The sequence below is a fragment of the Notothenia rossii genome, assembly GCF_949606895.1.
Source record: "Notothenia rossii genome assembly, chromosome: 6".
NCBI classification, from domain to species: domain Eukaryota; kingdom Metazoa; phylum Chordata; class Actinopteri; order Perciformes; family Nototheniidae; genus Notothenia; species Notothenia rossii.
Genome location: NC_136909.1, coordinates 61739601 through 61802892, shown reverse-complemented (window position 1 = coordinate 61802892; position 63292 = coordinate 61739601). Strand labels below are relative to the sequence as shown.

The 63292-nt window shown below is 41.3% G+C and overlaps 1 protein-coding gene and 2 long non-coding RNA genes across 5 annotated transcripts; 1 reads left to right on the top strand and 2 right to left on the bottom strand.

Annotated features, from left to right (window-relative positions):
* Nucleotides 1-30248: 30248 nt before the first annotated feature.
* On the bottom strand, nucleotides 30249-30699 carry LOC307045386. Its single transcript, XR_013809902.1, has 2 exons — nucleotides 30448-30699; nucleotides 30249-30355 (listed from the first exon to the last, which is right to left on the bottom strand). It is a non-coding gene; the product is annotated as an uncharacterized lncRNA (long non-coding RNA).
* A 1736-nt stretch (nucleotides 30700-32435) lies between these two features.
* Nucleotides 32436-35053, bottom strand: LOC307044532. Its single transcript, XR_013809660.1, has 4 exons — nucleotides 34137-35053; nucleotides 33937-34038; nucleotides 33725-33811; nucleotides 32436-33446 (listed from the first exon to the last, which is right to left on the bottom strand). It is a non-coding gene; the product is annotated as an uncharacterized lncRNA (long non-coding RNA).
* A 2838-nt stretch (nucleotides 35054-37891) lies between these two features.
* On the top strand, nucleotides 37892-60826 carry ppp1r35 (protein phosphatase 1, regulatory subunit 35). 3 transcript variants are annotated; one of them, XM_079691021.1, is made up of 8 exons: nucleotides 37892-38963; nucleotides 39143-42735; nucleotides 44710-44935; nucleotides 45219-45304; nucleotides 46492-46559; nucleotides 48691-48812; nucleotides 48888-48978; nucleotides 52886-54117. In XM_079691021.1, exons 3-8 carry the CDS (start codon nucleotides 44711-44713, stop codon nucleotides 53089-53091), a joined length of 798 nt encoding a protein of 265 aa, XP_079547147.1. In that variant the 5' UTR covers nucleotides 37892-38963; nucleotides 39143-42735; nucleotide 44710; the 3' UTR covers nucleotides 53092-54117. The 3 variants fall into 3 exon arrangements, with proteins under 3 accessions (XP_079547147.1, XP_079547146.1, XP_079547145.1); XM_079691020.1 differs by lacking the exons at nucleotides 37892-38963; nucleotides 52886-54117 and adding an exon at nucleotides 60401-60826 and having other exon boundaries at nucleotides 41402-42735; nucleotides 44710-44927; nucleotides 45217-45304; XM_079691019.1 differs by lacking the exons at nucleotides 37892-38963; nucleotides 52886-54117 and adding an exon at nucleotides 60401-60826 and having other exon boundaries at nucleotides 41415-42735.
* The last annotated feature ends 2466 nt before the right edge of the window (nucleotides 60827-63292 follow it).

Sequence of the window (63292 nt, the reverse complement as noted above, 5' to 3'; positions counted from 1 at the left end):
AAGCCAGGAGTACAGGTCTTGAGTCACATTGGCTGCTCTTCAGGCAGCTGCGAAATGCATTTACCGTTAAAATCAGAAATGCCAAAGCGGATCATCTCCTAACTGAAACTTCAGATAACCTAAATGATCCCCTTAAATTCTGGAAAACTATTAAATCATTAACTGGAAACAAAAATGTTATCGAGCTTCCTGATTGCATTGTGAAGGAGGACTCTGTTCAAATCTCTGATAAGGCAGAAATGCTTGGTTGTTTTAATGAGCATTTTATTGCTTCTGGTTCTCTGTTTACCTCGCAGAACATAGCTCAAGGAGCCACTGATCGCTCTGACGGTGGTATTTGGGAGGGTGAACCGTTTAATTTTATTCCAGTAAAAGTTTCAGAGGTGCATAAAGCCCTGAAAAGTTTGGAACCAAGAAAATCAGCAGGTCCTGACAACCTGGAGCCGTACTTTTTAAAGTTAGCAGCTGATTTTATAGCTTTGCCCTTGGCTTATCTTTTTAATCTGTCCTTGGAGACAAATGAAATTCCCCTTATTTGGAAATCTGCTTTTGTTCTCCCACTGTTAAAAGGGGGTGACCCCACTCACCTAAACAACTACAGACCCATCTCCAAATTATGTGTTTTAAATAAAGTACTGGAATCACTGGTCAATTTCCAACTGAAAGAGTTTTTATCAATAAATAATATTTTATCTGAGTTTCAATCTGGTTTTAGGCAAAATCACAGCACTACAACAGCTGCCTTAAAAGTAGTAAATGATCTTATTTACTTCTTAGACAATAGAGAGCATTGCGCAGCACTTTTTATTGACTTGTCAAAGGCTTTTGACACAGTGGATCATGCCTTACTGTTACAAAGACTTGTTAGTATCGGTCTTTCAGGTAAGGCTGTCTGTTGGTTCAAGAATTATCTTTCATGCAGATCACAGTGTGTGCGGGCAGAAGGCTTAACTTCAACATCTCTTCCGGTATCCAAGGGTGTGCCACAGGGATCTGTTTTAGGACCATTGTTATTTATTATTTACATTAACAGTCTTAATAACAATGTTTTGAATGCAAATTTGCATTTTTATGCTGATGATACAGTTATTTATTGTTCTGCGTCCACCCCGAAGCAGGCTCTTTGTCAGCTCCAGAATGCTTTTAACATTGTACAATCCAACATGTGTGATTTGAAACTTGTTTTAAATGCTGCCAAGACAAACCTAATGATGTTCTCGAAAGCAAAAGCCAAGGTCTTGAACCTTCCTCCTATCACCACCTTGCAGGGGACGGAGGTTGAATCTGTGTTGCAGTATAAGTATCTTGGAATTATAATTGACAATTCGCTCTCTTTTAAACCACACATTGTGGAACTCTTGAAAAAATTAAGAATAAAATTAAACAAGTCTTGTTTTTCCTATGAGGCCAAAAAGAGACTAGTGTCTGCAACCTTTCTGTCTGTGCTGGATTATGGAGATGTGGTTTATATGAATGCATCTTCTCAGTGCCTTCACTCGCTGGACACTGTTGGAGATTTGGAAGATGTTGCAAACCAACCTCGTCTCCGCGTGTCGTTTGCTAAGCTGGGTGAGTTCGGGAAAATAAAGGGATTAAGAAACACCAGAATGCAAGTGAAACAATAATCCGGCTTTAATGATACAAGGTAACAATACAAAATACAAATACAAAGAAATCACGAAGCACTCTGCAGAGTACTCCGGGCTCAGGTTCTACCACGTGTGAGACAGGTCTCAGGAACGGCCGGTGAAAAACAAGAGCGCGAACCAAAGGAAAACACAGTCTTTCATACTAAAACACAGGAGGAGGAGGTGTACGTGCTTTCCCCCAGAGGTCATCTTATTGGCAGAGACCAACACATGGCCTGTCGCACCCAATCAGTGCGACACAGCAGCTTGTAGCCAGCACACACACATCTCCTTTATGGCCCTTGGTCCCTGTGTCCATCTTCCCGCCTCCTGACTGCCACACACAAGTTAAAAGTATGTTTTAAGATATAGTTGTTATAGTTGGCTAAATATACGTAATACATGTTAATTACTTTCATATCAATAACAACGAGGAACACATTACCTATGCTCTTAAGCAGTAGTAGAGATGCTTTTCAAATAGTCAAATTTCACACAGGCCTAATACAGAGAACACCCTTATTAGTCCTATAGCCCCTCCATTTGTTTGAGCTATTGTTCACATCTTTACTTCAAATAAAAGGTTTCACATTGTATATTTCCAGCTTCCTTTACACATACTGCTATTATTAACACAAAGTAACTAACCACACACCTCTATTGAAAACAAGTCGATTCCCCTGACAATTGACATGCTGAAACTCCTGGAATGCGTCCCTCCCCCACCTCTCTCGTCCCTGTCATAAAAAACTGCTTCCATTTCATATAGAATAATGAAAGATGTTTAAGCTAATTTCTCCACAATGTTTGTAGCCATTTAGTACCCACACATGAAAGAATAAGAACAGAGGTATAGTTGACCAGTAATCATGTAGCATTTATATTTACTTCAATGAAAACACATACACATCTGCTACAAGATTGTGTCACGCACACCCTTTTTTACGAGGGAAGCATTCCAGAGCCTCGGCACTATCTCCAAATAAGGGTGTCCCATGCTCCCATCTCTTCTCTAAGCACACAGAATTCACCTCAATATATTGGGGGAGGAAAGGATACTTTGTCCCTTCAAATTTAACACACATGAACATATATAAGGTGACACCAAAATGAATATACCAGATTTTACTTTCCTGTCATACCCCGTTACTTTAATACTTCAAATAATTCAAATAATCCTTCAATTCCCCCTTTTTGGTCTCGCATTAACGAGACCAACACACATAAGACATTTGAAACAAACTACTGTCATTCTTTGATACTGTGTCTGTCCCCCTTCATTAAACCTTTGAGAACAGAAAACAACCTCCAATGACAGTGAAGAAACTATCAGAGTGAGAGCCTGAGTGCCAGACAGCAGCATCCTTGCGTGTTGTTGAATCATCAGGGCCCCCCCTCAGCGGAATACGCCAACAAGGGCAGCTGATAGGGAGGGGGAGATGCGGCCTTTCCTTCAAAGGTGGAACTGATGAATCTGATCAGAGAGAAGTAGACTCCTCTGCTGCCTCGAGAAGTCCCCCAGCCCGCTGACGCCTCCTTCCAAGTCGTCTGCTGTAGGGATGTCCGCGAGGTCCTTCTCCTCCAGTCCGCGTTGACGATAGCCAGGTCCATCCTGATGTCCTCCAAGGTCCTAGCCGGAGTGTTCCTCGCCGCACACTGGCTCCAGTAGTACCAGATGTCCCCCTTTGCTCCTCGGCGGACGGCATGAGATGTCCTCTGGGTCACTCTGTAGAGGCCGGAGAACCTGGGGTTGAGTCACGTAGGCCTGACGACCTTCAGCCAGACGAACTCCGCTGTGTCGGCCTCCTGCTCCTCGGGTCCCCCTTTTGGCGTCAGCAACCTGTGTGGAGAAATCTGATACCCACCCCTCAAGTCTACGCTCAGGGCTTCTGGGCCCTCAGGGGTTTGACCCACCACTGGTAGGCCGCTTCAGAATTCTAATACTTGGCCTGTGTCAACAAAATAAACCCCAACATCTTCAGTTGAACTAAATAACATATCTCAATAGCTCTGAATTTCTGACAAGCATCTGTGTTATTTTAAATGAAATCCTTGATATCCTATTTAAAATCTAAATATAATATGAACTGCTAATGTCTCTGGTATTGGAACACACTAATGTTATGGATTAAAAACAACTAAAATCATGATACTGACAAAGTGAATAATTTCCAGGCGAGACTGCTTCTACCTGTCACTGCTTTAGATATTATCAAGCTGAAAAAATGAATACAGAAATCCAACATACTGTCATCAAATGTCTTTCCATTATGAATTTAAATTAAATGTACATCCCCCTAATGATCTAAACAGTCTATGGCTTTTACTTCTTTACCAGGCTAGTTACAAGATGTTGTCTAAATTAAATTCTATCTCATTACATTACTATGTTTTAACTTAGCTGTAATATGTTCTTTCTACATTTCAAACCTCAGTTACTTTAATACCTGTTGAAATATTACAAAATTGTTTCCATTATCACAGTTCACCTTCTCATTCTCATTCTGGAATTACCTCTCTCAGTAGCCCCTTGGCCACTGATTCTGCATCTGTGTTACCTGTTATAACTCAATCAATATTAGAAACATGTCAACATTAATCAAACATTATCTTATCCCCAGATAGGGAGCAGGTTAAATCTAAAACTGTCAATCAATGGTCAGATTGAACATCTGAGTTGGGGCGGCAGGTTTCTTCCAGTCCCTAAATGAAAATATCCCACACTCCCCCTTTTTACACATGTAAACATGTGTAATAAAATCCTGTATGGGAAGAAAACCTTCAGGTAACCAGTGGTTATAAGAAAATACCAAACATCATTCACAAAAGTACATCCATCATTTTTCACAGTAAACACTCCAGGGAAAATAAGTGTTCATTTCCAGCTGGCAGTCCTAAAAGAAACAGAATCTTTAGATTTTAGTTTGAGTTTTACATTTGCAAACCGCCAACTCCTGTGGGAATTAGAAACGGGTCACATGTGCATTTTTCCAAATGCGTGGAATTGTAGGAAACCTGTGTTTCCCATGGAGCTCCAAAATAATGTATTAGTCCAAAGACATGCTCGGTTAGTTATTGTTTTAGAATCATGCAGTTACACTGATCACATGCAGAAATTCATTCACACTCACACTGTCAGGTTGTAAAGTCAAGTTTGGTCAGCCCCAGAGTCAGTCATTGATAGTGCTTTTCTCAAGTCACACTGTCAGTCAGGGTCAAAGGTCATTTGGTCTCAGTTTCATTGGCCATGTGTCGTGCTCTGCAGAGACTTTAATATTCTACTAGCTGGAGTTGTACTAGTGACATCATTGTGTTGATGTCAACCAATGCAACAAAGTTTTTCTCGTGTTCGCAGCACCATTTTCTTCAGATGTTTAACAAACAAATGATCAATACACTTTATTAATATACCGCCCCTAGGAAACACAATAACAAATGTTCTGACAAATGTTCATGCAAGGCATTCTTAAGTGAACCTGCAGAAAACGGCCTTTTGAATTAATATTCCAAATTAATCAATAATAATAATAATAATCCATTTTATCAATTTGTTTACCCTTAGAAGTGAACATACCTCATAATGTTACATCAGGATGTTAAACTAAGCTTTGGCCAAATCAATCATTATTACTGTTTCAGATCTAACTGGAGGTTGAACAAACAAAATCTTTTTTTTGTTTTGTTTACATCATGTAAACCACTAACATATTTTCCAATTTCAGCATCAGCCTTGTTACTCTCAAATTACATCCTAAATAGGAATATTAGGAATGAAACAAATATTTAATCTTCAGAAATGTTCTTAACAAATAGAGAGTAATGCCATCTCTCTATCTAGTGAATAGCCAACATATTTAAAAAATGTCAGATATACAAAAATAAGCCTAAATACTCTTTTACTATCAAAGTCTAAAGCTAGACCTAAGCTGAACAGTTTTGGTAATGGACAATGTAATCTAGAAAAAAACAAAACTGGACCTGTGTTCTTGTGTGTTCTTCAAAATACATTAGTAAATACCTTGTGAAGTATTCACAATATAACTAATCCTCTCTAGGATATGAAATCCATTCATCTTTAACCAGATACTATTTCCCTATTTATTTTTAGTTCATGATAATAATGATATAACGTCCACACGTTTACCCATAGCTAGTCACTATGTCAAGATTATCATGTGTGACATAATAATCAGATGTCTTGTTTGCCAAACAAGGATATTAAACCTTAACCCTTTCAGCATTCCAGACCATCATTAAACAATCAGCCTCCCTTCCTAAACACTAAGCATATCGTTCTACACCACCTTCTGATAAACTCTTGCACAGTTATGCTGTAAAATCATTGCATGATTTCTTCAGAGTCTGAACAGACTGAGACCAGCCTGTCTCAAGATCTTGTCATATTGAGAACAGTCAATGATTCATTGTCCTCTTCAGCTGTAGTCAGTGGCAGGGCCCCCAAAAAGCTAGAACCGGCCCTGGTCAGTGGGCTCCAAGGAAACTCTCTCTGGCATTGGGATGTCCTGAGGGGGAAGGGACCTCTGGATCAATGTGATACAATCAGCAGACACACGTTGTCCTCCGTGCCGCAGAAATCCCCCAAAACTGCAGTACCTCTTCACACCACTGTTGCCTTGACAACGAGGCACAAGCAAACTGTGAAATCCTCCTCTGAGATGTGTTCTTTGCACAGTTCTTCTGTTTGCAATGAGCAACTTTTCACCAACACCCTGATTCAGAGTACAACCCAAAGGTGGCGCACAACTATCCAATGCTGCTGTAATCACAGCAAATCAGCTACTGAGAAAAACTCAATGTAATTCTCTCCCAGCGGGTGACAAAATAAAACAGCTGAGTGTCTATATGGTCAGGAATGCTGAAACATGTGAATGTTAAACCCATTAATGGTAACAGTCTTCCTATTCTTCATTACTTCAGTTCTCAGTTAATAGGCAAAACAAAAAACTTTTCTTAACCACTATAGATTCATCTTTAATCTTCTTGCTTATTCTATTCTTTTCAAATTGTTTATCTAAGTTGTGTGTTACAAGCATGGTTAGATTTGTAACAGAATACAAAACTAACTGTATCCAGCGCTATATATTTAAAACAAGTAATCTGACTACAGTTAATGAATATATTTTGGAACACTTAAAGGAATTATTACAAAATGTAATCTTCACTATTACTAAAGCTGAAACCTAAATAAATCATCACGGAACATTTTTCTGTCCTTATTACTTAATTGTTTCAATAAAAACTAAAAGCATTGTGAAAACTCCCATTTTTGAGAACATCTCTCAACACTTTTATTCCATCTAAGCACGAATGTTTATGACAAACTCGTCCTATTAATCCCAAACGGTCTTTAATGGTATCAATTGTGAACATTTCTTAATATTAATTGTAAATGCAACGTACGTTCTCTTTAGAACAAAGACAGGATAGTTGCAGCTGAAACTGGTTAATAGCAATGTTCTGTTAACCTAGATAAGCCTGTTGTTCTTATATCTAGTAAATATATTCTTATTTCATGTTACTCACAAAACAATATGACATTTTCCAGAATAGCAGTAACTCTATATAACCTCTCAATATATATATTTCTTCCAATGAGTTTGTTATTTCATGTCTAACAAATGTTCCTCTTTCCATGTCGTATTCTAGATGGAGAAATCCACCTATCATATTTAATTTGAATAAAACCTTAACTTTAATGTACTTCATATTCTCAGTAAATCTCTTTTTACTTTCCCCTAAGGTTACTGTATGTAACATAATTTTCCTTGAAGTATAATTAAGTACAATCCTTAGTTAATGACAAATACTATGAAATTCACAACGCAATGCAACGGTATCAATCAGTTGTCAAAGACTATATTTAAATAACAGCAAATCATTGTTTATTAATTTCAATATATCTACCACTTCAAATCACACCTTGATCTGTTAATTTTCTATGTATTTCAGTCCAACTTCAGATCACTAGAGACAAAAGCAAGCAGACACCCTCCGGGCCGCTGCTGCTCTCGAGAGGAAAAAGGGTGGGGGGAACTCTCACAGACAAATACTGACACCCCCTTCTCTCTCCCCTGCTGTAGCTCTCAGCCTCTCCTTTGGAAAAGGGGGGCTTCTTTCAACAATTAACACTTCTGCTATCCTTTTATTCAATTTTTCTGCTTGAACCCACTGTCCTCGTAAGCTCTTAACTCACGCTCCTCTCGTTAAAATGTTCCCTTCATTATGACTTCGTATCTATTCATCTGACTTAGGCTGTTTCTGTTACCAGTCAATATTCACAGACTTCATATCTATTGATCTGACTTACTGTCCTTGTTACCAGTAAATATTCACAACACACCAAAGGATATAGTGAGGCCCGGTCACTTCAGAATGACTTTCTGAAGTTTGCGTTACTCTCCTTTGGATCACTTATAACAAATAACTCATCTCCAGCCCCGTCGAGCTGTGGATTCGTTATTTTGGGTCAGTCTTATATGGAGACTTAATACAACCAACTGACTACTCTTAGGCAGTCTAACTGTGGGGACTCAATACCACCACTTCCAAGCCCGGGACTTCAATACCCTTCTGGCCTGTCGGAACTTGATATCCGATTTTAACTGTGGGGACTCTTATACCTCCACTTCCAAGCCAGGGACTTTAATACCCTTCTGGCCTGCCGAAACTCAATATTCGGTTTTAACAACTAAAACACGCATTTGCATTGTTACTATAAAAAAACACTGTAAACTTCGTCTGACAACCCTAAAATTTGGAATATGGTCAAATCACAGGTTTCGAATTAAATCGTGTTTGCTCACCTGGTAGCCTATTGTACAGAGCTCTGTTTGTAGTTGTCAGAAGAGGCCGAGATGTTTAGCCCTGGACTATTCCGTCCGCTTGCCGCTGGTGGTCTCTTCCCCGAAAACACCCCACTCAGAAACGTCGGGTTCACCATTTGTTGGAGATTTGGAAGATGTTGCAAACCAACCTCGTCTCCGCGTGTCGTTTGCTAAGCTGGGTGAGTTCGGGAAAATAAAGGGATTAAGAAACACCAGAATGCAAGTGAAACAATAATCCGGCTTTAATGATACAAGGTAACAATACAAAATACAAATACAAAGAAATCACGAAGCACTCTGCAGAGTACTCCGGGCTCAGGTTCTACCACGTGTGAGACAGGTCTCAGGAACGGCCGGTGAAAAACAAGAGCGCGAACCAAAGGAAAACACAGTCTTTCATACTAAAACACAGGAGGAGGAGGTGTACGTGCTTTCCCCCAGAGGTCATCTTATTGGCAGAGACCAACACATGGCCTGTCGCACCCAATCAGTGCGACACAGCAGCTTGTAGCCAGCACACACACATCTCCTTTATGGCCCTTGGTCCCTGTGTCCATCTTCCCGCCTCCTGACTGCCACACACAAGTTAAAAGTATGTTTTAAGATATAGTTGTTATAGTTGGCTAAATATACGTAATACATGTTAATTACTTTCATATCAATAACAACGAGGAACACATTACCTATGCTCTTAAGCAGTAGTAGAGATGCTTTTCAAATAGTCAAATTTCACACAGGCCTAATACAGAGAACACCCTTATTAGTCCTATAGCCCCTCCATTTGTTTGAGCTATTGTTCACATCTTTACTTCAAATAAAAGGTTTCACATTGTATATTTCCAGCTTCCTTTACACATACTGCTATTATTAACACAAAGTAACTAACCACACACCTCGATTGAAAACAAGTCGATTCCCCTGACAATTGACATGCTGAAACTCCTGGAATGCGTCCCTCCCCCACCTCTCTCGTCCCTGTCATAAAAAACTGCTTCCATTTCATATAGAGTAATGAAAGATGTTTAAGCTAATTTCTCCACAATGTTTGTAGCCATTTAGTACCCACACATGAAAGAATAAGAACAGAGGTATAGTTGACCAGTAATCGTGTAGCATTTATATTTACTTCAATGAAAACACATACACATCTGCTACAAGATTGTGTCACGCACACCCTTTTTTACGAGGGAAGCATTCCAGAGCCTCGGCACTATCTCCAAATAAGGGTGTCCCATGCTCCCATCTCTTCTCTAAGCACACAGAATTCACCTCAATATATTGGGGGAGGAAAGGATACTTTGTCCCTTCAAATTTAACACACATGAACATATATAAGGTGACACCAAAATGAATATACCAGATTTTACTTTCCTGTCATACCCCGTTACTTTAATACTTCAAATAATTCAAATAATCCTTCAACACCGTCTACCACGGTGCACTGAGATTCATCACAAACCTCAGATCCTTGACGCACCACTGCAATCTATACACTCGTGTTGGATGGTCTTCCCTGACCACGCGTAGACTGAAACATTGGCACATCCTTATATATAAGGCTATTCTTGGTGCTCTTCCCCCTTATCTAAGTATGTACATAAATAAAAAATGCACTGGATCCTATCGACTTCGCTCAGAGAACTTTTTCCTTTTAATTGTACCAAAGGTCCGTACTGAACTTGGGAAAAGGGCGTTCAGTTACACTGCCCCTCAAGCTTGGAACCTGCTTCAAACTGAGCTGAAACTCAGAGAGCTGGTCTCATTAGAAACACTCAAAGCAACTTTAACTGACCTCGAAGCAGGCCGCTGTGTCTGTAAATGCTTTGGCTAAACTTGGTGTATGACTGTGTTGTGATTGTGTGTTTTTTTTAATTGTTTGTAACTGTAAAACTGTCTGAAACTGTGCTGTTACCATTCTTGGGCCAGGACTCTCGAAAAAGAGATTTTTAATCTCAATGAGACCTATCCTGGTTAAATAAAGGTTAAATAAAAATAAATAAAATTCTGCACGGACATTTTAGTGAGCCGTACTTCCTGTCTCCGCCGGTCTGTTTTTGAGATGCTAAATAAAAGTCTAGCAGTACCTTTGATACCCCGCCTCCGACTCCCATCTCTCGGCACCACACTATGCCACAATTGCGGATTTTGTTAAACTAATACGTTTGCGCTGTGGACCAACATTGACGGGGAAGGGGGTAGCAATAAAGATAAAACCATTTTACACAACATAACAGAAATAATATCGATAGCAGCGTCCCTAGCAACCACCTTGGTAACAATGAAAACGTTGTATAGACACAATTTCCTGAAGTAATCTTCATAATAACTAGCAAACTAAAGATCATGTACATCCACTTCACACATAATCTGAAATAACAACGCATATTTCTCGCATCAAATGACATCAAAACGCATTTTAATGGCCAAACTAACTTTAAAATAGGCATTTTACACCGAGAATAAAACGAAGTTTGGCCATGTTTTTTTTTTCTGCAGGGAGAAATGTGAAGATCACGTGACATAGACGCCAGCCATTGGAATGAATGGTGAAAAAAAACTTAGGGATCTTACCATTTCAGAGGCGTTTTTGTAAAAATACTACGTCCTACGTTGTGGACCAACGTAGTTATTACACGTCTTTTTGTGAGTAGGGTGACCAGATGTCCCGCTTTGCGTGGGACTGCACAGCATTTTCATGACTTTTGGTGCGTCCCGCAAATTGAGACGATGTCCCGCATATTTCATTTTGATTCGCTAAAACGCTTTTCTAAAATCAGCTTTATCCAATGGCTGTTGATAAAGCAGGGAAGGCTATCATCACGGCGGTGTGTTTGCTGTCAATCAAACTGTAAAACACGGTGGGTGCTGGTCAAGTGTTAACCAATGAGAGTAATTCACTCACACACACCCCCCCGCGGCCCCGCCAAACAACAACAACGAAAGTCAGTCAATAACGCAGGCGACGCAGCAGGTTATGGAAAATGGAGGAAACTGAAACTACAGCTAAGAAGAAAAGAAGATGCACATACAACAAAGACTGGGAAGACACTTACCCTTGGGTGAAGCCAGTGCAGATTTGTTTGCAATCTTTGTAAGAGTAATTTTTCTATTTCACATGGCGGTGAATACGACGTCAAAAGACACTGAGAATGCGATTCTCACAAGAAACGTGTCGCTCAAAAAGAGACATCACACTCTATGGAGACATTCCTACTCAAACCACCTGTTGTTGCTGTGATGAACAAAACTGAAAGCTATTTTATTTTATGTATTATTATGTTTTTGTTCCCTCCTGGCCAGTTTTGATTTGTATGTATGGTTTTATTTTATCTATTAATTTATGTTGTACCTTCTTTTACAGGTAATACACTAGTTGAATTAGGAAGATGCATCTCTAAACACTTGAATTGAATAATGCCTGCTGCCTTGGTTAGCCTTAGTTTACTTTTCTTTATCAAGATACTAAATTGTTACTGCATTTTGAATTCACTTTCTGTCATTGTTTATTGGATGCTGTTGAATAAACCAAATGAAACAGAATAGAAATAGAGATTTTTTTTCCCGGGGTGCTGTTGAGAGGGTGTCCCACATTGTCCCACACAAACATACTCCTTGTCACACATTTGGTTTGTTGGGACCTGGTCACCCTATTTGTGAGACTGGGTTGGTATTTTTTATCAAAGCTATTCCTCCATAGCAGGGGGTCCCAATGGGTAATTAACAGCGGTAATTCAAGTTTAAAAGTCTCAAAAATGCTACAACTACTGTCACAAACTGGATGAATGTGAAGTGTTTTGTTAAAGGAGGATGAAAGCGTAATTAAGGAGCACTATTGGAGTGACTTTGATGGTTATTGGACTCAGGATTAATTAATTCCCGCTGTATGAAGAAATTAAAGGACGGCGCAAGTGGAAACAATTCACAAAGGGTTTAAACTGTTTAAAACACATGCTCAAAGTAAGCCGGATTTTACCGATTGTTGTGTTCTAATATACTCCTGCCAATAGGGGGCGCAGTGTAACCAGAGTATACATACAATGTTGAGAGAAGAAGAGTAAGCCCGGGAGTTGATGCTGTGGCAGTTAAGCATCACGAACAGTAAAGAGTTGAGTACCCGTATCCTCTGTCCCTTGTTTCATTAATTTCTTTCTACTAATACACAACAAATTGGCGACGAGGATGGCCGTGGCTTCTACTCCTTTACCTCCCACCTTTCTTCAGTGTCCGGGAGAACCTACTATGCCATTTGGAACATGGCTAAAAATGTTCGAAAACTATCTGCTAGTGATCGACGTGGAAGGAGCCAAGTGGCCGGATACCCGTATACGTGCAATGCTGCTACACAGCGTCGGAACCGAAGCACAGAGGATATTCTACACATTGACTGAAACGGGAACTACATACAACCATGCCGTGGCTGCACTACGGGCGCATTTCGTGCCGAAGGTAAACGTAATTGCGGAGAGACACAGGTTCCGCCAACGAGCCCAGAGACATGATGAAACAATTGCACAGTACGTCTCTGCGCTACGTGAAATGCTCGTTTTTTGTGAATTTGGAAATGCAGAACAGGATATGCTGCGTGATCAGATCGTGGAAAAAGCCTACAGTGGACGCATACGTGAACGCTTGCTGCTAGAAGACAAACTGACACTGGATAAAGCCATTCAGATTGCAAATCAGGTGGAAATGGCGGCGCGCAACGTGGCCGAGTTCTCCAACAGTGAAGTGCCTGTGAGAGAGATCAGCGCGCCAAAATGGGAACAAAAACGTCCCGCTGCAAGTAAACAAAGGCAAGGTGAGAGAAAGTCTGAGCAAGCACGAAGATGTTACAGATGTGATTCAGATAAACATATGGCCAATTCCACACAATGCCCTGCTACAAACAAAATATGCAAATCCTGTGGAAAAACTGGGCATTTTGCCAAAGTGTGTCGTTCAGAACAAAAACGTGAAGTGAGGGAGGTCGTTATTCCAGAACTGACTGTTTTATTGCTGAATAATTCTGCCCCAAAAGAGAAGAAAATAATGTGCACTGTAGATTTGGGACTTTCTCCTGCTAACCAGTCATTTGAGATGATAGTAGATACTGGTTCTTCAGTGTCACTGCTGCCGGCTCATGTGTACGAGACCTATTTCAGTCACATACCACTGAAACCTACAAAGGTTCCTCTAGTCACATACTCAAGACAGAGAATCCCAGTACTAGGGAAACTGCATTTACGTGCATTCCATGACGGAAATACTGCCTCAGCTACCCTTTTCATTTTGAAGTCAGGTTCAATACTGCTGGGCCTGGACCTGTTTGAGGCACTGGAAATGGTCATCATGAGAAACAGAGTGGTACTGAAGTCAGAGCACACAGTCAGAGAGATAACAACCCCACCTGCAACTCCTACTACACCGACACACCTACTGCATCTGCACCTGTTAATACAGTTTTACCTATGGGCTGTGTTAGGAACGTAGTACACAAAGTAAGAGTGAAAGATGAGGTGAAGCCTGTGCAGCAGAAATTGAGAAGGCTTCCATTCTCAGTCAGAGATGCTGTTTCTGCAGAGTTAAAGCGCCTTCTTGATGCTGACATCATTGAAAAAATAGATGCCTCTCCCTGGGTATCACCGATCGTTGTGACTCAACGAAAGAACTCATCTAAAATAAGGATGTGTACAGACCTCAGGGAGCCTAACAAGGCCGTCATAATGGATTGCTACCCCATTCCACACATGGAGGAGCTCTTCTCAGAACTCAGAGGAGCTACCATATTCTCAACCCTCGACCTGGCTAATGCATACTACCAGCTTCCACTGCATGAGGACAGCAGAGATCTGACTGCTTTCATTACTCACGAGGGACTTTTCAGGTACAAGCGAGTTTGCTATGGGCTAGCATCAGCACCCTCAGCATTTCAGAAGATGATGTCCATGGTGCTGAAAGATTTACCTGGAGTGCAGGCATATCTGGATGATATCATCATTTACTCCTCATGCCGTGCTGAGCATGAAACCCGCCTGAAAGCAGTACTGTACCGACTGCAGGAAGCTGGACTAAGTCTCAACACAGATAAATGCAAATTCTACCAGGACAAACTAACGTATCTAGGACACAGCATAAGCAAGGAAGGTCTGCTGCCAAATGATGACCACATTGCAGCTATTCGGGATGCTCCATCACCCAGTGATCCAGTGACTCTCAGGTCTTTTCTTGGCCTAACATCGTGGTACTCCAAGTTCATACAGAACTATGCAACTGTGGTGGAACCAATGAGAGATGTGCTACGCAGAGCTACATTCACATGGACTGATGAGGCACAGAGTAGTTTTCAGCAGGTTAAACTACTCATCACAGACAGTTCATCACTCGCTCTTTTTGACCCGTCACGGCCCACCATAGTGTCTACAGATGCCTCAGACTATGGCATAGGTGGGGTGCTGACACAGATACATCGTGACAACACTGAAAGAACAGTGGCATTTGCTTCGCGCTCTCTTAGTGCTGCAGAGAGAAAGTACTCTGTGGTAGAAAAATAAGCTTTGGCCTGTGTGTGGGCTGCAGAGCGTTGGAGAACCTACTTGTGGGGAACAAAGTTCACCTTAAGGACTGATCACCAAGCTTTGACCACACTCTTGGCTACAAAAGGCATGGGGAGAGCTGGTATGAGAGTAGCACGCTGGTCGGCCAGGCTACTCTGCTTCAACTATGATATTGTCTACAGACCCGGTGCTCAGAACCATGCAGCAGATTGCCTTTCCCGCCTGCCACTGCCACACGGACAGGACTGCACCTCAGACACGGAACCAGAGATGGTTGCTGCTGTCTCTGCCCTGCTGACTGCTGTTCCCTCGTCTGACTTCACAGATGCCTGCACTTCCTGTCCAGAGTTACGTCAGCTACGCAACTACATGACAGACGGGTGGCCAGCTTCATCCAAAGGCCTGCCTGCTAACATGTTGCCGTACTACCAGGTGAGAAATGAACTTTCTGCACATGAACAACTCATTCTGAGAGGGAGTCACAGGTTAGTTGTTCCAGTAAAGCTACACTCACACATGGTATCCTTAGCACACGAGAGCCACCAAGGCATTGTACGCACAAAACAGAGACTCAGAGACTTGTATTGGTGGCCTAAAATGGATGCACTGGTACAATCGGTTATCGCCGCCTGTGTGTCCTGCCAGATGAATGATAAAACAGCTAAAACTAACCCTGCACCTATGACACCAGTCCCTCTGCCTCAGGGGCCATGGCAAAAGCTTGCCCTCGACATCGTGGGCCCATTTGAGACTGGTCCGGTGGACTGTAAGTTTGCTATTACTATGACTGACTACTATTCAAAATGGCCAGAAGTGTGTTTTGCCCCAAGATGCACTACTGCAACAGTGATCACCTTCATGAGATCAGTGTTCAGCCAAAAAGGGAACCCTGCGTCTGTGGTGACAGATAACGGTCCACAATTCACATCCTCAGAACTCGCCTTTTTCCTAGAAGAAAGAGACATCCAACACATCAGGACTACAATCTACCATCCAGAAGGAAATGGAGCGGTGGAGAGGCTAAATAGAGTGCTAAAGGAAAGCATTCTCTCGGCACAGAGAGAGAACGCTCCGTGGAAAGCTCACGTTGCTGAGTTTCTTCAGGTCTACAGAGCTACACCTCACGCCACTACAGGGACATCTCCGTTCCAGCTCATGTATGGAAGAAAAATGCAAACCAAACTCTCAATCCTGCCACAGCTTACGGATACTCAGGATCAGGAACTGAGAGACAGAGTGGAAAAGAAACAGTGGCACATGAAAACATATTCTGATGCAAAAAGAAATGCCAAGATTCCCAAAATACATCCGGGAAGCCTGGTGCGTGTGAGAAACCCGCTGCATGTCAAAAAGGGAAAGCCAAAGTTCAGTGAGCCTCTGAAAGTGACCAAGCAGAAAGGACCTCACAGTTACACACTTGATAATGGAAAAACCTGGGATGCTTCACACCTGTCGGTGCTTCCAGAAACATTCATTCCTCCATCAGAAGAAGTGAGGCCTGCTGAGCCAGCTACAGTGCATGGTGCTCAGAGCAGGAACCAGCGAATCAGAAAGCAGCCTGTTTGGATTGAGGACTATGTCACTTAAACTGTGGTTGAATTAATGTTTGAAAATGTTCTGCATATTGTGATATGTGAAGTTATTATCATTACAGATGGTTTCATGGTTACTACGTAAGTGTCTGTTTAAAATGCTAATGTTATGCATGCTGTTCAAGGGGAGAAGTAACTCTTTTTAAGAAGGGGGGAAATGTTGTGTTCTAATATACTCCTGCCAATAGGGGGCGCAGTGTAACCAGAGTATACATACAATGTTGAGAGAAGAAGAGTAAGCCCGGGAGTTGATGCTGTGGCAGTTAAGCATGACGAACAGTAAAGAGTTGAGTACCCGTATCCTCTGTCCCTTGTTTCATTAATTTCTTTCTACTAATACACAACACCGATGTGTTTAGGTGGATTCAAAAGTCGTAAATAATCTACAAAATGGAGGAGACCGATCTGATCGGAGCAACAGTGACAAATAATCCATCTTTAACCGGCATGGACAATGACTATGTTTTTAAAATGTGCTTATCCAGAAAAGCCTGGTTTGGACACTTTACGGGCAGAAGAAACATTTCTATTAAAGAAAGAATTATACATTTCTGTATTTGTATGCCTTTAATAGCTACTAACTTGATTTTTTATTCAAATTAATTAAGCAATTATTTTTATATTTTATTGTAATGTAGAGACAAGGATTTTAGTGACAATTATATGAAGAAAAAAAAAGTCTAAATATGATATTTGGCCTCAAATCATCTGAGGCCTGGCGCCCTCCCTGCGATCTTTGGCGCCCCCCCAAGGGGTATGTACCAGTACATAACCACTAGATGGTGCCATTCCCACCATTGTCACATTTTTCCCAATATCTGTTGAAAAGCACTATTCAGGGCCCTGGAACCGACAAAGTCGGATTGGAGGAACTAATGAAAATGTTAGTATCGTTTTGTATTCTAGTTTATCTTTTATTGCACATTTTTACTTTAATGTTGTATATTAATATCAATACTGCTCTCCTCGTTCCCCTCCTCCTCCTCCGCTCGTATCTCGGGCGGGACTATATCTTACTAAAGTTGTACTAATATACAACTAACACACTAGAAGATTAAAAGGTCAGCAAAACAAGTAGCACTTAATGCATTATACTCAAGTCAGGGCCTGTGTTTGGGTCATTCTGCTGACCAGTGGCGACTCGTCATTAGGGGCAGCCCAACCTAGTGTCAGCAGAAAGTAATGCAAATAATAATTAAAAAAATATGCAAAAAATATATATGTTAAAATATATTTTAAGATCATGTTTAGTCATTTGAATTGTCTGTACATTGCTGTTTTAGTCTTTGTTCTTCCGATTAGTGTCCACAGTGTGCCTATTGTGCCCTGTTGAGCAATGTGGGGCAAGCCCCTCTCTCTGCTGTAGAAATGAATGGGTGCTGTAAAAACTATACATTTTTCTATTCAATGGCCCTTTCTCATTTCACAAATGTCCCCTCTTCGAATCCTCGATCCTCCGGTAGTGACCCGGAAATGGATTTCAGCGCGCCATGTTGAAGGACATCTCATTTCTCTAAATGCGCTTCGAGGATCGAGCATCGAGCAGGCTCTCTGGAGGAGCTATAATCGAGGATACACTGATGGGTCCTCCACAGTCCTCCACGGCTCCTCCACAGATGTATTTCCGGCAACAGTGATGTTTAAAAGAGTTGTGGCCAATCCCCTGGATATTATTATAAACTGCTTTAATCACAACACAATGTTTACAGTGAGAACAGCTGTTAGGTCCGTGCAGAAAGCAGAGCAGTGTGTATAATATATATCACTCAGTATAACAGGCCTACATTACTCTCTTTATGTGTATGCTTTAGTTTAGTAGATATCTACAAACAAAGGGTCGATATTTTTCTAAAACCATTTAGTGCTTCACATAATAATCATATAATGAGACAATAACAGGCTACAAATGCGGACATATATACCACACACACATATATATATTTACAGTGGGGCAAAAAAGTATTTAGTCAGCCACCAATTGTGCAAGTTCTCCCACTTGAAAAGATGAGAGAGGCCTGTAATTCTTATCCTAGGTATACCTCAACTATGAGTATTTGGTCACCAACAAACAAACAAGATTTCTGGCTCTCACAGACCTGTAACTTCTTCTTTAAGAGCCTCCTCTGTCCTCCACTTGTTAACTTTATTAATGGCACCTGTTTGAACTCGTTATCAGTATAAAAGACACCTGTCCACAACCTCAAACAGTCACACTCCAAACTCCACTATGGCCAAGACCAAAGAGCTGTCAAAGGACACCAGAAACAAAATTGTAGACCTGCACCGGGCTGGGAAGACTGAATCTGCAATAGGTAAGCAGCTTGGTGTGAAGAAACTTTGGGAGCAATTATTAGAAAATGGAAGACATACAAGACCACTGATAATCTCCCTCGATCTGGGGCTCCACGCAAGATCTCACCCCGTGGGGTCAAATTGATCACAAGAACGGTGAGCAAAAATCCCAGAACCACACGGGGGGACCTAGTCAATGACCTGCAGAGAGCTGGGACCAAAGTAACAAAGGTTACCATCAGTAACACACTACGCCCCCAGGGACTCAAATCCTGCAGTGCCAGACGTGTCCCCCTGCTTAAGCCAGTACATGTCCAGGCCCGTCTGAAGTTTGCTAGAGAGCATTTAGATGAAGCCTCCACAGTCACATGCATTCCGGGGGCCAGAGCGGGCGACGTTGAGGCGCATCTTAGACTGCTGGCTAAAAATAAACGTAAATACAGTAGGATTGTTATTCACGTCGGTGGTAATGATGTTCGTTTACGCCAATCAGAATGCACCAAACTTAATGTGGCGTCGGTGTGTAGTTATGCTAAAACAATGTCGGACACCGTAATCTTCTCTGGTCCCCTCCCCAATCTGATCAATGATGACATGTATAGCCGCATGTCATCAATTCAGCGCTGGTTGTCTTGGTGGTGCCCAGCAAACAATGTGGGCTTCGTAAATAATTGGACAGCCTTCTGGGGAAAACCTGGTCTGATTAAGAGAGACGGCATTCATCCTACTTTGGAAGGTGCAAATCTCATTTCGGCAAACATTTCAGGGCTTTGTGGACTTAATCCATGACAAACTGGAGTTGAGACCAGGAGGCAGAGTCGCAGTCTTACACGCTTCTCTGCGCTCTCTCCTAGGCAGTCATCCATAGGAATCCCGAACCCAATAAAATACCCAATATTAACGGTGTGTGTGTCTGCCCAAGGAAAATTAAAGGTAAAACCTAATAGAGGTGTCATTAGGCCTGTCGCGATAATCGATAAATTGACTTATCGTACGATAAATAAAAATGGACTCGATAACTTTTCTGAGCTCGATAAATTGCCGTTTACATAAAGATGTGACCAGCATTTTAGCCTGGAGCGCTGTGGCTGCCAGGCGCGCTGTGAGGGGCGGGGCTGACACACAGCCAGGTCAGGACACTCCGCGTGCACGTGCAGCAGCGTAGCAGCCAAATTAATAATATAGCGACAAGCGGGAGACAACGTGTGACTTACTCGCGGGGAATTTAAAGTGAAATGGAATTGGTTACAAAACCTAACTACACATCTCGATTCTCCGGTGTGGCAGTATTTTGGATTCAAACCAAATCAACGAGGCGAACCTACGGACTTGAATGAGCCGGGCGGTGTGTCGCATTGGTTTAAAAAAGGTAGCGACAAAAGCAGGCAATACCACGCATTTTAAACCACCTAAAACACAACCACCCCATTCCGTTTTTCCAGCTGGGAGCAAACACGGCAGCTGGAGATGGAGAGGCCCCGCCCGACAATGCAAACATGTTGGTGTTCCTTGCTCGAAAACTTAGAAAAACAGATTTGGATATGGCCTGTTGAGGCATCTGGGTCTTTGACAGTGGACTGTACACTTGACTGTTGTTTTAAGGAGGTTTTTTTTGCTTGTGAGATAATGTGTGCTCATATTTATTTATTTATTTATTTATATATATATATATATATATATATATATATATATATATATACTGTATATGAGAGAGAGAGCTCTGTTTTCCAGCCTGACTATTTAATTTATTGTTTTGGTTGTGTGATTTAATTAATTTATTATAATTTAATTAATTTGTTTTATTTATTATATATAATTTATATATTTTAATATTATTTCACATTTCATTCGCAATGTTGAATGTTCAATAAAAAGTTGTTTGAAAGGATGTACTTGAATTATTATTATATATTATCATTATGTCTTAAAACGGTGCCGACAATATTATCGTTTATCGCAATAATTTCCAGAAAAATTTATCGTCCAACAAAATTAATTATTGTGACAGGCCTAGGTGTCATACATAATAACCTAATAAAAGTAAATGTAACAACTACTACAGTGCAACAAAACAGGAAAATTAAATGTGGTCTCTTAAACATAAGATCTCTAGCATCTAAAGCTATATTGGTAAATGATTTAATATCAGATTATAATTTTGATATATGCTGTCTCACTGAAACTTGGTTGAGACATGAAGAATATGTCAGCATAAATGAGGCCACTCCACCCAGCCATATCAATACTCATATTGCCCGAGGCCCGGGCCGAGGAGGTGGAGTTGCAGCAATCTTTGACTCAAGTTTACTTATCAATACTAAACAAAAATTAAATTATACCTCCTTTGAAAGCCTCGTTTTTAGTCTTACGCATCCGACCTGGAAAACTTTGCAGCCAATCTTATTTGTTACAGTGTACCGTGCACCAGGTCCTTATTCAGAATTCTTATCAGAATTCTCTGAGTTTTTATCAGCTTTGGTTCTTAAAACAGATAAGGTAATTATCGTAGGTGACTTTAATATTCATGTTGATGATGATAAAAAATAGCCTTACTGTTGCATTTAACTCTATATTAGATGCTGTTGGTTTCTGTCAGTGTAAATAAACCAACCCACTGCTATAATCACACTCTCGACCTTGTTCTGACTTATGGTATTGAAATTGAGCAACTATTAGTCGAACCGCATAATCCTGCTTTATCCGACCATTTCTTAGTAACTTTTGAAGTACTGTTACTAGACTACAAAGCATTAGTCAAAAGCTCCTGCAGCAGAAACCTATCTGTTAGTGCTATAGCCAAATTTAAGGAAGAGATTCCACCAATACTTAACTCGATAGCATGTCTGAATGTAAGGGAGGAAACTTATACAAAATGTACACCACCCCAAATTGATCATGTTGTTGATGGTGCTACAGATGCACTGCGAATAAAATTAGACTCTGTTGCTCCTTTGAAAAAGAAGAAAATAAAACAACATAGATTAACTCCATGGCATAATGCCGAAACCCGCAAAATAAAGCAAAAAGTCGAGACAACTTGAAAGGATATGGCGTTCCACTAAACTTGAAGAATCTCGTTTAATTTGCCATATTACACTCAATGAATATAAGAAAGCACTGCGTAAAGCGAGAGCAGCCTACTACTCTTCATTAATAGATGAGAATAAGAATAATGCAAGATTTCTTTTCAGCACTGTAGCCAGGCTGACAGAGAGCCACAGCTCGACAGAGCCTTCTATTCCCATAGCACTCAGTAGTAATGATTTGATGTGCTTTTTTAACGATACAATTGTTACTCTTAGAAACAAAATCAATGACCTCTTGCCTTTGACCAGTATAGTGTTATCAACAGCTCCCGGAAACGTAAGTTCTAATATTACACTAGATAGTAAACTAGAATGCTTTTCAGCCATAAACCTTGAACAATTAAATTCAATGATTCTCTCTTCTAAACCATCAACGTGTATCTTAGACCCGATTCCAACTAAGCTGTTAAAATAAGTTTTTCCATTAATTAGCACTTCTTTATTAAATATTATGAATATGTCTTTATTATCAGGCTATGTTCCACAATCATTCAAAGTAGCAGTGATAAAACCGCTTCTTAAAAAGCACAACCTCGATCCAGAGGTTTTAGCCAACTATAGACCTATTTCTAATCTTCCGTTCCTCTCAAAGATTCTTGAGAAAGCAGTCGCAAAACAGCTGTGTGATTACTTAAAAAACTATGATTTATTTGAAGATTTTCAGTCTGGCTTTAGAACACATCATAGCACAGAGACAGCTCTGGTTAAAGTCACAAATGACATTCTAATAGCCTCAGAAAAGGGACTTGTCTCTATTCTTGTCTTGCTCGATCTCAGTGCTGCATTTGATACTATCGACCATGATAGATTGTTCACACTATATATGCTTCCGTTAGGCAATATTATAAGGAATCATTCTGTAAACTTTCATTGTTATGCGGATGATACTCAACTATATTTATCAATCAAGCCTGATGAAATTAATCATCTAAATAAAATTCAAGACTGCCTCAGGGACTTAAAAACGTGGATGACCTTAATTTTTTTTTATGTTAAACACGACTAAAACTGAAGTTATTGTACTTGGCCCGAAGAATCTACGAAACAAATTATCTAGAGATATACTAACTATGGATGGCATTAATTTGGCCTCCAGTGAGACTGTAAGGAATCTTGGTGTTATATTTGATCAGGATTTATCCTTTAACACCCACATAAAATCTATTTCAAGGACCGCCTACTTCCATCTACGTAACATTGCAAAAATCAGGCATATCTTGCCTCAAAACGATGCAGAGAAACTAGTCCATGCATTTGTTACTTCAAGGCTGGATTATTGTAACTCCTTATTATCAGGGTGTACAAAGAAGTCAGTCAAGTCACTTCAGTTGATTCAAAATGCTGCAGCTCGTGTACTACCCAGAGTTAGGAAAAGGGACCACATTACTCCTGTTCTGGCTGCCTTACACTGGCTCCCTATAGAACACAGGATAGAATTTAAAATTCTTCTTCTCGCCTACAAAGCCCTTAATGGGCAGGCGCCATCTTACCTTAAAGAAATCATTATACCCTACTGTCCTACTAGGGCATTGCGTTCCAAGAATGCAGGGTTGTTGGTTGTTCCTAGAGTCTCTAAAAGTACAATGGGAGCCAGAGCCTTTTCTTATCAAGCTCCACTTTTGTGGAATCAGCTTCCAGTTTGTGTTCGGACGGCAGACACCCTATCCGTTTTTAAGAGTGCGCTTAAGACCTTCCTTTTTGATAAAACTTATAGTTAGGGCTGATTAGATTCAGCCCCTAGTTTTGCTGATATAGGCTTAGTTTGTCGGGGGACATCTTACTTCTTCCTTCTCTCTGTCTATACCTGTGTACTCTCATGTTCCGATTAACCCAGCTTCCCCAAATGTCTTTCTTTTTGGTGTCTATATACGCCGGGATCCGGAGTCATGGATGATCCTGCAGTCCTGTGTCATGGATCACGAGTCCTGGATCTTGAGTCGTGGTTGTGGTCCTGGATCATAAGTCCTGGATGGATATCCTCGTGGATTAATCTTCCTATTATACACACATGCATTTCCAAACATTTGGACTACCTATGTTGCAAATAGGGGTGCACCGAATGGGAAATTCTTGGCCGAAACCGATACCGAAAATAGGAAACAGTTGGCCGAAAACCGAATGCCGAAAGGCCGAAAATGATTAATAGAAATATATATAATGTATACATTTTTTACCAATGTTGTTCAGCTTCCTGATTATGGAAAAAGACATGATTACTGCAAAACTTAACTTAACTTAAATAATAATCACTAGTATGGGTCCATAAAACATTTATTCAGCACTTTTGAATGCATACATGACATTAATTCCAAGTCAAGTCCATTTTCTTTTCTCTGTAGGATAACTACAACAAAGTGCATTCAGAACAAAGCCAAGGTGCTTTAAAACTGCATAAACATCTAGGCCAGTAGGCCTACAACAAAATAGTGTAAATAAATACTGTAACAGCAAGGCTTCAACAACAACAAATGCACCTATAAGTGCATGCATACAAATGTGCAAAATGGATAAATCCACATGAATGTAACTATTTACAAATGAAATTACAATTGAATTTCAAGAATCTAAATAAGGCTGTCTGTCCTCATAAGCAAAGTAGTACACATTGTATAAAGATACATAAAGTGAAAACTGGATACAAAATCCACAATCAATTACAAATTAAATTACAATTTCAAGAATCTGCAAATAAGGTGGTCTGTCCTCATGAGCAATGTAAACAACATTGTATCATTTAGATAACGAAAGTACAATATATTGAACACTGTGCTGCTGTCATTTCCCCCTAATGATAACCTGAGATGGTGAATTATAACTCACAATGAAAATTGTTCAGGAAAGTGGGTATAGAGTAGACATGTAGAAATAGATAAGCTTATGATAAACCAGCCTTGTCTACTTATTAAGGAAAAGTGGGAGGTTCTTTTTAATGAACATTAGCTTCTCTGCTTTATCAGCCATAAGTCTGTTCCTCTTCTCATCAAGCACATGAGAGGCAGCGCTGAACAGTCTCTCGCTGTCAGTGCTTGTGATTTGATCTTACTCCGCATATTTGTCCGGGTGTTTTGATTTCAAGTGGTGGAGTAATCCCGAAGTGGTGAAAGTCTTTGCAGTTACACCCCCTCGAGAAATGTCAGCTGAACACGTTTTACAAATCGCAATCCGCGCCTCTTTCTCTGATATTTTTAAATATCTCCAAGCGGCAGACATGTTGGCTGTGAGCCAGCCGCCAGCATGGTCGCGCGCCGTGCTTGTCGCTGCGTTTTGATTACGTCATCACAACAACACGTTAGCTTACCAACGTAACCCTGTTCCCTGATATTCGGTGATATTTTTTCGGTGCTAAAACCCTAAAAAAAGGCTCTTTCGGCCGAAAGCCGAAAGAGCCTTTTTAACCATTTTCGGCCGATAATTTTCGGCGGCCGAATATTCGGTGCATCCCTAGTTGCAAATGTATTATCTTTTCAATTTACACACGGCATCTATTGCACGTCTGTCCGTCCTGGGAGAGGGATCCCTCCTCTGTTGCTCTCCCTGAGGTTTCTCCCATTTTTCCCTTTAAACTGTGGCTTTTCTCTGGAAGTTTTTCCTTGTACGATGTGAGGGTCTAAGGACAGAGGGTGTCGTATTGTCATACTGATATTCTGTACAAACTGTGAAGTCCACTGAGACAAATGTAACATTTGTGATATTGGGCTATATAAATAAACATTGATTGATTGAGATGATCCAGAAGAGGATTGGGAGAATGTCATATGGTCAGATGAAACCAAAATATAACTTTTTGGTAAAAACTCAACTAGACGTGTTTGGAGGAGAAAGAATGCTGAGTTGCATCCAAAGAACACCATACCTACTGTGAAACATGGGGGTGGAAACATCATGCTTTGGGGCTGTTTTTCTGCAAAGGGACCACGACTGTTCCGTGTAAAGGAAAGAATGAATGGGGCCAAGTATCGTGAGATTTTCAGTGACAACCTCCTTCCTTCAGCAAGGGCATTGAAGATCAAACGTGGCTGGGTCTTTCAGCATGACAATGATCCCAAACACACCGCCCGGGCAACGAAGGAGTGGCTTTGTAAGAGGCATTTCAAGGTCCTGGAGTGGCCTAGCCAGTCTCCAGATCTCGACCCCATAGAACATCTTTTGAGGGAGTTGAAAGTCCGTGTTGCCCAGCGACAGCCCCAAAACATCACTGCTCTAGAGGAGATCTGCATGGAGGAATGGGCCAAAATACCAGAAACAGTGTGTGAAAACCTAGTGAAGACTTACAGAAAACGTTTGACCTCTGTCATTGCCAACAAAGGGTATTATATTAGTATTGAGATTAACTTTTGTTATTGACCAAATACTTATTTTCCACCATAATTTGCAAATAAATTCTTTAAAAATCAGACAATTTGATTTTCTAGATTTTGTTTTTCTCATTTTGTCTCTCATAGTTGAGCTATACCTGGATGAAAATTACAGGCCTCTCTCATCTTTTTAAGTGGGAGAACTTGCACAATTGGTGGCTGACTAAATACTTTTTTGCCCCACTGTATATTGTTGATAGTCTGTGTTTTGCCTATAGGCTATTGCTCTGCTGGATCGATTGATATTGTGACCTCGGTGATGAGTGTCTGTGTTTTCTTTATATCCCTCCCCCCTCTCTCTATCGCAGGGGTCGGCAACCCCTGGCACGCGTGCCAGCATTGGCACGCGGCACCGTAACCAGTGGCACATTAGGAATAAGTGGAATAAGTGTGCAAAATATTTAAATTAATTTTCGGATCCTGAACGCGAGACCGCCGCCAGAGCGCGTCTCCCCGTTACCTGCAGAAGGAAGCCATGCACGCAACGCAGCCCCGCTCTCTTTATCTCCAGGTGACTTTCTGCCGCGTTCCTCCGTGGTGCAGTGCTGATCGTTTCATCACGGAGGAAAGCACTTCACTAATTTCAGTACCCATAAGGAGCTGTACAAATGACGCAGTTTTTGCGTGGCTCTGTTTATTTAGTTGAAAGCCCAGTGGCGATCTGCTCATCTCTCATCGAAATAATATGCTACAAAGGGGCGGACTGGCCATCTGTGTGTTGAACTTTCCTGTCGGCTCCCAGACCGTAGTCGAGGAGGGCAGAAGCAACAAGCTTCAGGTTCAATAACCCACTTTAGCTTAAATGACTGGAGAGAGGCGAGCTCTTCTTGGGAGGACGTTGCATTTATTTAGCTGTTCTTCTGTTTCACAAAATACATCACAGACCTCTGTTTTTCTGCTTTCCCGTTTCACTCAAACGTTCCAACACTGTCGCTCTAACCATTCACAAACACACATGCACAAGCCGCACCCCTCTCTCTCTCTCTTAAAGGGACAGTGATCTCATCTCACTCTGCATGACCCTAATATCATAACTTGTGTGTTCTGGAGAATCACAGAACGGACGATCGTCCTTATTATTATGCAATTTAAACCAATTATTTAAATGTGTATGTTAAATTTGGCATCATGTAAGTGGTGCTGACAGGCATACTTGTCAACCCTCCCGATTTTCGCGGGAGACTCCCGATTTCATTGCCCTCTCCCGGTTTCCTCCCGGGGTCATATTTCTCCCGCATTTCTCCCGACTTCTGACAAAATCAGATTTACACACGACTGTTTCCCTTCGGACTTTAATACAGCGACACCATTGTTTGGTTTCCATGGTAACACGTCTCTTTAGTAGCGCGCGCAACTCAAAGTCTGAGAGGGTGAGGCAGATATTCACAGAAAACAGAACAAGAATCGACAACTGCTCTACTCTCTGCTCACCCCTTTCCTGTAAAATACAGGTCCAGCCCACACATATGCTCAATCAAGGACGGTGCTACAGGCCGCAAGTCAGTGCACTTACAACTACAATAAGCATGTTCATGTTAATCTAACAGCTCCGGTGATCCATTAGCATTCATTGTGATGTCAATGCCATAATCTTCCTTTGCAGTTGGTAGCATTCATGTTCAATCGCCAACATAAAGCTCTTACTGAATCCAAACTCAAACCAATGCTCAAGTTGGGTCAATGTCAAAAAATTGCAGTGCCTCATAATTGCAACCCAGGGCTCGACATTATAATTGGCCCGCTGGCCCGGAAGCACTATTTAGACACCCCGGGCCAGCATAACGTACTTTCCACTTGCCCGCTTGGGCCACTAAAAATATTGTTTAAAAAAAAATGTTTCCTGTGGTATTGGTATTTTGACTATCAATTTAGTTAAATTGTTTCGTTTATCAACGCTACAACATAGCGTTTCGTGATTCGCTTGTCATTGTTGGGTGAAAAGCAAACAGTTGTTTGCTGCGGGGCGCAGCGCGAGCAGGCTCCCGTGAGCTACAGACTATCGCGCCACCTAACCATTCGCCAAAATGTTTTTAATACCAGCGGTAACCGGCCAAGCGCCGGGCAAAAAACAATCTTCAAATAAAAGAAAGTCACCGGAGGAGTTCAAGGAGAGTGACAGGGAGCATGAGAAGAAGAGGGAGAGAAAGTTTCAGCCAGCTTGATCGATGGAGTTGGCTTCTAGTGGTGCAGTGACGCGTCCGAAAACCCTTTTATAATCTATCGATTAGATTTATGATTCGAAAATTATAAAAGTAGGGTAGACATGTGGAGATTATCCGGCTGAACAAAACGTGCATTTATCAAACAGATTCGTTTTCCACAGACTTTATTTCCAGCTATTTTCCAAAACCCTGTGGAGAAGTCCCACTGCTTTTTTGTCGAGGGAACCAGCGGCTTAGTTCCTGGTTTTATGACGCATCACTGCACCTCTCAATATGATGCCAATATAAACAAGGTCTTCTGTCGGCTCTTTACATCAATGCCGACCTATGCTGACAAGTAAGTGAAGAGTAGAAAATATAAAAGGTATTGGCTATAGGGAAATGTCCCAGCAGTTTAGGATAATGAAGGTTCTAATCTACTACATAGCCAATACATTTCTAACTCCTAATGACGGCAGAAAGCGCATTACACAAATAATAATACTAATAATACTAATACTACTAATAATACTAAATAATAATAGCAGAAATGTTTTAACAATGACCACAATATAATTATTTTAATAAACCAAATATGATCAATTGAGGAAAGTGAGGAAGAACTGAGTATTAAAATGTTGTAGTACAAGTAGTAATGTAGTTAGCATAAATTACTATTGCAACAAATGTGTTAATTTTCTTCATTATTAGTCGATTTTTTTTGGACGAATGCTCCGGGCCAGTGGTTACAATGGTGGGGCCAGTGTCAATACAATTCCACCGGCCCGGAGGGCCAGTGGCATTTTACCCTTAATGTCTACCCCTGCAACCTCTTCTTTGCTTATGAGTTTCCAGGTGGGGTTTTCCATCATCTTCTGTGACTTTATATTCTTCAAAGATATAAAGTAAAATTAGACTTTGAATATGAAAATACAGATAACCTTGATAGGATCTGTGTAACTACCCCCAGTGCTTGAATTGGGCTTACTGGCAGGGTGCCGGTACGGCGGTACTCAAACTCAGCGTCATGAGGTGCCGCCGCCGCTTTGCCCGCCTCGCCCCCGGAGCAGCAGTCTTCGTCGCCCCAAACACCGCCACCACTCGGCGGCCCGCAAGTGCCAGAGGACCTCGGCAAAAAAGAGCCTGCCCAGGTATATTTAAACAAGTGCCCAACTCGCCTGTAGGCCTACAGTGGGGTAACGTGCTAATTTAGCAGCTCATGGTTTAAAAACAGAGATTGGCTGGAATTTCCTGTAAAAAAGATGCCATGGAGATGACATTTCGGTTCAAATACATCTAACTCAGATGCCGTCATCACAATTGTACCAGAGTACCAAACCCTTACGAAAAAACACTATAATAGGCCTATTACTATTAAGAATTACTATAGAAATACCACAAAAAACTGCTATAGTATTTCTATGGTGTTTTTGGACACACTATAGAGAATTACTTTAGTAATACTATAGAGTTGGCTATGGTGATCTTATAGTGAAGTTACAGTTATACTATAGTTTTTCCTGTAGTATTTCTATGGTTTTTCGGCCACTATAGGAAATTACTATAGCTATACTATTGAGTTTTATGTAGTATCACTATAGTGCTTTCTATATTATTTCTATGGTTTTTCGGAAAACACTCAGAAAATTACTATAGTAATATAGAGTTGGCTATGGTGATCTTATAGTGAATCTATAGTTAATTAGCTTTAATAATGATGTATTCATCCCTATAGTAAGTATGGTATCAACAAATAAAAGTTAGCAGGCAGAGCAGTTTCAATTTGAAAGATAGGGACTTTATTAACAAAATAAAATACATTGTTCACAGAATATGAATACGAATAAGTTAAATGTAAAAAAATTACAAGAACAATTTCAGGCCTGAAACAGAAATGGTTGGGCAATGAAATTAAGGGAAAAAATGTCCCAACCCCTATATACAGTATAAACACATTTCACATTCATATACTTACAACCCATGCCTCTCTACCAAGTCAGAGAAGCAAACTCTGACAAGTTTGAGGCTGGTCTTCTCGGTAAGAATGCCATTTTGCAGTTCATCAAATACTTCTGGAATTTTCTTCTTAAGTAGATCAGTTAGGCCATTCAGAAGAACTAGTTCTTGCCTGAACAAAACAATAAGAGCAAGCACAGCACAAAGTAAAGTTCTGGCCTGTGTGATTTTTTGAAACACAATTTAACAAGCATGGTACATGCAGGGGCGGACCTAGCACATTTGGTGCCCTAGGCGAGCTTCACCACTGCGCCCCCCCCCAAAAAAATATCAAAACATCTTAACAGTTATACAGTAAAGTACTGCAGCTTTATTTATTACAAGCAAGAACAAGAGCTAAGAATAAATGTAAAGTGCACACTAAAGAATTAAAACAAATAAACAACTTAGCTAACAAACAATAATAATATCAATAACAAACAATAAAAGAATGTGCAAATTTGCTTTCAAAGAAAATTAAGAAGAAATGTAAAGTGCACACTAAAGAATTAAAACAAACAACTTAGCTAACAAACAATAATAATAATAACAATAACAAACAATAAAATAACGTGCACATTTGCTTTAAAAGAAAATTATGTATTGTAAAATATGTTACACATGTCAAATAATCAAAATATAATATGCTAAATAAACAAACAAATACATAAAAATTACAAATTCACTTTGTCTCAAGAACTATTTACAATCCACTCCCTATCATCACACAAGGTTGGCCTACATATTAGCTCCTACTGGTTTCCATTTACAGTGCAATCCTTCTGGCCTTCCTCGCTGCAAAGTCATCAATCACATCATCATATGAAATCTGACCACCAACCTCATGGTTAATACTGATTACAGCCAGACCACTGAGGCGTTCTTGAGCCATGGTGGACCTCAGGTATGTTTTCAAGAGTTTTAATTTGGAAAAACTCCTCTCGGCTGAAGCTACTGTTACTGGTAGCGTTGCACTGATCCGCAGAGCAATACACAAGTTGGGATATATTTCGCTGAGCTGCTTTGTGTGTATGAATTTCAACAACTCAAGAGTTGTCATGCTCTTTGATGGCAAGTCAGGTACATTTTCCAACTCCTGAGCCAGCTCCTTCCCATCCAAATCAGATTGCCCTCCATGGCTTAAGGTGTGTGCAAGTGCCTCTGCTTGCTTCATCAGCTCTTAGTGTGGCAGGTCTGGGAAGTTGTACAGAATGCCAAACTTGTCTTGCACATGTTCAAGAGTGGTAAACCTCTCCTTTTGTGCTGACACTGCAGCATCTACCACCACGTTAAAGAACGTTACCTCCAGATTTTGCAAGGCATTCCTCAATGGCTCATCAGGAGACTCATATGAGAAGTGCCTCTTTGTTGACTTCAGCCGCTTTTGCACAAGGACTGCATCCACATTCATGTCTTCACACATGTCCTTGGCTGATGTTTGTGCAGCCACAAAGCCTGTGGCTCTGTAGGATTTGAGAGCTTTTTCAGTCTTTTTCAGTAGACTTACTGCTACATCCACTTGCATTGTTTGGGACTGCAGGACTTTGCTCACCTGCTGAATTTGACTTAACATGTCATACCAGACCACTGTGCACAGTGAAAAGCGGAATGACCCCACTTCTTCTGCCAGAGACTGGGCTTCAATCCTGATGATTGGGTCTTTGGCCTGGTTTCTCACCTCAAGCAGTGCCTCTCTCACAGCTGCGGCTTCATATCGCAGAGGCTCCACAGCTTTCACTCTGCTCTCCCATCTGGTTTTTGACCACATTTTGAGTGAAAGGTTGACGTGTTTCTTGAGGATGGCCCATCTCTGTGTAGAGGCAGAAAACAGGCAGGATAGCTTCTGCACAATGCCAAAAAATGATATGGCATCTTTGGAGCTTTTGGCAGCATCAGCAATGACCAAATTGAGTGTATGTGCCCCACAAGGCACAAACAAAGCTCTTGTGTTCAACTGCAGTAGCCTGGCCTGTACTCCCTTGTTCTTCCCTCTCATATTTGCGCCGTTGTCATATGACTGTCCTCTGCAGTCATCAAAGGCAATCTGCAACTCCTCCAGCCTCTTCAAAATCAGGGCGGACAAACTTTCACCAGTGGACTCCTCTGCTACTAGGAATCCCATGAAGTGCTCTTTAATCTGGGGGTCTTCTTCCAGTGTCACAATTCTGATGACTACTGACAGCTGTTCAGTGTGGCTAACATCCGGGGTGCAATCTAAAATGAGGGAAAAGTACTTGCATTTCTTTATTTCTTGCACTATTGTTGATATAATCTTTCCACTGATGCATTCAATCAACTCATTCTGAATGGTTTTGCCCAAGTAGCTGTGGTGGGATGTTTGACTTTTAATCTTGTGGATGTGGTCTTTCATCACTGGGTCAAACTGCGCCAAAAGCTCAACCTCTTTCAAAAAGTTTCCATTTGAAGGAGAGTGGAGTATTTCTGTCTTTCCTCTCAATGCCATATTTCGCCCTGCCAGAGACTGTACAATAGCAACCAGTCGTGTCAGCACTGCTCTCCACCGACTCTTCTCTGCCTCAAGGAGGGCCTGCTCTTGTTTGTCTATTGTTGTACCTTGTTTTAATCGAACTGCCAATTCTTTCCATGACGCCAAATTGTTCAGGTGTTCCGGACTATTTTCATGGCTGGTCAAAGCAGCACTTGCATTTTTCCAATCCGACAGTCCTGCATTTGTTAAATGAATTTGTTTTGGAGATAAAAGTTGACAACAAAAACAAAAAAGACTGTTCTTCTTTTTTGAATATGTCACCCAACTTCTTTTGATCCTTTCTCCATTTACTAAGGTCCTGCTGAAGTACTGGTGGTGGCAACTTCTCCCATCATCTCTCCTTGGGAAAATGAAATCAGGTGTTATCTGATATGGTCCTCTCCGAACAAACTCTGTCCTCATTGTGTCTGTGAGATGTGAAGGGCAGTCAGCAGGATCGGTTGGTAGTGGATCGTCTGTCTTTGCTGCATCTGGAGGGCATGTGAAGCACATTTTCTCACCTCATATTCACAGTATCTTCACACACACACACACACACACACACACACACACACACACACACACACACACACACACACACACACACACACACACACACACACACACACACACACACACACACACAACCCCAATTCCAAAAAGGTTGGGACAGTGTGTAAAATGTAAATAAAAACAGAAAGCAATTATTTGAAAGCATGAGGACAATTAGGTTTATAGCTAAACATCTTTACATTCATCAGGCATACACCTGAGAAGAGTGTATGGGTGGAATCTGTGGTGCAATCAGGATGAGATGCAGCAGGCTGTTCTGACGTTCCTTGCAGTGGTTCTGGGCCTATACATATATAGAGAACACACAAGAGCAAATATATTGTCTGGATTAGAAATGGCACGACAGTCATTTTTACATTCAATTATTTATCATCACATCAGGAACATCTATTGACATATTGTACTCACCAGAACAAACAGACACAGTGGTCAGTGGCAGGGTGGAATCAGTGGTCATCTCATCAGGATGAGCAGCTTGCTGTTCTGACGTTCCTTCATGTGGTTCTAGGTCTATAAATATAGAAAGAACACACAAGAGCAAATATATTGACTGGATTTCACATTCAATTATTTATCATCAGGAACATCTATTGACACATTGCACTCACCTGAGGAAGCCGGCACAGCTGAGGTGCATGGCGGTTCCTTGTCAACTGATGCAGCAGATGGTCCCAGATATTTTAAAAGTGAATCTAAAATGATATAACAAAATGTGTATTATCAACATTGAATAATTTCCATTTGTTAAATGTAGCTATTATTTAGTTAGTAAGCATTAGGACAGCCTGACAGGTCTGATTCAACTAATCAAGAGCTATGCCTATCTTATTAGAACAGTTGAATCAGGTGTGTTAGTTCTGGGTTGGAACGAAAACATTCAACAGGACTGGAGTTGAGAACCACTGAGCTAGTTAGCTAACGTTAGCGCACATAGCGACAGGGTTGAATTTGGCAAATGTTTGACTCGGATAGTCAATGTGCTTTCTGAGGTAAACTTAACGTTAGCTAACGTTACCAACTAACTAACATTCCACCACACTGGCTAGCTCGCTACACCAAAACTAACATTGTTATTATTACTAATATTTCTATTTCATTACACAAAGAAAATAGCCTTATGACAGTTTCGACTGAATGGCAATAACAAACGCTGGCTAGCTAACGTTGGCTTGGCTAACTAGCAAGATTACATGATCCATTCGCTAATGTTGACAATACAATCAAAATTGCATACCTTTCACCTTGGCACGTTTCTCTTCTTCTTCTTTTCTTCTGTTGTTATACTGCGCCCCAGATGGCTTTTGCCTCTTCATAGTTCTCTAACGTTAGTCTTTCTTTCCTCAACGCTCAATTTTATAAACACTTGACCGATACCCATCAATGCACAGCGCTCTAGCATGTTCTGACTGTGAACACCTAAAGCCGAGGCTCTTAGACCGACCGACCGTTTTAGATTTTTGGCTCATTTTCCCTTATGTTAGAATTTTTTTTTTTATGTAAGAATAATGGTTGCAGATATAGAGGGGGGGCGCCAAATTTTTTTTGTGTGCAATTTTTGGCGCCCCCCTCTGGGTGGCGCTCTAGGCAACCGCCTATATTGCCTGTAGGAAGCTCCGCCCCTGGGTACATGTATACCTGAGTTTGACAGACTTCTCTTAGGACAGGCTGAAGATCCGGTGCTTCAGAAAAGTGCACTTGGAATCTGTCAAAGTTACTGATTCTAACTTCTATCAACATCTATAAACTCCTTGAAGTCTGTGTTGTATTTTAAAAACCTATCAAGGACAAATCCAAATTCACCTGTTACTTCCAGGAGATGGTTTGTGCTTTGGACACTGTAGATTTTTCTTTTAATTTACTTTTTGCTAGGACTTTAACAGATTCCTGCAGCTCATTCCCGCTTCCTGTATAAGAAAAAGACAAATTCATCCTGATGTTGACTAATCATATTATGCCAGATTAAATTAAATGCCATCATCTATCATCTTCTAGTTAAACCCATTAATACACACCTTATATAAATTATAAGCAGTATTTTAAGTTAATTAACTTCACCCATAAAGACAACTTCTAGAGAAGCACAGGGGAGATTCTGCTCAGCCTCCAGTGGCGTTTTCTCCTGGAGGCTGGGTATTTCTTTATATTTTTTATTTGTATTTAAAAACATCTCTTCGCTGTTGTCAGTGAGTATTTTACAAAGACTGAAACAGCGTCCCTCTAAATTAATGTGTGGTGAAACACAGTATTGCACGCTACACTCACTCTATACTACACCCGCAGTCCGCTGTGTCAGGTTATGGCTAGAAAGGATCCGTCTAATGTAAATAGGACGTCACCTTCTCGTTCTAACTCTCGTTGTAATCGGAGCGGCTCGGCTGTAATCGGAAAGGGTCGGGGTGGGCAGGACGCGGGAAGATCGCGGGAAGATCGAGAAGAGACGTCGTTCTAACTCTCGTTGTAATCAGAGCAGTGGTAACCACTCAAAGTCCTCAAGAGGTAGGAAACGACAGCAGTGTGGGACCTTATTGCGGGAAATTACTGAGCACACATACCACCTACAGGATGAGACGTTCATGTGTACAGTGATATCAAGACTAAATGATCTTTTGGAGGATGTAAAGCAACACACCCCACATGACAGTATTCTTCCTCTCACCTTCACGCCCCCCAAACACAAAAGGCAGAAGAGGACCATAACACCTCTCAGTACCAGCCATCGTAGACACCCTTTTTCAGGCAGGGTGGGTCATAAAGCTGAGGTCATGAGATCCAACTACAGAGTGGACAGCTTGAACAAGATTTTAAAAGCTAAGTCCCCAGAGTCTAATGCGGGAGGAGCAGGCAGGGGTACGAAGAGGAGGATAGATGCTTTAGGTAAGAACAAAGTATATTTACTTTTGCCATCTCCTCTATATTCACAAAACACAGCCAATCATCCATTCCAATCCTATGTGACATGGCACAGTTCATTTCACTCCAATAGAAATTGGTATAAAAGAGACCATTAGTCTTCTCATTGTGCTTATTGCTGTGGATAGGTGTTAACTATTGTTGTTGTATTGTATCATATTAAAAGTGAATGTTGGAAGCTTGGAGATGAATTGAGCTGTAAAGAGGTGGTAAGTAAAACAACGTTTTTAATCCATTGCATGTGATTGATGTAGTTATAAAAAGTATATCATAAGCTGTCATTACAGTCTAAATATCTAATAGCAAAAGGAGGAGAGTCTGAGGAGGAGAGGAGATGAGGAGAACAGAGGAGAGGAGACAGCAAAAGGAGGAGAGTATGAGGAGAGGAGAACAGGAGAGGAGAGGATACAGCAAAAGCAGGATAGTCTGAGGAGAAGATGAGGAGAGGAGAACAGAGGAAACAGGGAAAGCAGAGTAAAGAGCAGAGTTGAAAGAGAAGTTGAAAGCAGAGCAAACAGTAGCAGGAGAAGTAGAGCAAATGTAAAAGTAACTTTGAAAAGTATCAGCAAGAAGATCAGAGTTGCATAATGTTATTTTGTTTTATTCGTTACTGTTATATTAATGTTGTATGTTAATTTTTGTACATAGGATAATAAAGAGGATCTTAACCTTGAACTCGATTCATGACCTCATTTCATTATTAAAACCTTAATATCAAATTACAGACTGGATTCAAATTAGGATCTCCAAATGTGTTGATGTAATTTTTGTGATACACTGAAGGATAAAGTGTTCCTTTATGTGTTGAGAAAATTCCCCTCCCTCTTAAGCCAAGTAAGGTGTTTAAAAAGCCTCTTGGATCAGCTGGAAAATGCATCATCACAAAGCTGTAAACAGCTGTTTCACTTTACTTTTGAAAGATACGACAGAGACAAAGCTACAGATATATGATGATATTATAGAATATTATGCATTGCTGCAGATTAAACTACCCAACGGGATATAAAAGAGGTAAACACATCTACAGCAGTAACATGCAACATACATTTTATTGCACCAGGAGCTATCTTGGGACTTTTACTGCAACAACGTTGACTTGTCTGTGAATACAAAATAAACCATAGTGTTGCTGATCTACAGTGTTGTCATTCTTCTTTCAACAGCAAGACCGCTAACAAGTATTTACATACTTAATATAGTTTAGTTTCTCGCCATCCCAAACGTAAACATTCAGCCACGTGACTGCGCTTCCGAGCCGCTCCGATTACAACCGAGCCGCTCCGATTACAACGAGAGTTAGAACGAGAACGTGACGTCATATTTACATTAGACGGATCCTTTCTAGCCATAACCCCTCTCAATCGTTCCCCGGAAGTTAGCTCCAAGGCTAGCAGAGCTGTAGAGTTGCAGCATAATAGACCGTTCGTGACGGACTTTTAAAGGTAAGAAGAAGTTTAAAGATTTATATTGCGGATATTATCAGTACATCTGATTCAAATTAACATGTGTATTAAAGGATGTCAGTGGATTATCCCTAAATTAGTAGATTTAGGGAACGTTTACAGATAACAGATAAAGCTTGGATACCGGATCAAGTTAGCAACACACGTTGTACAGCCTTTTAATTGTAAATTCCGTTCTCTTAATGTCATTTCGTCCAACGATGTTGAATTAGAGAAGAAGGGCTTCTAAACGGGATTGTATGCGGGGGTGGAGGGAGTTAAATATTAGATAAATATAACTTTGGTGCGTGTAAGAGTGAGTGTTTTTAGCAGAGCCATATTGTGTCCTTGTGATTATGTTGATTATTACCTGTCTGTATAATGTTGCAGCTCAGCTGATTTTGGATTGATGGCAAAGGGAGAGGGACTTAAGTGAGAGTGAAAACACAAGGTAAGTTTAATACTACTGTTTTATATAAGTAAGCATACTAAACATGTATTCTATCACTGTATTATATAAGTAATCTTGTTAGTAACCTACTGTATGGCAGGTGGAGGGGCAGTGATGTTACAGGTGGAGGAGCAAAACTGCAAGACTGCAAAATCACAAGACAGAGAAATCAAAGTTTGTTCTCCAGAGAAGAGGTTGATTTCACTTCATTTATTTAATATTCTCTAAAGATGTGGAAATGGCAAAAAAAACAACTTGAGAGCTTTAACCAAGACAACTGTAACAACATGAGTAGAGAGCCACCAAGGTTTTTCAAGTCCCTCTCTTACTCCATGTTGCCAACCCAAACTTCCAGGTACATGACGGGACACCTTGCTTGTTTTTGTTGTTTGCGCTCCTCTGGCTGGGTGCTGGCAGGTGGAGGGCAGTGATGTTACAGGTGGAGGGGCAGTGATGTTAGCTGTTACACACCAGGCTCAAACTTAACACATTGCATCCTTCTTTGCAGTGTCCTTATTCCCGGAAGGGGAATCTGCAATTCCTGCTGAGTTTTGTAACCCGTTGGTCCGCACGCAAAGGAAATTTTTAAAGCCTTCTTAATTGTCTCATTGCTCCATTTCATCCTCTTTGTGGTGAGTCTGCCTAATGCCTTAAGTTGGTCTTTTGAAAACGTTTTCTTATATTTCTTGTCCCTAATTTTCATTGTTTTCTTGAGAGCTGCATTTTCCTTCCTGATTTTTCTTAGTGCAGACTTTGCTTTTTTGGTGATTCCTTCTTGGCTCTTTAATTTTCTCTTTAATTTTTTTAATAGATCTGCTTGACTGGCTGCTGGTTCCCTCGTATGCTGACTGGCTGCTGGTTCCCTTGTATGCTGACTGGCTGCTGGTTCCCTCGTATGCTGACTGGCTGCTGGTTCCCTCGTATGCTGACTGGTTGCTGGTTCCCTCGTATGCTGACTGGCTGCTGGTTCCCTCGTATGCTGACTGGCTGCTGGCTGAGTGGGTGGTGTCCGCCCTCCCTGTCTCTCTTCACTAGCCATGTCCTCTCTTTCTTCACCCTCACTTTCCTTTCTCTCAGTCTCCTCATCCCTTCTTCCCTCAATCTTTGAGACTAATGTAAGTAGAAGACATGGCACTGTAGATTTTCGAATATTTAAAATATTATACCACTTAAAAATAAGAAATATGACTTTTATTACTAAGAGTTCATACTTATTATACCTGTGTCACCTTTCACAATATAGCTGTGATCATGAGCTATGGGCTTTGTAGATACAGGTCCCGGGGTGAATCGTGGTGCAGGGGCCCTTCTCTTTTTGACCACAGGGCGATGCACGAAGATGGTGGGTATAGCCTCTGCTCTCAGCCTAGTCTTGCCCTTTTTTGTCTTGACAAACTGGTCTGCATCAAAATTTGCCTGCGGAGTGACTTGAGGTTACTTCACACACAGAACAACTCAGTTTTGTCTGCCCACATACATATTCCATAGTGGTTGAATACACAGTATTAGGAAACACTTTATACTTACTGGACATGTTATACTCATTACATACTGTATATAAAATATGACCAAGAATGTGAGACAACTTTATAGAAATTCATATCACATCTGTTACTGATGCAATTTGTCATACTTTGTTAAACTCACAAATAATAAAGTTTCATAACTTCAGTTGGGAACAAAGACCCCACCTTATCTCCCCAAGGCAATTTCCCATCCAATAGGTGTGCTATATAGGTGTGTATAACCCTTTCTCCTGTCTGTTACTCCCTCTTTCAGCACAAGAACCAGAGGGGGATTCAATGGAGCCTGAATACCTGCACTGAGACCCTCACCCTGCACCCTGAGTCTCAACTCTGTGTTTTTCAAGCCTTTCCCTATTTTTTTGTATTAAACAAAACATTAAGCTTTCCCAATAGTGCGGTTTTCGTTTTGTGAAAAAGTGCAAATGCAGTATTTGTATATAATAACCTCACATATTTTTTTGCTGTTGGTCGTAAAATTGCTCCTGCTGACTTGAGCCAGCCATTTTTTCCTCCGCTCTGTGTCAGTGGGGAAAACGTACATTCGTACTCCTTTCTCTGAGCGATTTGAGCATCCCCAGGCAGCACAGCAAACCATGGTGGCGACTAGGAGGCAGCACAGCAAACCAGGACAACAAGGAGGAAAAGGCACAGACAAACTGCATGATATGCTATTCAATGTTTATTGAATTCCATGTATTTGCAATGGATGTTCCTAAAACAACACATTTAACATCATCATGCTGCTGCTGCTAGTCCTTTGATAGTCACCTGTCGGTCTCCTGTCCTTTCTGAAAGCCATAAAGATGACATTAGTCATTTAGATAACTTGTCCTCAATTACCATGGAATTACTGAAACTACCATGAATTTAAGAAAATGGTAGAAATTAATCTAATCTGAATTTTGAAGCGTTCCTTTAGATCCCCTCCCTCTAAATATATCAATAAACATTAGAAAGTGATGCTCCTGACTACCATACAAGTTTAAGAAGATAATATTGGTTTTAAAGAATTCAAAGCTAAAAACAGCAACAGGCTCTTTAACCAAGGCACTGTTAGCCTAACATGTAAACTAGTTGTTCACACTAATCCTAATATTATCACTTAATATTAGCATATTTTATTTTTTAAAACATTGATGTAAATACATACACATATCGATTTGTTGTATAAATATTGCAAATCAAAACCTTTATTCACTAATAATTACCAAAAATCGTAGTTCTATCTCCTGTTATCAATGCATTCACATTGCCCGCCATGAACTTCCGGGGAACGATCCTCGTCTGCATGAACCACGTGACGATAACCGTTTTTGGACTTCCGCTGTCGTAACTCTTCTATCTATATGGCGCTGGCCCAGTGTTGGTCAACACTAATGTGATGACTATGTGCATTTTTATTTTTTCTATGTACACACGTGTGTGTAAAATAGTTCAGAAATGACACTGAATGTGTTGAATTACCTTTGACACAGCACTTTGTTAAAAAAAAATGACACATTAATTCTAGGAGTGTAATACTTTTACAAACACTATGGTAATAATATGCATTAATTATGAAAATATCATACTATTATAGGAGTGTTCTATAGTGTGTTCAAAAAACAACTACAGAAACACTAAATATTATACTACAGTAGTACTATTTAAACTAATATAGTCTTAATACAGAAACACCAAAAAAAACACTATGGTATACTTTTACAAACACTATATAATAATATGCATTCACTATGACAATATCATGCTATACTATTTAAAATAATATAGGAATACTACAAAGATCTAGATATAGTATTACTATTGAAATATTATAGGGCTACTATAGCTAGTAAAATGGCACTACAGAAAAGACTATAGTAATACGATAGCTGGTGAAAAATACTATAGAACTCTACAAACGTACTATAGGATACTATACAACTCTTATAGTATACTATAGTAATACTATAGTTAATTTTCGTAAGGGAACGCTGTCTCCTGGTACTTATCTGAGTAACTCACTAAAAATGAAATACTATATGACAGTAAAATAAGAATAGAGTTTAAAAGGGGAGTGATTTGTAAAATATCCATAAAGAAATAGAAAATCTGTTTACAGTTCTGTTTCATATGGATGTTGAGAGATGTATCCATACATCTCTTAATTTTGCTCTCAAAGTGCACCAGATTGATGCATTTAACTTCAATATTTAAAAAAATATATCTTGTGTTAGATCCACTCCCCACTTATAAAAATAGCATTTTAACCCTAATTTTGTTTAAGTACAATGATGAGCCTTTCTAAAATATACAGTAAAGAGACAAACCCACCATAATTATAGGATTCTATATGACTTTGAGCCAAATTCTTGTTTTTGGGCTGTATAAATAAATTGACTTGAAACAGTTGCTTATTTAGAGTACTGGCACATTTTTTATTCCAATTCAAGCTGGACTACCCCAAGAAAAGCACTTACTACAATGTGAACAAGAGTTAGTGTTTTGTATGTATGTTGTCTGTTATAATAAATATGAATAGATCAAAGGAAATAATAGAGAGAATTTCAGGGCGTATTATTATTATTAGGTTTTCTTCCATTCTACTCCTGCACACTCCAATCCAGTAGGTGGTGGTATTGCACCATTGTTGGTTGTCAACCGCCAATAAATCTCGAAGAGGAAGAAAAAAGAAGGCGAAGAAGAAAACTGTCACACCCGGGAAATTGGAATATGTAGCGGATTATTCCCATGGATGTATAATAAGAATGATTCCTGTCCTGAAACTGTCGTATAGTAAAACTTTGTTCTGCTAAATCATCCCCGGAGACAGACTGACTTTGTTCTTCAGTAGAGGATCTGGTGTTCCTGAGAAACGTTTCCGACTGGACTAAACCAGGTAACACTATGTTTATTAGAATTAAAGGCTGATTGTAGCCTCGAGGTAAACATCAGAGACAGGCGTTGTTTTATTTACCACAGCACTGTCAGGATGGAATAGTTAGAAACTGCGCTGACGTTAACAGGAGAACTAATCTAGCTCGATGGTATTCAAGCGCTAACAGGTACGGCTGGCTAACTTGCAAACTAACAAGCTAACCAGTTAAAGTGAATCAATTGTTACTCTGGAAACTAGCGAGCAACAAAGCACTTCTAACTGACAGGTTAAAGCTATTACCTGCTAACAAGCTAACTGGCTCTACTTAGGTATTTCCCATCGACCTGTTTCCGTGGCAACTCAGTATACTTTTTCAACATCTGAGTATGGTATCTACACAGCTTTCCACTTCAATAACAATAGAGTTAGTGACGCGTCCTAAAACCCGGAAGTAAACTTCTTCCGGTTCTGTCGACAAAAAAAAGGAGTAGGCTTGTCAATATGACGTCACGTTCTCGTTGTAACTCTCGTTGGAGCGGCTCGGAAACACACCTACAGCAGTAACATCCAACATACACATTAATGCAGCAGTAATATTAATAGAGAAACATCAGACTTAATAGTAAAACACTGAAAAGGAACATTGTATTGCACCAGGAGCTATCTTGGGACTTTTACTGCGACAACGTTGACTTGCCTGTGAATACAAAATAAACCATAGTGTTGGTGATCTACAGTGTTGTCATTCTTCTTTGAACAGCAAGACCGCTAACACCCTATTTCAGCAATCACACTCCCTGTAATTGACATAATTAATAGATGGTTTAGCTTCTCACCATCATTTGCTGTGGCCCACTGACTGAAAGGCTGCCTGCCAAACGTAAACATTCAGCCACGTGACTTGATAACTATCGCGAGAGTTTTACACTAGACGGATCCTTTCTAGCCATAACCGACTTGCTCTGGAGGCTCGCCTACATGAGACGTTGAAATCTCGCGGGACAAAGACGCCCGCAGCCTTGAGAGCGAGGCGCGGCGAGGCGGCGGAGTTCCTCTCCACGGGCTGCGGAAGCGAAATTCTTGATGGGAAACGACTCGCTGGTATCTCGAGCTGAGCGCTCATTGGTGGTTTTTACCACGTGCTGGTGATGAAACTCTCCAATTGGCTCGGCAAAAGTTTGTTGTTGTTTTGTGTCAGTTTTACGTCGCCCCCCATTAACATTTTTCATAATTGTTCCACAATGTTTATCATCATGAAATTAATATCTATATATGTTGTACTATACTTGCACTGCTTACCGTTTTCATACTTTATATATCTTAGCATATTCATACACACCGTTCATACTGCTCACAGGCTGCTTTGTATATTCATACCCCTCACTGTTTATTCATCATTCAATTAATCCTATATTTTATTCTGTAGATTGTGTACATTACTTTTCACTTTACTGCTTGTTGCACTCCTGGTTGGAAGCTAAACTGCATTTCGTTCTCTCAGTACCTGTAATGTGTGCAATAACAATAAAGTTGAATCTAATCTTGAGCAGGAACAAATGTATTTACTTAGTACATATCTGACATTAACGATTAAACACATGTGTGCATTCTTTATAAATGCAAACCGAGTCAAGCCGACTCCGGAGTTGGCGGTATGCACCTTAAAGTTGTTTGCAATCCGCCAAAAAACCGAGAGAAGAATAAGAAGAAGGCGAAGAAGTAGAAAAAGAAGAAGCCGACTCGGAGCTGTCCGACTTCAGGCGAGCTTTTTGAGACCTCCCCCGGCCGCGATCGGCTATTCTCGCCTACTTTCGAGGCGAGCCGCAACGCGTCTCAAACAAGCCTAGCGTCTTGCAGTCTTATGATGTATGTCATATTTTGTCCGTGACCAAATGTATTAATTATTTATGAAGTTGTGAGATTTAACATCACAAACATGTTTTTTAAAGAAGCATTTCAATGAAAACCAAGTTCTCGCTTCATGTTTCCTGTCAGGATGAGTTCCTCCAACTCTACTCCCTCCTCCCCCCTCCCTCTCCCCCAACCCCTCCCCTACTCCTTCCCTCTGACTCGCTGCCCTGAGCTCGACCTGTCCGTCACACTCAGCCCCGCCCCAAAGACCAGCCACACACACCGGAGGCCGAGTCAGCAAAGTGACAAATCCCAGCGCAAGCCTGGCCTAAAAAAACAAGCAGGAAGAAAGGGCAACATAGGCCTACAGGTGTGTGTGTGTGTGTGTGTGTGTGTGTGTGTGTGTGTGTGTGTGTGTGTGTGTGTGTGTGTGTGTGTGTGTGTGTGTGTGTGTGTGTGTGTGTGTGTGTGTGTGTGTGTGTGTGTGTGTGTGTGTGTGTGTGTGTGTGTGTGTGTGTGTGTGTGTGTGTGTGTGTGTGTGTGTGTGTGTGTGTGTGTGTGTGTGTGTGTGTGTGTGTGTGTGTGTGTGTGTGTGTGATAACTTCATCCTGTAGTTCTGGTGTGTGTGTGTTGACATAATGTTGTGTCTTCAGGTCTGTTTTGAAGACCAACGCATAGACGCACCCCCCGTCACAGCAGCCAATCAGAGGTCAGAAGAGGAGCAGAGGATGTCACCACGGTAACCAGTTAACATTTGGGGGGCAAAATTCAAAGATGATGGCACATTGTGGAGGCACTGAGCTCCACAAATAATTTAGAAAGAAAATGTGTGATTCCCAAAGCAGCCACAAACAACCCTCCGGACTGTGCTTCCAAGCAAAATGCATTTTGGTCTCACGTTCCCATTTTTTTCGGTATACATTTATATATTCTGTGTCCAACTATATTAATATTAGGCTAGGCTACTGCTTGGCTCACTATCACTCACTGCTGCTTTTATCCTTCGATCCCGGTTTTCTCATATCGAGAAAGTAATACTTGCTCCGCGTCAATCAATCTCTCAAAGATGTGCTCCGATGCGGAGGCACATTTCTGCCTACAGAGTTTGCATGTCACCTTCTTGGAGTCCTTTACACGCTCGTAGTGATCCCACACTTTGGATTTCCTAACCAGCAGAAGTACCTAATGGGCATACCCCCCCCCCCCCGATGGAATTGTTTTTGTTTATTCGTCTAATAGACTAATTGCTAATTGCTCGACCAAGACCTTTTTACCCGACTAACGTTTATTTGACTACTATTCTTCAGAGGGTTTGTGGGCCAAACAAAGCGGCTCCTAGCTGAGCCCAGTGGAGCAGCAAGGCAAAGCTCTTCTCAAGGCAGTTGTAGGTTGGTGCTTGGTGTGGAGCTATCTGGAGCTCTGACTGCAGTCCTGATGTATGTGTGATGACATCATCCTGTAGTCCTGGGGTGTATTTACTATTTGATGACATCATCCTGTAGTCCTTGTGTTTGTAAATAGTCACAACGAGCACAGGAGCGCACTCTGGCACACTGGACCGTTCCTAATCACAGAGCCCTTTTGGAAGACGTTCGGTTATTCAGAGCAGTTCACTTTCAGAGCGAGATGTACAGTGAATGTGTAAAAGTGATTTCTTTGCTATATTATTTAATAAAACGTTTAGCTAGACTTGCTTACATTTTCTTTAACTCCCAACGTTAGTGTTAGCTGGATCACGTCGCATCACTATCATCTGTTACGTTATCCTCCTCATTGACAAACAAGAGGCATTACCTTTTTTATTTCACATATGGATAGATTTTAGTTGCATACATTGAAACTTATCAATTTGTTATTTCTTATAAAAATACAATGCTCTTTTTTTATGAAGAACATCACTCTGATTCTGTGTGTTTTGACGAGCAGAGTGGAGACGCACGCCCCACCTCAGCAGCCAATCAGAGGTCAGAGGAGAAGCAGAGGATGTCACCAAGGTAACGAAAGACTTACAGGGAATTCTGAGGGGTAATTTCACTAAAGGCTGTCCAGCTCTAAATATTCAAAAACAGCACTTCTTGTCCAAAAGGCATTTGAACACACCTCACAGACAACTGTCAAAACCATCCTTTACATTTTGGTTCTGTGTGAGAAGAAGTAACACCCCAGAGCAGGTGGTGTTATTTATTTATTCAAAAATGATTAGATGAAATTAAGACCTTGATGGAGGAACCCAAATCCATGTTTGGGCCAGTAAATTAACAAGGACTTCCTCACCAGTGTTGATTTCGTCAACGAAAACTATGACGACAAATGTTCGTCAACAACCTTTTTTACATGACTAAGATGAGACGATGACGAGCTAAAAATAGATTATTGATAATAAAAACTGACGAAATGTATATTTAGTTTTCGTTGACGAGACAGCACCGTTAATGGTGGACTATTGGACATTCAAAATGCAGGGTATTTTCCCCCAATTGTCCGTCTTGTCTGTCAAAATGCATCTTACGTTTCTAACTTGCAATATCCTTATTTCCGCTCTCTTCACTCCAGAAGAGCGATCTCCCTAGAGGTTTCTCAATACTCAAATTTCCCCTCCTCGACTCCTATCCTCGAGACTTGGTGCCGCCCACAGGAGATGCGAGCGGAGGACTGAGGAGGAGAACCAAGGAGAGAGGAGTGGAAGCAGCAGGCGGTTAGAGAAATGAGAACTCCTCTCCTCTGAGCGGTCATTTTAAAGACACGTCCATTAATGATGACAGGAGGCACAGCAGCACTCTGATGGACAGATGTGTGCATGACGACTTATATATATTTACTTTTAATTCATTGACAGTGCGTTATAATGAAACAATAACAGGCTACAGATGCAGACATATACACACACATATATTTATATAAATATATACAATTTCAGAATCAAACAAGTATGAGAGCACTCTCATAATAACGTAACACAATCAGAGACGGGATATATCCCCGCCTCTCTCTGGTCGCTGAAATGGGGAATTGAAATTACGGGCCAAAAGTTGTACAAGTATTAAAAGTAAGCATATGACACCAAACCAACTGAGACCCGTCTGTCCGCCGCATCTATGCACTGTACAACACACACACACACACACACACACACACACACACACACACACACACACACACACACACACACACACACACACACCTACAGCTCCTAAAGCATAATCAGGATACAGCCATTGTGTATTTTATTATGTGAAGCACTAAATGGTCTTAGAAAAATATCGACTCTTTGTTTGTAGATATCTACTAAACTAAAGCAAATAAAGAGAGTAGGCCTGTTATACTGAGTGATATATATTATACACACACTGCTCTGCTTTCTGCACGGACCTCACAGCTGTTCTCACTGTAAACATCGCGTTGCCGTTCAAGCAGTTACTAAAATAATATCCAAGGGATGCATGCAGAGCTGTCATTGGCTGAGATAACCCCGGCCGTGCGTAACGCCCTCCACCGTTCCCGGAAATGCATCCGTGGAGGAGCCGTGGAGGACCCATCAGTGTCTCCTCAGTTAGAGCTCCTCCAGAGAGCCTCCTCGATGCTCGGTCCTCGGTCCTCGAAGTGCATTTAGAGAAATGAGATGTCCTTCAAAATGGCGCGCTGAAATTCATTTCCGGGTCACTACCGGAGGACCGAGGAGTCGAGGAGGGGAAATTTGAGTATTGAGAAACCTCATCCGTGTCTCTCTGTGTGTGAGGGGGCGGGGCCTAACAGACACGCTGCAGTGGCACACAGAGATCTGCTGGGGACGGAGCGTTCAGAGACACTCTACGAGGCTCATCGTTTTGAGTTTTCGTCGACTAAAACTAGACTAAAACTATGAAGGATAAAAAGGACTAAATGTGACTAAAACTAATAACCATTTTAGTCTAAAAACTAAGACTAAATCAAAAATAGCTGCCAAAATTAACACTCTTCCTCACCAACATTTTAATCTTCAGTACGGTACTGTTGGGATTCTTACTGTGAAGTCAGACTTTTATTGTCAACGATAGTTTATAAAATGTATTTCTCAACAGCAAACTGGATCCTTGGTCGCTGATAATTAAAAAGATTAATCAATATGTCTAACTCTTCTCCTTGCAGGTGTAGCCCCTAGAGAACGGGTAAAGCCTCCTTCTACGGTATCCAATCAGGATCCAGGTTATCTGGAGAGGCCGGCACTGAACACCACTCTTGCTCTGAAGGCGGAGCTTCAGTCACTGAAGGTTCACATAGTTTATCAGTATGTCATTCATAGGTCATCACTTAGTTCCCATGGTAACTTGATTGTTGTCCTGCAGGAAGCGGAGTTTAACTCCCAGAAGGCCGTTCAGGAGACTTTAGAGAGGTCAGAGAGGACTAAAGTCCTGATCAACACCAGAGCTACTGAAGGTAACACACACACACACACACACACACACACACACACACACACACACACACACACACACACACACACACACACACACACACACACACACACACACACACACACACACACACACACACACACACACACACACACACACACACACACACACACACACACACACACACACACACACACACACAAGTGAGAGGTTTCAGTGAAGTATGGAACCCCAATTTGGTCTCTGAACAACCAGACTGAGGACATGACTGAGCTTGCATGTTAAAGTGCAAGGGTTCGGAGGGTTACTTTAAAAATGTATTCCATTAAAATGACTAGTTACCTGTAAAAAACATGGGAGCCTGCCCGCAGGCAGCAGTCTCAGGACACCTCCACTCTCAGGACAGGAAGTGCACGCTAAGAATTCCAAAATAAAATCGCCACTATCAGTACAGTGCCACTTTCCAAACAGGAAATGCATGCAAATACAAAATAAAATCGTATCGTGACACTTATTATATACATATGTACAGTGGGGCCAAAAAGTATTTAGTCAGCCACCAATTGTGCAAGTTCTCCCACTTAAAAAGATGAGAGAGGCCTGTAATTTTCATCCTAGGTATACCTCAACTATGAGAGACAAAATGAGAAAAACTAAATCTAGAAAATCAAATTGTCTGATTTTTAAAGAATTTATTTGCAAATTATGGTGGAAAATAAGTATTTGGTCAATAACAAAAGTTCATCTCAATACTAATATAATACCCTTTGTTGGCAATGACAGAGGTCAAACGTTTTCTGTAAGTCTTCACAAGGTTTTCACACACTGTTGCTGGTATTTTGGCCCATTCCTCCATGCAGATCTCCTCTAGAGCAGTGATGTTTTGGGGCTGTCGCTGGGCAACACGGACTTTCAACTCCCTCCAAAGATTTTCTATGGGGTTGAGATCTGGAGACTGGCTAGGCCACTCCAGGACCTTGAAATGCTTCTTACGAAGCCACTCCTTCGTTGCCCGGGCGGTGTGTTTGGGATCATTGTCATGCTGAAAGACCCAGCCACGTTTCATCTTCAATGCCCTTGCTGATGGAAGGAGGTTGTCACTCAAAATCTCACGATACATGGCCCCATTCATTCTTTCCTTTACACGGAACAGTCGTCCTGGTCCCTTTGCAGCAAAACAGCCCCAAAGCATGATGTTTCCACCCCCATGTTTCACAGTAGGTATGGTGTTCTTTGGATGCAACTCAGCATTCTTTCTCCTCCAAACACGTCTCGTTGAGTTTTTACCAAAAAGTTCTATTTTGGTTTCATCTGACCATATGACATTCTCCCAATCCTCTTCTGGATCATCTAAATGCTCTCTAGCAAACTTCAGACGGGCCTGGACATGTACTGGCTTAAGCAGGGGGACACGTCTGGCACTGCAGGATTTGAGTCCCTGGCGGCGTAGTGTGTTACTGATGGTAGCCTTTGTTACTTTGGTCCCAGCTCTCTGCAGGTCATTGACTAGGTCCCCCCGTTTGGTTCTGGAATTTTTGCTCACCGTTCTTGTGATCATTTTGACCCCACGGGGTGAGATCTTGCGTGGAGCCCCAGATCGAGGGAGATTATCAGTGGTCTTGTATGTCTTCCATTTTCTAATAATTGCTCCCACAGTTGATTTCTTCACACCAAGCTGCTTACCTATTGCAGATTCAGTCTTCCCAGCCTGGTGCAGGTCTACAATTTTGTTTCTGGTGTCCTTTGGCAGCTCTTTGGTCTTGGCCATAGTGGAGTTTGTAGTGTGACTGTTTGAGGTTGCGGACAGGTGTCTTTTATACTGATAACGAGTTCAAACAGGTGCCATTAATACAGTTAACAAGTGGAGGACAGAGGAGGCTCTTAAAGAAGAAGTTACAGGTCTGTGAGAGCCAGGAATCTTGTTTGTTTGTAGGTGACCAAATACTTATTTTCCACCATAAATAAATTCTTTAAAAATCAGACAATGTGATTTTCTGGATTTTTTTTTTTTCTCATTTTGTCTCTCATAGTTGAGGTATACCTAGGATGAAAATTACAGGCCTCTCATATTTTTAAGTGGGACAGGGTTCATACGGGTGCTTGAAATCCTTGAAAATGCTTGAAATTTGACGTGATGTTTTCAAGGTTGGGAAAGTGCTTGCATTTTGGGAATGGTGCTTGAAATTGAGAAAGTGCTTGAAAATGTAAATGCTTTACTTTTACAATAAATTGCTGTCTGACTGAATAGTTCGCTTTTTAGATTAAAAGAAAATAATTGCTTCGCTTCTACATAAAACAGCTCCGCTGCGGCCTTCCCGCGCTATGCGCGCGACCTGCAAGTGTTTGTGTTACGTGTGACCTGGGCATTCTGATGAGAGTGATAGATGAGCCAGGAGGTTGCAGTTTCAACGAGCGTTGGCTAGCAGAAAACGAGGGTCAAGCCCACGAGTAGCCTCCTGCAAAGTTTGCAAAAATAACGACGCGAGAGTCTGCGCTGACGAGCCACATGAAAGGTACGCCGTAGTAGAGCATTTTAGATTAGGCTAACGTTGCATGTTTAAGCTAACGTTAGCGAGCTGAATAGCGAACTCGATTGAGGTATAATAATAATTGCAGGGGACAATCATACGTACCTATGTTATGTGCGTTACAGTCGCCATCGTGTGGTGTTCAGAGGATGAAGCACTCACGGCATTTCGTGTTATAGTCACGAAATATAATCTATTGATTCGACATTGAAAGCAATGTATTTCTACTGGTAGTATGTTTCGGGCCTAAACCAAATGTGACTTGCTATATCGAAATCTGTCACATTGACCCGAAGACACATTTTCGTTTGTATTACTGGTCTGGGGGAAGCTCGCGAGTGTGTTTGTGTATTTTTGTATTTGTGTACCGGGGAAACACTCACAAGAAACACCGGCTGTTGTTATGCTTGCTGTGATGTTACATTAGTCCGTTCTCTGCTTGTAATTATGCCGTTACAAGCTTCAAAGTTGTATTTATCATCTGAATTTGCCGAAACAAGTTTAATATTATTAAAGCCAATACTTTGTTTATTTGAAAACAGATGAAAACAAACTGTCTTTTATATAAAATTGAAGTATTATACAAGTAAAACTACATTTTGCTTTAATCCCATGTAATTGTAGAATGAACACAGTCTTCCTTTGAAGACGTATAAGTCAGGTGTCTTGAGCAGTCAAAATTACCTACAAATCATTGTACACATTTGTAAATATTATTTTCCACTTGTTACCATTGTGAGTCTATTTTTATGCAGCTCTGCGTGATTTTGTGGCTACAATTCAGGCTAATACAATACCAGAGGTGGAATAAGTACTCAGATATTGTACTTGAGTAAAAGTACAAGTACTCAGATCTTATAGTGAAATTATAAGTACTCAGGTCTTATACTTAGTAAAAGTAGAAGTACCAGAGTGTAGGAATACTCTGTCACATTAAAAGTTCTGCATTCAAAATATTCCTCAAGTGAAAGTAGAAAAGTATTCTCATCAAAATATAGTGAAAGTATCCACAGTAAAAGCAGTCATTGTGCAGATTGGTCCATTTCAGAATAATATCCAGCGAAGAGATATAATCCCTGAATATGATAGGTTTTATAAGGATTGATCATGAAAGTGTTCTCAAAGCTGGTAAAGGTGCAGCTAGTTTGAATGACTTTGTATACTGCAGGGTAGCTTGTGGATTTACTCCAGGTGGAACTAAAGTCTGATTCAACACTTGATTATATTTCACATCATTCATCCACATCTGTAAAGTAACTAAAGGTATTAAATACATGTTGTGGAGCAAAAGTACACCATTTACCTCTGACTTATGTTTACTCCCAACTTAAAAGTACCTCAACAATAGTAATCAATAATGTATTAAAAAGTTATTTGGCTGATTGTTTTATATTGGCTCAGACAGGTTATATGGGATGCCCAGTCTCCGTACAGATCATCCATCCATCCATCTTCTCCCGCTTATCCGTGGTCGGGTCGCGGAGGTAGCAGTTCCAGCAGAGAGCCCCAAACTTTCTTTTCCCTGGCCACATCAACCAGCTCTGACTGGGGGATCCCAAGGCGCTTCCAGGCCAGCGAAGAGATATAATCCCTCCATCTGGTTCTAGGTCTACCCCTTGGTCTCTTCCCAGCTGGACGTGCCTGGAACACCTCCCTAGGGAGGCGCCCAGGTGGCATCCTAACTAGGTGCCCGAACCACCTCAACTGGCTCCTTTCGACGCGAAGGAGGAGTGGTTCAACTCCGAGTCCCTCCCGGATGACCGAACTTCTCACCTTATCCCTAAGGGAGACACCAGCCACCCTGCGGAGAAAACCCATCTCGGCCGCTTGTATCCGCAATCTCGTTCTTTCGGTCATGACTGGTACAGATCACTCATTTTGAAATATTAAACTTAGTTTTCTTTTCTTTAATTTTTCATCCTCGTGTAGAAGGCTATCACGAAACACACATTTGGTTGTTTATAGCATAAAGAACATCTGATTTAATGTGAGGTAGGGAAATAATCATTTGAGTGTGTGTGTGTGTATATATATATATATATATAATTTACAACAGCTGTAAGATGCTTGAAAAACTGGAAAATGCACCTTGAAAATGCTTGAAAAGTGCTTGAATTTGACTTTGGAAAAGGTGTAAGAACCCTGGTAGGAGAACTTACACAATTGGTGGCTGACTAAATACTTTTTTGCCCCACTGTATATATAGATATATATAAAAATAGGGACACCTTGTATTGTTTACTCTCAGTACAGCACCACTTTCCGAACAGGAAATGCACGCTAATACAACATAAAATCGCACTGACACTTATTATCTATATATATATATATAGCCTTTATAGATATATATTTATTTATACATATAAATACGACATCTTCTATTTTAGTTACACCCGCTAGACCAGGGGTTCCCAACCTTTTTCACCCAGGGCCCCCCCAAATGACTCCTGTTGGAATTTGCGACCCCCCCAAAACTTTGAGACTTTAATTATCGCTGTTGCCGATCTGCCCCCCTGCCCGATCTGTACTGCGCATGTGCGAGATGGTCTGCCATACTGGACAACTCCGTACGGCAACCCAACTAGGACACTTGACACAGTTGCGTTTGGCAAAGCACAAAAAGAAAACTAAAAAAAACGAGAGAGATGAGTTATTGTTATTACAACGTGACTTCACTATTATTTAACAACTCTTTTTATTGGGTTCTTTTATTTGGGGTTAAGTACATTGTCAGAATAAGTGCAAAATGGATTTAACCTCTGTTTGGTAGCTATCCATCCATCCATCCATCCATCTTCTCCCACTTATCCGTGGTCGGGTCGCGGAGGTAGCAGTTCCAGCAGAGAGCCCCAAACGTTCTTTTCCCTGGCCACATCAACCAGCTCTGAATGGGGGATCCCAAGGCGCTCCCAGGCCAGCGAAGAGATATAATCCCTCCACCTGGTCCTAGGTCTACCCCTTGGTCTCTTCCCAGCTGGACGTGCCTGGAACACCTCCCTAGGGAGGCGCCCAGGTGGCATCCTAACTAGGTGCCCGAACTACCTCAACTGGCTCCTTTCGACGCGAAGGAGGAGCGGTTCAACTCCGAGTCCCTCCGGATGACCAAACTTCTCACCTTATCCCTAAGGGAGACACCAGCCACCCTGCGGAGAAAACCCATCTCGGCCGCTTGTATCCACAATCTCGTTCTTTCGGTCATGACCCATCCTTCATGACCATTGGTGAGGGTGGGAACGAAAATGGCCCGGTAGACAGAGAGCTTTGCCTTCTGGCTCAGCTCCCTTTTCGTCACAACGGTGCGGTAAAGCGACTGCAGTACCGCTCCCGCTGCTCCGATTCTCCGACCCATCTCACGCTCCATTGTTCCCTCACTCGAGAACAAGACCCCGAGATACTTGAACTCCTTCACTTGGGGTAAGGACTCATTCCCTACTTGGAGTGGACAGTCCATCGGTTTCCTGCTGAGAACCATGGCCTCAGATTTGGAGGTGCTGATCCTCATCCCAGCCGCTTCACACTCGGTTGCGAACCGATCCAGTGAGTGCTGAAGTTCGCAGACCGGTGAAGCCATCAGAACCACATCATCTGGAAAAAGCAGTGGTGCAATCAGCTATCATACTGAATAAATATTTACTGTGAATCAATGCAAAAATGTATGGCATATAGCTGTCTAACAGAAGTTAAATCCATGTCTCACTTATTCTGACAATGTACTTAACCCCAAATAAAAGAACCCAATAAAAAGAGTTGTTAAATAATAGTGAAGTCACGTTGTAATAACAATAACTAATCTCTCCCGGTTTTTTGTGTTCTTTTTCTGCTTTTTCAAACGCCACTGTGTGAAGTGTCCTATTAGAGTTGCCGTATGTAGTTGTCCAGTATGGCGGACCATCTTTCACATGCACAGTACAGATCGGGCAGGGGGGCAGATCGGGTAGTGACAGCCGTGCCTGGGCCCTGTCTCAGGTTGACTATTTTCATTTCCTCGCTCCTCGGTCTCACCGGAAGTTGATTTGTCTGCGCCATCTTGAGTACCGGCCCATGGCTCTTATTTCTGCCGGAGGACCGAGGATTGAGGAGCGAGAAGCGATAATGGAGGAGCGATAATGGAGGAACCACCAGTCCATCCTCCGATGAAATCCTCAGATACTCGCCCCGCCCCCTTACTGTGTATCGCTCACTGATTGGACGATGCAGTGCATGCACTGATCTCATGCTTCTTGGTCTTGAGATGAGAGCAGTACCCCAGCGGAGTGAAGAAAATAAATGAAACTCACGGGAGTCACTCCTCAGTTTAAACTGTGTTTTGTTTCAATTCATGTATCATTTAGTTACAAATATGTGATATATCTGAACAACAAAGTGGTCAAAAATCGTTTTATCCATTTATTGGAAACATTTTCATGATCGCTTTTTCCGTTTTATATTTTCATTTACTGTCATTTCCATTCAGTCAGTCATTAAGTGCTATTAAAATGTTAATGTGCTACATATACACACAAACAAACAAAGTGTGCAATCCAATGAATGTTAATCTAACTGGGTTTTGATAGATAATATATATATTTTTCTTCTCTCAATTATTTTATTTCTATTGTGCACTCTAATCAATATTAATCAAACTTTTGTTCGTTTATACATTTTAAGAATGGCGTTTATCTTTTTTGAGAATGAGTTCTTATTTGATTTTATTTATTGGGGTCTACAACAGATGATACAAATGTTTGTGTCAGTAAATGTGTGGCAGGGGTGTTTGTGAAAATAACGGGGACAGAGCTGCTGTCAGACGAACAGCTGTGCGGCGTCATCACAAACGGACGTCGCTTCACGTGACGCTCCGGAGGAAAGGACGTCCCATTGCTCTTAAAACTCATTTCCCTGCTTCTCGTGGTTTCCTTGCGTCCCTCCATGCTTCCCTGGAGGGAGGGACTAAACACAGGGAAACGACGCAAGTGAGGGAAGCAAGGATTTCATTGAACCGACCTGAGACGGGGCCCTGGTAACAGCGGGGACACACACACACACACACACACACACACACACACACACACACACACACACACACACACACGGCAACGGCGGTAATTACATTTTAAAAGTCTCAAAAATGCTACAACTACTGTCACAAACTGGATGAATGTGAAGTATTTCATTAAAGGAGGATGAAAGCGTAATTAAGGAGCACTATTGGAGTGACTTTGATGGTTATTGGACTCAGGATTAATTAATTTGGATGCCCGCTGTTTGAAGAAATTAAAGGACGGCGCAAGTGGAAACAATTCACAAAGGGATTCAACTGTTTAAAACACATGCTAAAGTAAGCCGGATTTTGGCGATGTGTTTATGTGGATTCAAAAATCGTAAATGATCTACAAAATGGAGGAGACCGATCTGATCGGAGCAACTGTGACAAATAATCCAACTGAAACCGACACTTTACGCGCAGAAAAAACATTTCTATTAAAGAAAAAATGATAAATTTCTGTCTTTGTATACTTTTATTAGCTACTAACTTGCAAATGTATGCATCATATTTATTTCAAATGTCGAAGAACAGGACACTTCAAAAGAATAGACTGTCTAATAAAAAAAATTGTAATATGGTGGAATAGGCCTGTATAAAACAAAAATTAAAAACTGGCATATTAAGCAGGTAAATCAAATGCTTGTCTGCCATGGAACAGGCAGCAGAGAGAAGACGAGGTTCAAGTAGGTTCATTAATGTGAACCTTGGGCTTGCACGCCCGCAGCCAGGGATGGAATGTCCGGTGTAATGTGAGTGACAGCCAGTCTAAAGTCGTTGTGAACGTCCAGTGTGTTGCGTGCTTTTGTTTTGATGGCAACAAGTGCGCTGAAGGCTGTTTCTGATAGATATGTCGTACTGAATGGGAGTATAATCCTGGTCGTGGCATGCAGTGTGAGCTTTGGAGCGAGGCTTGGTCCTTTGAGAATCCCAAACTTTTAAAATCCTTTTTACTGGAAGTATTTCTTTGACAGCGAGTCAGCTTGGATGTCGGTGAGCTCATCTTCGCAATCCAGGTATTCCAAATCCTCAACTTTTGCAATAAAGGGATCTAAAACCCACAATTCCTTGGAGACATACTCGTCTTTGTCAGCGAACCGTGATTGCATTTCCGTTTGCAGTGCGTTCATATGGCGGATGAACTCGCGACGTACAGACACAGGCACCGTTTCAGGATTGTTTTGGGATTGTTTCAGCAGTAGTGGAAACTGTTGCAGCTCCCCCCTCTCCATTTTCCCGACCCTGTACTCCAGTTTGCGCACAAATGTATCGAGCGCCTCTTCACATTGGAGAATGTTGGACTCCACGCCTTGCAGACGCTTGTTTGTTTCATTGTAGAGACTGAAGATGTCGGCCAGGTATGCTCTTTTAATCCAGAATGACTCAGTCACTTGCTCTGACAGTGCGCGGTTATGAGTTTGTAGAAACTCTTCAATTTTTTCCTTCAGTTCTACAAAGCGTGCCAGCACTCGGCCGCATGAGAGCCAGCGCACCTCGTGTGCAGGAGGAGGGTTTGGTGCGCTTCATCCTCGCACAAGTCTGCGAATAGACGCTTGTTGGTGGGGCGACCTTTGATGAAATTGACTATTTTAACAACAGTTGAGAGTGTTTCGCTGAGGTCTTCTGACAGTTTCTTGCTGGCCAAGGCCTGGCGATGTATCACACAGTGAAATATTGTGCAGTGTGGGGCCTTTTCTTTCAAGCGACTGTTAAATCCCTTGTTTTTCCCCATCATTGAGGCAGCTCCGTCTGTGCAACATGCAACTAAATTCAAATAGGAAAGATTGTGGGATGAGAGGTAAGAATCCACTGCAGTAAAAATGTCCTCACCCCGGGTGGTATTGGTAAGGTTGACTGACATAAGAATGTCCTGCTTCAAATCTTCCCCATTGATATATTGCACATAAACGATCAGCACAGCCTCGTCTGCTACAGTTGTGGTTTCATCAAGTTATATGGCAAATGGCCCCTTTCCAAGCTTTTCGAGCAGCTCGCAGTTACTTGCCAATTCTGTCTTTCACCGTATTGTTTGACAGTGGTACAGTTTTTAGCTTCTTCGCCACCTGCGGGCCGCACAGTTTCTCAACCATCTTAATGCAAGCTGGCTTAATGAGCTGCTCGCCAATGTTGTGCGGTTTCTTTGCCTTTGCTATTAAAAGTGCACATTCAAAAGAGGCCTCGGTGCCAGCCCTAACAAACGCTGTTCTAATATCCATTGGCTTGTTTGCCTTTGCAAGGTGTTGTTTCTTTTTGAAAAAGTCCCGATCACGCCCGACTGTTTCTGGGTGCATGGTCTGTTGGCGTCTCTTCATTTTGCTGGGTTTCATGCTTTCGTTGGCTAGCTTCTATCTGCATATCACACACTTTGGGCGGGTTTTGTCCATTCCCTCCATGAAGCCGAAGTTAAGGAAGCTTTCTAGGTAGGTCCTCATTTTCTTTTTGATTGCAGATGAGCTGTCATCTCCTTTACGTTTTTCAGACATTTTTAGACAAAAATATTCACCTTATGAAGTCGGTCGCTAGCTAGCAACCGCAGCAAACTGTTATTATTATGAAAGCTGACACAGTAACGTCAATGTTGGCGCGAATCAGAGTATCAGATGAATTTTTAGAATTTTTATTTTAATTAATCAATTAATTTATATATTTTATTGTAATGTAGAGACGAGGCTTTTAGCGACAATCATGTATTGCGTTACAATATGTAAAAAAAATGATATGTAAAAGAAAAATGATATGTACATTTTTTAAAATTTTTATTATAAATATGATATAGCCTCAGATCATCTGAGGCCTGGCGACCCCCCTGCGATCTCTGGCGACCCCCAGGTTGGGAACCACTGCGCTAGACAACAGTGGAGGGTTCGAGAAACAACCGTGTTTGCCGGGTGCACCGCGGCTGAGGTGGGGAGGTTCCAGCTGGGAACATCCACCCCGCTGCGTGACCCGTGGGACCCCTGAGTCAGACGGTGCGTCTTGGTCACGCTTCGTATCGGCCGGCCATCAGATTTGAACCTGCAGTTCGGAGGAACCGACCGCCAGAGCACCGGCACTAGGCCGGGCCGGCGCGGAGGCCCTCCGACAGTGGGTCGCGTTTGCAATTCGATCAGTGAGAGGAGAGGAGAAAAATGCAACAAAAATGGTCAAAATCCGATAATATATGGATGAGTGGGGGGGGCTGGACACAGGCCGTGGGGGGACACCCGAAACCGGGCAGTGTCCCCCGAAACCGGGCAGTGTCCCCCGAGACCGGGCAGTGTACCCAGGTGAAATAGCCTAAAAAATAATAAAACCGGGGAAAATAGGGGGGAAAGTGAAAAAAAGTGTCCGAAAATAGGCACTCGTGAGGCGGTCAGAGTCCCCTGTCAACTCCCGTTACATTCCTCCATGATGTCATTTGAGCGAAAAATGGCTAAGTCAACTTTTACGAGAACCAGGCTGAGGGGGTCAAAAGGTCTTGACCAAGGCCGACTCGAAGTGCACGTTGGGCGGACTCATCACCTCCGTAATGAGTCTCCGTTGTGATTTGAAAACTTCCGTCAAACTAGTCTTTCGGGGGGCGGGGAAAAAACGTGTTCGTCAGAATCGTCACTTCCTGTACTGACATTGCAGCCTACACCGGAACTGTCCTGAGAGTGCAGGCCTGCAGGCAGACCCCTCTCGTTAAAAATGGAATCAGTAAACTAAAATCTAAGTATCAACATATAAAAGTAACCTGATGACTGCCTTGATTACCTTAATATCAAGCCTCAAATCAAATCAGTACTATCACTATATGCTCTTTAGAGTTTTTACTAACATTGTAATCCTGCTAGTAATCCCCTCTAAAAAGCTCTTTACATTTGGATTTCAAAACCTTGTTAAGTGTCTTCTGTCTCTTCCTGTGTCTGTAGAAGTGAATGTGTCCCGCTCCCAGCGTCTCTTCACCTCATTGGTCTGTGTGGAGGTGCAGGAGGATCAGCTGATCAGCCAGGTGCCTCACAGGGTGCTGCAGCCCCCCTGTACTGGCAACAGGGCAGCAGAAGGGCCTTCCCTTCACCTCTTCATGACCTCTGACCACATCCGACAGAAGCCTGTCCAACAAGAGGAGCCGCCCGTCAACTACAAGTCCCGCCCCTCGACTTGCCCCGCCAGCTCCACCTTTGACCTCTACAAACGAGGAAGATGCTGAGAGGCAGTAGAGCTGTAATTAACTGGAAGTGCTGAGGCTTTTATTGGTCAGACTGTGTTTTATGTAATTGAACATTATTCTATTGTAAGTTATTGATTCCTGTAAAGAGCTACATTTAAGTTTTTTTAATAAAGTATTTTCACACATATTCACTCTGTGATTGTAATTTCTGATGACCACTCACCTGGTACAGGTAATTCAATCATAAGTCAGTATTTCCTTAATACATTCAAAGGACTTTGAACAAATTCTCCATTCTTCAGATAAATAGAGTAAGCTGTGTTATTATAACACAGCTTACTCTATTATAACTTATAAGTAACTTATAGTAACACACCTAAAACCCCATTAACTGTGTACACATTCATACACAATTATTTAGCAAGGTTAGTGTGTTAGCTTTCCATTTAGCGATGCTAGTACCAGAAAAAGCAAATTACCTAAACAATAAGTTTAAAGCATTATACCAATATACAATGAATAAAAGTGAATAGTCTCTCAACAAATAAGAATTTGCAACAGTCGCCCCTACATGTGAGAAGCCAATGTGTAATAACAGGATTTCTTCAAGCCTCCTGCTCAATTAACAGTTACTGATGAAAGTCGGAGTAGTTACAATTGTAATGCGGCTATTATGCCGATTTAGGGTCACAACCTGTAACCTATTTTTATTACTGTTATTATGGATTTGTTGTTTAAAGCAAACATTGAGCAACTACTGGCGGTTTAAGTGTGGAGCTGTTGTGGAAGTTGAGTTGCAAATACAGTGCGAGCCTTGGCTAAGATGCTAGCTGACGCTACCAGGTTCACATTGTTGTGCTTTTGGCTGTATGCCCACCAACTTTATCTAAAATTGTCAAATGTACAGATATTTTTAATTCACAACACATTCAAAGAAGCTCAAGTGTTGAGGTCTGTTTATGGATACTATCTATAATGTCAGCTATTAGCTTTGACATGACAGCTCATTGTTATTTTGTATTTCTACTCCACTACAATTCAGAGGTTAACCTGGTATTTTTACTCCACAACATTTATTTGAGTTATTTTGCAGATTCTAATTAATGATGCAAAATATAAACAACCCTTAAAGCAGACTTTAGTTACACCTGAGTGGAATACAGATTCATTTCATTCATATAATACATTAATATAAAATAGAATATGATATATATACTTAAGATATATAAGATGTGAGGCCTGTTGTATCTGCTCATTCTGGTTCCCTCAGACTGTGGCAGGCCGAGACAAACTGTCCTGCCATAATGCAGCTCTCTTTATATTGTATTTTTAGTTTTTCATTTTCATTTTTAAATAATTGAGGATGCTTATGTTTGAGTTTTGGGAAGAATTGTTTCCGTACAGGTTCAACAGTTGGGCATTGTGTGAGGAAGCGCTGCTCTGTCTCCACAGCAGTTCCTCCACATTGTTGGCATGATCGCTCCTCTTTTGACAGCCATGTTTTCTTGTACCTGCTTGTTTCTATGGCCAGGCTGTGAGCACTCAGTCTGTACTTTGTCAACATCTTCCTGTGTTTAACATCAGTCACTGTGCTCAGGTAGGCTGCCACAGTGTACTGTCTTTTTAGGGCCAGATAGCATTGCATTTTACTTTGTGTTTGGGATTTAGTGTTCCAATAAGTGAGGTAGTTTTTTGTGTGTTTTGTTATAATTTGGTTGACTCTAATAGATGTAAATACATTACTCTCTCTTTTCTCTCTCTCTTCTCTTGATCTTCGGCATATGATGATGACACCCCATAATTGACGTAGAGCTGTTGAGGGCAGGACCATTAACCTTTATCTGAAGTCTGCTGCTCTGAGCATGTCAGTTGGAGTGATGACATCATTGTGTTCCATGACACAGGTGTTCATATTTGAACTAACGAGGTGTGCAGAGATCAAAGGTTTCCATTGTTCTGAAAGAGAGATAAACCTCTTACATGTGAACGTTTTGTGGAAGAACCATAACAGATATCTGTGAAATTTCAAAACGAGAAGCATGTCAAGGAAGTTGAGTATCTGAAGTGTAATTTGTTTGTACTTTCTGGTTAATAATGTGGCCTTTTTGGCAGTTTAACCAAAGGTGTGCGGCTGCTACCGTGAGGAAATATCTGCCTGAAATTACAATGGGCTTTAATGGAGGCATGTATAATTTTTTTGTCACTGCATGCCCTCAAGAGGCATTTTGTTTAGTTATTTTTTGCTTAATTATTTGTCATTTTTCAAGCTACAAGATGTTTTCCTACGTTTGTCATGAACAATTATGTGTCAGGAATGTAGGGTTTGGGAATTATGGCAGTTCTTTTTAAAAATATGAAGGCAAATTTCAAGATTTTCTACCCTCTAGCTGTGACATGACATCAAGCACTCTAGTTAATGTTAACATCTGAAGAAAACCTCTTTAACAAGGCCTGAACAATTTTTAATATCTCTATAAGTAAGAATCAGATTTAAAAGTTGTGTTACACGAATAATGTAAGAAATATGTGTAACATTTTAAAGTTGTTATGAGGTTTCTGAGTGAAAGTATGAATGAACAGTTAGCAGTTGAAGTCGCATGAAGATTTGTTGAAGTCTGAAGAATTTCTCCATTGACTTCAATGGTTAAAAATG

What these genes read in the sequence shown, in the direction of transcription:
- ppp1r35 (XM_079691019.1), top strand. Translation starts at nt 44,711, where the DNA reads ATGAGTTCCTCCAACTCTACTCCCTCCTCCCCCCTCCCTCTCCCCCAA. An exon ending in AAGCAGAGGATGTCACCAAG is followed by an intron (nt 46,560 to 48,690) that starts GTAACGAAAGAC and finishes TTCTCCTTGCAG; the next exon opens with GTGTAGCCCCTAGAGAACGG. An exon ending in CAACACCAGAGCTACTGAAG is followed by an intron (nt 48,979 to 60,400) that starts GTAACACACACA and finishes CTGTGTCTGTAG; the next exon opens with AAGTGAATGTGTCCCGCTCC.